General features: G+C 50.0%; 1 long non-coding RNA gene across 1 annotated transcript; it reads right to left on the bottom strand.

Annotated features, from left to right (window-relative positions):
* Positions 1–43,923: 43,923 nt before the first annotated feature.
* Positions 43,924–67,729, bottom strand: LOC107128363 (uncharacterized). Its single transcript, XR_010583975.2, has 2 exons — positions 67,434–67,729; positions 43,924–44,429 (listed from the first exon to the last, which is right to left on the bottom strand). It is a non-coding gene; the product is annotated as an uncharacterized lncRNA (long non-coding RNA).
* Positions 67,730–71,269: the final 3,540 nt, after the last annotated feature.

The following is a 71,269-nucleotide window of genomic DNA, read 5'->3' as shown; positions in this document are numbered from 1 at the left end:
TCTGCTCCTCCTTTCTAGGAAGAGGGTCCCCAGAACCCCGAGCCTGTTTCCCTCAGATCATCCAACCTGACCCCAACCGTTGCTCTCCCCAGAGATCTTCCAAGCAGCCTGTGAGGGCCAGGTGCGGTGGCTCACGCCTGTAATCCCAGCACTTTGGAAGGCAAAGGTGGGCGGCTCATGAAGGCAGGAGTTCGAGACCAGCCTGACCAACATGGTGAAACCCCATCTCTACTAAAATACGAAACATTAGCCGGGCATGGTGGCACGCACCTGTAGTCCCAGCTACTCAGGAGGCTGAGGCAGGGGAATCGCTTGAACCCTGGAGACAGAGGTCGCAGTGAGCCGAGATCACACCACTGCACTCCAGCCTGGGGGACAGAGTGAGACTCCGTCTCAAAACAAACAAACAAAAAAAACCAAAGCAGCCTTTGAGGTTGTATTAGTCTGTTCTCGTGCTGCTAATGAAGATATACCCGAGACTGGGTAATTGATAAAGGAAAGAGGCTGAATGGACTCACAGTTCCACATGACAGGAGAGGCCTCACAATCATGGCAGAAGGCAAGGAGGAGCAAAGTCACGTCTTACGTGGCGGTGGGCACGAGACAGCATGTACATGGGAACTCCCCTTTATAAAAGCATCAGAACCTGCCTGCCACCCCGCCCTCCTGACCTTTTTTTAAAGACAGGGTCTTGCTATATTGCCCAGGCTGATCTTGAACTCCTGGGCTCAAGCAGTCCTCCCACTTCAGTCTCCCAAGTAGCTGGAACTACAGGCATGTGCCACCACGCTCAGCATGCCCCTCTTTTGTGAAAGCCTGGAAGGGGGCCCTCCTGGGTCTGGGGGTTAAGGAGTGACATCCTGAGACCCCAGCCTTCTGCGAAGCTGGACAGGATGAGGCACTAGTACTCTTGGCCAAATGCATGATGATTCTAGGTGGTACACAGGTGAGCCAGGTTTTATTTTTGTGGTTATTGACTTTCTGTAAAGCCTTAGGGGGAAGAAGTATAAGTAGCCCCTCAAACTTGGCTTCACCAGGTTGTGATAGAGTACTTTCACTTCCAGTGAATAATGAATGAATGTTTGTGCGGCCCTCTTGTAAGACTTGTAAGACAGCTATTAGGTAAGTGAAGGTGAAGATAAAATGTGTGGAGATGACAAATCCTCAGGGATCTGGGAGCCTGGGATGAAATTTGGCAAATGTGGCCTCCGTGGAAGCTGCTGGAAGCCAGAGCCCACAGTTTCCTCCACCCTGAGCTTCCTGGTTGCAGCCGCAGCCAAGCTCTGCTGATGGGCTTGGAAAGAGTGACTCCCAGCTGGCCTGCGTTGGAGGTCAGAGTGACCGGGAACAGGCGCCATGCCTGCTGCCTGGCGCGCCACGCCCAGCCTGGTCAGCAGCTCCCATGGCCCTTGGTGGCCCATCCCTGTGGCCTACACGTGGGTCAGGGGCTGGAGCTCTCCACCCCAGACCAGGAGCTCCCAGGCTCTGGTTCACTCCCTCTGCCGACATCTGAGAAACTTCCCAAAGCCGGGTCTGCAACACTCCTCCTCTGAGTCCTCCCCCACTGTCCTGCCACAGCTTCTTGGCGGGACTCTAGAGGGTGAGGGGGTGCAACCGACACCCATTTCACAGATGCCCTCCCCCCTGCCAACTGGTACATCTAATGCAGCACAAAGCTCAGACTGCCAAGACTGGGACCCCAGCTCTGCCACCTCCCCTCCATGCCTCACTGAAACCTTAAGCAGATTGAACAAGCTAAAATAGAAACGTGCTTGGTGCAGGGCGTGGCATACAGGAAGCACCGTGTAAGTGTATATTCTTGCCGCTGCTGCCATTAAGCCTCTGGGCTCTCGGCCACCATTATTCCTCATTCTTCATTCACTTGGATTTTAGGAGCATCTCTCTATTCTAAGTCTAAGGCTCTTCTCTTTTGAGAGAGGGTCATGTCACTGTCAGGCTGGAGTTCAGTAGCACGATCATAGCTCACTGCAGCCTCAAACTCCTGGCCTCAAGCAATTCTCTCACCTCAGCCTCCCGAGTAGCTAGGATTACAGGTGTACCACCACACCCAGCTCATTTTTAATTTTTTGGTGAAAATGGGGTCTTGCTATGTTGGGCAAGCTGGTCTTGAACTCCTGGCCGCAAATGATTGTCCTGCCTCAGCTTCCCAAAGTGCTGGGATTATAGGCATGAGCCAGCATGCCTGGTCGTGTCAGGCTTTGGATGTGTGGAGAGAGCAGGCGCTGTCTGCAGAGGACACAGGCAGGTGGCGGGATGATGTTTCCACCCATCCTCAGCTCCTTCCTCGCTCTGGCCTGTGCCCAGCCAGGGTGATGGGGTGGGGTGTCCAGGAGCCCAAGAAAGGGGATGAAGACATTTGTGTCAAGCATGCCTTAAAGGAGAGTCTGCCTTGGCTGCAAGATGGGAATCACTCTTGTTAGTGCTTCACTCTGAGGCACCTTTTCTACGGGACAGGTCCCCAGGTAGAGGCCAGGAGGAGAGTCTGGGATAGGTGAAGGCCTGGCAGTTCACCCCTGCACCGTGCAAAATGTGCTATCCTTTCATTGTGAGAATCTTTTTTTTTGAGACAGGATCCTGCTCTCTCACCCAGGCTGGAGTGCAGTGGCGTGATCTCGGCTCACTGCAACCTCCGCCTACCGGGTTCAAAAGATTCTTGTGCTTCAGCCTCCTGAGTAGCTGGGACTGTAGGTGCTCACCACCACGCCCGGCTAATTTTTGTATTTTTAGTAGGGATGGGGTTTCACCATGTTAGCCAGGCTGGTCTCGAACTCCTGACCTCAAGTGATCCTCCTGCCTCAACCTCCCAAAGTGCTGGGATTACAGGCATGAGCCACTGCGCCCAGCGAGAATCTCTTCTTAGCTGATAAGCCTGACTGCTTTCAAGCACCAGGGCCATGGCCAAGTGTGCACAGCTGAGTGGGTTCCAGTTTTAGAGGTGCCAGGATAGAATTGCCCTTGGGTCCTAGGGGCTCATTCTTCCAGGGGAGAAGGAATGGAAAGGGACCAGGGAAAGTTTCAGGGAGAAAATGTTTGCAAAGGTGTCGGTGTTGGGACAAAGCAGAGAAGGTATCCCAGGAGGAGGGAGCTGGCTGTGCAAAGGCTCTGGGGCATGAAGGAACCTGTGATGTTAGCTCAACTGGGTGGCTTGAAGCCCATCAAGCTGTTATTCTTTACAAATGGGGTAAGGCTGGAGTCAGCTCAGAGACAAGTGAGCTGCCCTTTTGGAGCCCTGGGCACTGTACCTCCCCGCCGCCCTGACCCCAGCTCAAGTCTGGAAGACCCCTGGTTTCTGTATGAAGTGTCTCAATGCCTCACTTTATCTGTAAGGAATGTTATCATCTGGGGTCTACAGATGAAAAGACCAAGCCTCTTAGGGATTCCTGTGTTTGGAGCCCAGCCAAAAGGGCAGCTCTTCCCCAGGTCTGGAGGTGAAGGTCCCATCCCCTAGAGACTGGCCCCTGTGAGCAGAGCTGCCCTCATGCCAGGCCCTGCTGACCCCTTGCCTGTGTGTGTCCCCCTGGGCAGGCCCATCTCTGGGGCCACCCCAGCAGGGCCATGGGCTGCCCATCTCTCCTTTGAGTACCACCAGCCTTTTCTTCTTGTGGGGTGTGGCTACCTTTTTACTTCTCTGTGAAGAGATGGTGCTTTAGGAAGAAGGGAAGGAAAGTCAGGGGTGACCAGGACATGTGGGCACTGGCAAGTTCTCACAGCCGCCTGGGTGGCAGACCTGGCCAGCCTCACAGTATTGAGGAAACAGGCTGAGTTACATGGGGTTGAATGAGGTGGCATTGCTTCTGAAGTTGGTGACTGAGAATCATCTCCTCTGCCCTGGAGCCCCTGCTGCTGTCCCCTGGCACTGGAGTCCCTTGTGACATTTGATGCTCAGAGGGCCGGGAGATGTGGTAGGCTGAGCTGGGCACTACAGGCTTGTCTGCCTGCAGCTTCCTCCCTGCTCTCCACGCTCCCAGCTTGCTGGGTCCAACTGGCCATTTTTGGTGGGAGCTGTTGTCCTTGGAGGCCAGTGGGTCAGGGATGGGAGTACCTGGGTCCTTCCAGTCCCTGTCTTTCCTCCAGGAAATCTTTAAATCTGCAGGTAAAGCACTTAGTTCAAAGCTGCCACTAGAAAGTGTTCTTTTAAATTTTAAAGTTTGTTCAGGCCAGGTGCAATGGCACATGCCTGTCGTCCCAACATTTTGGGCAACTGAGATGGGAGCACAGCTTGAGGCCAGGAGTTTGAGATAAGCCTGGGCAACATCGTGAGGATCCCATCTCTACAAAAAATTTTAAAAATTCGTCACATGTGGGCATCTGCCTGTAGACTCAGCTGGTAAATCTGGTAGCAGGTCTTCAAGTGGAAACAGCCGTTTTCTCTTCTTCTTCTTCTTTTTTGAGATAGAGTTTCACTTTTGTTGCCACACTGGAGTGCAATGGTGCAATCTTGGCTCACTGCAACCTCCGCCTCACAGGTCCAAGCGATTCTCCTGCCTCAACTTCCCAAGTAGCTAGGACTACAGGTACCCGCCCCCACGCCCAGCTAATTTTTTGTATTTTTAATGGAGATGGCAGAGTTTTACCATGTTGGCCAGGCTGGTTTAGAACCCCTGACCTCAGGTGATCCACCCACCTCCGCTTCCCAAAGTGCTGGGATTACAGGCATGAACCACTGTGCCCAGCCTTGCTTTTTTTTTTTTTTTTTTTTAAATAAAGAGATAGGGTCTTGCTCTGTCACCCAGGCTGGAATGCAGTGACGTGATCACAGCTCACTATACCCTCAAATTCCTGGGCTTGAGTCATCCTCCTCCCTTAGCCTTCCGAGAAGCTGAGTCTGCAGGCAGATGCCACCATATGTGGCTAATTTTAAAAATTTTTTGTAGAAACAGGATCTCACAATGTTGCCCAGGCTTATCTCAAACTGTTCACCTGGAGCCATACTCCCGCCTCAGCTGCCCAAAATGTTGGGATGACAGGCATGCGCCACTGCACCTGGCCTGAACATACTTTAAACTTTAAAATAACACTTTCTGGGGGCGGGTTTGAACTCAGTGCTTTACCTGCAGATGTAAATGGCGGCTCCTCAACCTAATGACTGTGTAACCATGGAAAAGTTTATCCCTCTCTGAGCCTTAGTTTCTCATCTGGAAATGGGGGTAGTAACAGCACCATATGTGGAAGGATTTAATGCACATAGAGCCCTTAGCGCAGGGCCTGGCACCAAGTCAGCCCTGGGCACGGCCCAGCCACTTCGCTTGAGCATCAAGGCAGCCCTGTGAGATTCGTGTTGTCATCAGGTCCATTTTCTAGTTGACAAAACGGAAGCTCCAAGAAAGTAAGGTGAAATCATCATTTAAAAATCCTGGGCCGGGCGTGGCTCAAGCCTGTAATCCCAGCACTTTGGGAGGCCGAGACGGGCGGATCACAAGGTCAGGAGATCGAGACCATCCTGGCTAACACGGTGAAACCCCATCTCTACTAAAAAATACAAAAAACTAGCCGGGCGAGGTGGCGGGCGCCTGTAGTCCCAGCTACTCAGGAGGCTGAGGCAGGAGAATGGCGGCGTGAACCCGGGAGGCGGAGCTTGCAGTGAGCTGAGATCCGGCCACTGCACTCCAGCCTGGGCGACAGAGCGAGACTCTGTCTCAAAAAAAAAAAAATCCTGGAATAATGACGCCATCAAGGGGGTCAGGTGGAGTGAACCAGTACAGCCCCTCCTCTCCCCACTCATGCTGAGGGCTCTCAGCCCCCGCCCCCCGCAGTGTGACGTCCCCACTCCCAGCCTTCCCTGGCCCAGGAGCCAACTCCTCTCCAGCCCCCAGACTCTGGGGCAGCCCAGGGAGCCCGTGCCGCGAATGCCACCTCTTCTTGGGAGCCTTCCCCTTCTTATGACCCTGTCCCATTGGGAGCCATCAAAGTCATTACCCAACTCCACCCCACCCAGTTTCCAGGAAGTTCAAAGCAGCCCTGGACCCCTTTCCGCCTTGCCCTGCAGGTGTCCTGACACACATGTGACCTGGCGTGGCCGGATTCCACAAGGGTGTTTAAGCGTTATTTATTTGCTTTACCGCACATGTGGACATATAGCCGTCTGCGAGAATTCCCGGGCTGAGCAGCGTGAGTCAACGCCCCGGTGCGCGCCTGCGTGCGGGTGTCTGGGTGTACGTGAGCCTATCCATGCATATCAGCTTGGTAGAGTTACATCTTCATTATGGAAAATTTCAAAAATGCACAGTGGAGAAGACTGAGCCGTCATTCCGGCATCCCCGCCCTTGCTTCGGCAGCAGAAGCATTTTGCCAATCGAGTTTCACCTCCTTGCGGGCTCCCTCTCCAGCTTCTTCCCTCTTGGCTGGAGTATTTCAAAGCGAATTACCGACATCATACCATGCATGTCACTTTTTAAAACTTTAAATTTTGAAATCATAATAGAGCCACAGGAAATTGCAGAGATTACCCAGTGGCCCTATGTACACCTCACCTATTTCCCCCCAATGGCTACATCTCACATGATCTACAATATCCAGTGTCCAATATCATTATCTGTCATACCAAAACTTGGCAATTGACATTGGTATTAATAGAATGCGTGTATATAGTTTTTGGTTTTTATTATTTTGAGACAGAGTCTCTCTCTGTCACCCAGGCTGGAGTACAGTGGTGCAGTCTCCGCTCACTGCAACCTCTGCCTTGTGCATTCAAGCAATTCCCATGCCTCAGCCTCCTGAGTAGCTGGGATTACAGGCGCCCACCACTACAACCAGCTCATTTATATATATTTATATATATAATTTTTTTTTTTTTTTAAAGACAGAATCTTGCTCTGTCGCCCAGGCTGGAGTGCAGTGGCGCAATCTCTGCTCACTGCAAGCTCCACCTCCTGGGTTCACGCCATTCTCCTGCCTCAGCCTCCCTAGTAGCTGGAACTACAGGTGCCTGCCACCAAGCCTGGCTAATTTTTTTTATATGTTTTTAGTAGAGACACGGTTTCACGGTGTTAGCCAGGATGGTCTCAATCTCCTGACCTCGTGATCCACCCGCCTCAGCCTCCCAAAGTGTTGAGATTACAGGCATGAGCCACTGCGACCGGCCTCATTTTTGTATTTTTAATAGAGATGGGGTTTCACCATGTTGGCCAGGCTGGCCTTGAACTCCTGGCCTCAAGTGATCCGCCCACCCTGGCCTCTCAAAGTGCTGGGATTACAGGCATGAGCCACCGCTCCAGGCTACATGTATAGTTTTATGCTGTTTTGTCTGTGTAGATTCACACAACCACCACTGCAACAAACAACAGAATCACCTCCAAGATCACCACCACGCTCACTCCATTCCCCCACTGTCCCTGCCCCCCGGCAGCCATTAATCTGGTCTCCATCTCTGTAACTTTGTCATTTGAGAATGCTATAGAAATAGAATCATCCAGGATGTGACTTTTGAGGTTGGTTTTTTTCCCCAGGCAGCGTAAACACCCTTGAGATCATCCAAGCCGTGGCGAGTATCGGCAGCTCATTCGTCTTCTTGCTCAGTGGTGTTCCGCGGTGTGGAGGGGCCACGGTGGTTTGCTGAACCGTTCGCCTATCGAGAGGCATCTGCGCTGTTTCTAATTTGGAGCTGTTATGAATAAAGCTGCTGCAGGTTTCCATGTGGACATCAGCTTTCATTTCTCTGGGATAAATGCCCAGGAGTGTGATTGTATAAATGTCTAAGTTTATATTCAGTTTTCAGGAAACAGACAAGCTCTTCTCCAGAGTGGCTGTGCAGGCGGATCATTGGAGGGGGAAAGTGAAGCATTTGTTGCTGGGGGCCCAAGGAGCTGGCCCTGGTGACCCTGAGCAGCCTGCGTTTGGCTCACACTACCCAGCACACACTGTGCCCTGGGCGCTGTGCTGTTACAGGATGTCCCCCCTGTTACAGGATGTTTAGTCCCCACTTTACAGAAGAGAAAACTAAACTTAGCGGGCTGAGCAACTGGCTCCAAGCCACTGCTAGCAAGTAGGAGCATCAGAATTCAAATACAGGTCGGGTGCGGTGGCTCACGCCTGTAATCCCAGAACTTTTGGGAGGCTGAGGCAGGCGGATCACCTGAGGTCAGGAGTTCAAGACCAGCCTGGCCAACATGGAGAAACTCCATCTCTACTAAAAATACAAAAATTACCCATGCATGGTTGTGTGCACCTGTAATCCCAGCTACTCGGGAGACTGAGGCACGAGAATTGCTTGAACCCAGGAGGTGGAGATTGCAGTGAGCCGAGATCTTGCTACTGCATTCCAGCCTGGGCGATAGAGTCAAGACTCCATCTCAAAAAAAAAAAAAAAGGTTCAACTTCAGGCTGGGCGCAGTGGCTCACACCTGTAATCCCAGCACTTTGAGAGGCTGAGGCGGGCAGATCACTGGAGGTCAGGCGTTGGAGACCAGCCTGGGCAACATAGTAAAACCCCGACTCTACTAAAAATACAAAAATTAGCCGGGCGTGGTGGTGCAAGGCTGTGGTCCCAGCTACTCAGGAGGCTGAGGCACGAGAATGACTTGAACCTGGGAGGCAGAGGCTGCAGTGAGCTGAAATTGTACCACTGCACTCCAGCCTGGACGACAGAGCATGACCCTGTCTCAAAAAAAAAAAAGAATTCAAATATAGCCCCATTGGGGTTGATATTCAACCTTATTGGGTGGCAAGAATTGGTGCTGAATGTTTTGGGGGGACAATGGGTAGACCAGGGGAGTCGGGGGGAAGCCCCTGGCAGGAGGAATACAGACCCCACTAACAGGAGGAGGAGAAAGGGGCCTGGCTTCTCTCCTGGCCAGGCTGACCTGGCTCCTGCCCCCTGACTTTGCCTTGTGTCCCTCCTCCCTCCGTCACAGGGGAAGCTGTTTTTCTGTTGCTCCTGAGTCCCCTTGGTCTCGGCAGGTGTGTCTGTCTTCCCTGGCACCTCAGTTCTGCGGGGAGAATCCTCACCCAGCCCTATCTGCATCCGGAACCTCCAGCATCCCTACCCTCTTGGGAAGCAGGTGTAACACGGAAAACTTACTCTTAGCTCTTCGTCCTGCCCTGCAGCAAGCTCTGAGTCTGCACCCTCTTTGTGGGGTTTTGGTCTGGTGAGGGGCTATTGGTGGTGGGGATGGCGATGCCTGCCGTCTGCTGGGCTCTGTGACTGGCGCTTGAGTATATGATCTCACGTGGCTGGCATGACCGCCCTGCAGCAGGTGTTGTTACCGTCGCTTTAGAGACACACGGCGGGGTCTCAGCTAGGTGAGGCCCATCCAGCTCACAAGTGGCAGAGCTGGGATTTGAAACCATGTCCAACCGACCCCAAAATCGGACCTAAGCAGTTAGGAAGGGTGTTGTTTTGTTTTGTTTTGTTTTGTTTGTTTTTGAGATGGAGTCTCCCTCTGTTGCCCAGGCCAGTGCGCAGTGACGCCATCTCAGCTCACTGCAACCTCTGCCTCCCGGGTTCAAGCGATTCTCCTGCCTCAGCTTCCCGAGTAGCTGGGATTATAGGCATGCATCACCACACATGGCTAATTTTTTATATTTTTAGTAGAGACAGGGCTTCACCATGTTGGCCAGGCTGGTCTTGAACTCCTGACTTCAAGTGAGGCACCTGCCTTGGCCTCCCAAAGTGCTGGGATTATAGGCGTGAGCCACTGTGCCCGGTCCTGGAAGGGTGTCTCGTCAATGCTGCTGGAAAGGGCTTGTCTTTCATGCCCAGGATGGAGCAGCCTGGGACTCTGTGGTATCTGGACTCAGGCACAAGTGGCCCAGCTGCCTGGCTGTGGGTCCTCAGGGGTCCAGGTGACCTTTCACAGGGACCTGTCTCTATTCAGGAGCCACTAGAGCAGCTCAGTATGAACCCCATGGTTCTGCTCTGCTCCACCCACAGCTCTCGGGTGAAGCCTCCACTCTGGCCTGAGGTCCCAGGCCTGTGCTTAAGTCACTCTCACTCTCCTAGCTGTGTGAGCCCAGGCAGGCGGCTCAGGCTCTCTGTGCCTCACCTCTTCCAGGTGGGAAAATCAGTCTTTCCCATTTCAGGAAGGCCCAGCCATGGACACTCTGCTGACCCAAAAAACACTCAGTGGTCAGAAGGGGGACGTTGGCCTGGTGGGTGAGGTCCCTGCACCCCTGGCCCCAGCCCTGGTCCCTACACACAGGGTGGCCCAGGGTAAGCGGCTTTAGCTCTGGGCCTCCTTTCCCACTTAGCAAAGATGACCCTCTGACAGGTTTGCATAGCTGGCCCAGGAGGCGGCTCTTTGTGAATCGTGAGGTGCTACACATGGGTGAAGCTTTTCTGGTTCATCAAGCCACCAGCTTGGGACTGTGTATTTTTTATTTGAGTCTGCTTCTTTTTTGTGGCTCTGATTTTTGTTGTTGTTTATTTAATTTTTCTGTAGAACTGGGTTCTCAACTATGTTGCTCAGGCTGGTCTCGAACCCCTGGGCTCAAATGATCCGCCTGCCTCTGCCCCTGCCTCTGCCTCCCAAGGTTCTGGGCTTCCAGATGGGAGTCACTGCGTTCAGCCTGATTTTTTTTTTTTTTTTTTTTAAGACGGAATCTCGCTCTGTCACTCAGGCTAGAGTGCAGTGGCGTGATCTTGGCTCACTGCCATCTCTGCCTCCTGGGTTCAAGTGGTTCTCTTGCCTCAGCCTCCCGAGTAGCTGGGACTACAGACACCTGCCCCTACACCTGGCTGATTTTTGTATTTTTAGTATAGACGGGGTTTCATCATATTGGCTAGGCTGGTCTCGAACTCCTGACCTTGTGATCTGCCCACCTCGGCCTCCCAAAGTGCTGGGATTACAGGTGTGAGCCGCTGTGCCTGGCCCTGATTTTGTTTTTTAAGACTTAGCTGGGCAAGTGTATTTCTGGTCAAATCACAGTATCTGTAGAGCTGGGGGACTGGGGAACAGGATCCCTTCCTCCATTCGCTTGCTTTGGTTTGATGTTTCCTGAGCATCTGTTGTGTGCCAGGCCCAGTGCTGGGATGGAGACAGAAGCCAGGCAGGGTGTCAGCCCTAGAGGTGCCTGTGGTCCACTGGGGCATGAGGAGTAAACAGCCCATCCAATCCGGGGTGGTATGTACAGCAAGCGAGGGGTGTTGTGGGAGGGAAGCTGACCACCCTCCAACACCAGGCTGGGTGGAAAAGGGCTGATCAGGGCACTTCCTGGAGAAACAGGGACCCCAGATGAGTTGTAAGAGATTGAGGGGGTCTAGGTAGGCAGAGAAGTGGAGAGGGGACCTTCCAAGCAGAAGGAACAGCATGAGCAAAGGCTGGGGGTGTGAACTGCAGGTGTGTGAATTGCCCAGATCCCCTCCACAGGGCTCTTGCTGCTGGATGATGAGTTCACCTTAAGCCTGGGCTGCTCCTCCCACACCCAGTTTACCCCTTGGACAAGTGAGTTGGCCTTCTCTTCCTAAAGTTTTCCAGAACCATCCAGCCATTTGTCTGTCTGGCTGTCTTCTATTCGCTGATCTGTTTACCCATCCATCTATTAATTCATTTATCTATGCATGTATTCATCTGTCTCTTCATTTGTCATCCATCCATCCGTCCACTTATCCATCCACATAAGCCAGCCATTCATCTATAAAGCATTCATCCATCTATCCATTCATCTATCTATCCGTGCATCCACCCATGTATCCATCTAATCATCTGTTTCTCCATGTCTCTGCTTGCCTGTCCATCCATCTATCCGTCTGTCCATCCACCTATTTATCCAGCCAGCCAACAAATACAACAGATACATCCAACAAATATCTGTTGAGGGCTGACGATGTGCCAAGATCTGCTGGGCGGAGCCTTGCTGGGGAGGTGCAGGGAAGTGGTGAGCAGATGTGGGCTGAGGTTTGCCTCACTCCCTGCCAGGGCCCTGCCCAAAGCGGGCACCGACTTGCCCCTGGGGTTCCTCCCCATCCTGGGCTGCCTGGTCTTGTTAGGAGGGAGGTGGCCCTCACCTCTGGGCTTGGGAAAGTGTCCCTGGCATTCTACTCTTGAGAGTGTCACGGTATTAGTCCGTTTGCCTACCGTTGTAAGAACTGCCTGATACTGGGTAATTTATAAAGGAAAGAGGTTTAATTGACTCATAGTTCAGCATGGCTGGCGAGGTGTCAGGAAACTTAGAATCCTGATGGAAGGCAAAGGGGAAGCAAGCACCTTCTTCACAAGGTGGCAGGAAGAACTGCCCAGTGATGGGGTGAAGAGCCCCTTATAAAACCATCAAATCTCGTGAGAACTCACTATTATAACAGTACGGGGAAATTGCCCCCATCATCCCATTACCTCCGCCTGGTCTCTCCCTTGGCATGTGGGGATTACAATTCAAGATGAGATTTGGGTGGGGACACAAAGCCACACCATATCAGTCGCCTCCGCAGATGGAGGGTGAGAAAATGCACCCAGACCACAGAAGGCCACACTCTCCCCAGGTCACTTGCCTCCCTCCTGCTCCAGCCTCAAACGCCACCCCTTGCTGCCTTTCTAGGGGCAGATGTGAACTCTGGGCGTCCTCAGTCACTGCTGCTGACTTTTCTTCCTCATCCCAGGTCTTTGGGTTTCCAGACAAGATGCCAAATATTTGTGCTGCCCACTGAGCTTTTTATTTACAAGATGGGATCTTGCTATGTTGGCCAAGTTGGCCTTGAACCCCTGGCCTCAAGCAATCCTCCCACCTTGGCCTCCAGAGTACTGGGATTACAGGCATGAGCCACAGTGCCTAGCCCCATTGATCTTCTTGGTAGCCCATTCTCAGCTAGTCCCAGAGCCTTAGGGCAGCCTTTTTAGCTCTTAGGAAAGCCAAAGCTATCGCTAACCTCACTGTGGAGCCCTTCTCGTGTCCCTGAACCAGCAGATATATGACCTGGGCTTATATCTGTTCACTTAAGATGTGAAAATACCAACCCACCGCCTCTCAGGTTCAGGGGGTTCCAGGGTGCAGATGGAGCTGTGTAGGGGTGCCCCCCACTGCAGGACCAAGGTGCCAGGAAAGGCAGGGCCACCCACTGGAGCCAAGGGGACCCAGCCAGCAATAGAGCAATGGCTCTACCTGTGACGGTCAGAGGAGGAGCCTGGGGCAAAGCCTGGGAGGCAGGACTGGGTCAGCCTGCCCAGGAAATAGCAAGGGCTGGGCCCCTTCCCCTACTCCTGTCAGTGGGGTCTGTGCTCCCCCTTCCAGGCCCTCCCTCCCAACACCCATGGTCTGCTCGCTGTCCCGGAGGCCACAGGGCATAGTGCAGAGCTGACATCATTCAGTGTGTCTGCAGCGGTCACCGGCAGTGCAAGATGACATTGTTAGATTACTCCAGGAGCTGGTACGCGTGTCCAGGTGAGAGGTCAACTTGGTGACTTTCTTTTTTTTTTTTTTTTTGGGGGGGGACGGAATCTCGCTCTGTCGCCCAGGCTGGAGTGCAGTGGCCGGATCTCAGCTCACTGCAAGCTCCGCCTCCCGGGTTTACGCCATTCTCCTGCCTCAGCCTCCCGAGTAGCTGGGACTACAGGCGCCCGCCACCTCGCCCGGCTAGGTTTTTTGTATTTTTTAGTAGAGACGGGGTTTCACTGTGTTAGCCAGGATGGTCTCGATCTCCTGACCTTGTGATCCGCCCGTCTTGGCCTCCCAAAGTGCTGGGATTGGTGACTTTCATAATCAGGAGAAAGTATTAAACTGCATGTACCCATGCATTTCAGTTTCCTAGGGGTGTTGTAAAAAATCACCACAAACAGCGTGGCTTAAAACAACAGAAATGGGTTTTCTCAGAGCTCTGTAGACCAGAAGACAGAAATCAAGTTGTCCAGCAGGTCCACCGGGTACATTCACAGGTAGCTGGGGTGAGGATTTCAACATATCTTTTTGGGGAATATAATTGGGCTCATGATACCACAGGGTCCTGATTTTGTTTAAAAACCACATTGGTGGCTGGGCACAATGACTCATGCCTGTGATTTCAGCACTTTGGGAGGCTGAGGCAGGAGATCCTTTTGAACCCAGGGGTTCGAAACCAGCCTAGGCAACATAGCCAGACCCTGTCTCTACAAAAAATTTAAAAAATTAGCCAGACGTAGTGGCATGCATTTGTAGTCCCAGCTCCTTGGGAGGCTAAAGGAGGAGGATCACTTGAGTTCAGGAGGTGGAGGCTGCAGTGAGCCATAATAGTGCCACTGCGCTCCAGCCTGGGCCACAGAATGAGACCCTGTTTCTAAAACACATTTTTAATTTGAAAGACAAAAAAACCACACTTTCACATCATGTTCTGTTTCTTGATCCAGATGCTTGTTACATGGAAGTTTTTGCCCTAAAAATCCATCAAGCTATACATTTATGATCCATGCATTTTTCTGCACATGTGTTATATTTCAATCAACATATTGTAAAGCACACACGTGCTGCAAACAGCCGACGTACCATGGGGTGAACAGAGGCCTCCCCTGGGGAGTAGGTTTATGGATTTCATTTTCTCCCATATGTTCCAAGTTGTCTGCAATAAGCTAGCATTCACTTTGTGGAATGAAAAATACATGTGTGCCGTTAAAAAAAGTGCTGGAGATGGCATCTTCCTTCTCAGATCCTTCCCTGCCCCCAAAACTATTGTAAAAGGAGGTGAGGATTCGAATGGAAATTTGGCTGCCTCAGGATTCTTTCCAAATTAATATTTTTAGTGCCATTACGCACCTCTTCAAATGTCCTGCTAATGATTTGTGGTCCTGATTATCCAAACTGTCTTTCTGCGGAGTGATTTGTGTGGCTCCAGCAGGAATCTCACCTGTGTCCTCTTCCGGAGGGCGAGGTAATAATAGGACTGACCTCATGTGTGGCCAGGAGGTTTAGTTGGGATAACGCACATGAAACCTTATGCACCGGGCTCTGGCACAGGGGACCAGCTGCCACAAGTACCCTCCTGATTAGCGAATGCCCAGAGAGTGGCCCAGGCGCCTCAGGGTCCTCAGTTCATGGCTCAGTTTATTTGGGGAAGTCTGAGACCCTCCCCTGTTCCGCGCTGTCATCCCTGAGGGATGGACAGGGATGCTGGGGGCTCTCCCTCCCCAGCATGTTTTCCCATTTTGCTCCCCCACTTTTTAAGTTTAAATTTAAATTTTTATTTATTTATTTAATTTATTTTTTTTGAGATGGAGTCTCACTCTGTCACCCAGGCTGGAGTGCAGTGGTACCATCTCAGCTCACTGCAACCTCCGCCTCCTGGGCTCAAGTGATTCTCTTGCCTCAGCCTCTCAAGCATCTGGGACTACAGGTGCCTGCCACCATGCCTGGCTACTTTTTGTATTTTTAGTAGAGACAGGGTTTCACCATGTTGGCCAGGCTTGTCTCGAACCCCTGACCTCAAGTGATCTGCCCATCTCAGCCTCCCAAAGTGCTGAGATTATAGGTGTGAGCCACTGCACCCAGCCCTGCTTTGCCCCCTTTTAATGAATCTTGGTGCCCTTTTCCCTCTGTCTTCCTCATTTGTTAGGGTTGTGTGCTATTTCATCTTGTGCGTTTAAGACGACATGCTGTCATGACTGTTCTGTGATCACAGGAAAGCTCAAAGGAAGCTGATGGCGGTGAGATGGTGGCAGGACTGGAGGAGACAGAGAGGGGACATGTGTCCTGTCTCCTGAGCCTCTGCTGCCGCCCAGCCCCCGCATGGCTTTGGAATTTGGGCTGAGTTGTACATGAACCTGGTCTCCTTAGCCAATATCTGTCCAAATTACCAATGCAAAAATCCTCTGTCCCAGCTGGTCTGCAGCCCAGCAGTAATCCTACAGATAAACTGGGGTTTGTGAGACCTTATTTACCTCTGAGGTTATTTTTTGCAACATCGTAAAAGCGAAAGATTGAAACAACCTAAACCCTCTTCAGTAGGGCACCAGTTAAAAATAAATGGCATCGTCTGTATCACTGAATATGCTATGCAGCTGTGAGAAACCAGGGAGGAACCATGTCCAAGCTTTATTAGGTAAGAAAAGCAAGTATGCGCAAAGCAAGCATACCTCTTTGTGTAAAAAGGGGAGGACGTGAGAATATATTTGTGTGAGCTTACATTGCATAAACTATAGCTACTCACTGAATGGTGACATGTTACTTGTGGAGGTGGAAGTGAAACTTCGTCGTTAGGGGACTCGGGGTTGAGAGCAGGACACAGATTCGTTCATTGCCTTTCAGTGAACATGTACACGCACAACTTTTCAAAATCTTAAACTTAGAAAAATGTGGCATCATGAAAGCATAGCATGTTTGAGTGTAGTGGTTTGAGTTTGAGTGTCACACTGGATCTTGTTTCAGCCTGTCAGCTGTGTGACCTTGGGTAAGTTACTCAACCACTCTGTTTCCTTATCAACAGAATGCAGTTCCAACCTTGGGCTACTCAGATGAGTAAATGAAATAAACTCCTCCCCTCCCCTTCCTCTCCTCCTCCCCTACCTTCCTCCCCTGCCCCCTCCCCCTCCCCCCCTTTTCCTTCTCCCATCTTCCCTCTGTCCCTCCCCCCTCATCCCCTCCTCCCATTTCTTTCCCTCTTCTTTCCCCTCCCCCTGCCCCCTTCCTCCCCACTCCTGACTTCGTTCCCCTCCCACCTTCCTCCTTCCCTCCCCCTCCTTCTCTTTCTTTCCCTCCTCTTCCCCCTTCCCCCTCCTCTCTCCCCTTTCCCCCTCCTCTCTCCCCTTTCCCCCTCCTCTCCTTCCTCCCCTTTCCTCCCTCTGCCTTCCTCCCTCCCTCTTCTACTACACTCCCCTTTGTCCCTCCTGCCTTCCTCCCTGCCTTGCCTGCCATGCCTTTTCCCCTCCCACCTTCCCTCCCTCCTGCCACCCCCCACCTTCCCCTGCCTCCCCCTCCATCCCTCTTCCCCTGCCTCCCCCACCTTCCCCTGTATATATTTTGGTTAATATCCAAAATATATAAAGAACTCCTACAACCCAATAACAAAAAACCAAATAGCTCCAAAAATGGGTAAAGGACCTGAACAGACTCTTCTCCAAAGAAGACAAATGAATATCAAGAGGCAAATGAATATCAAGAAGACAAAGAAGTCAAGAGGCATATGAAAAGGTTTCGACACCACTCATCAGCAGGGAAACGCAAATCCAAACCACAGTAGGCTATGGCCTCACACCTATTAGGATGGCCATTCTCAAACACAAGGTGGCCAGGCACGCTGGCTGATGCCTATAATCTCAGCACTGAGACCTATAGCCTCAGGTCAAGGCGGGTGGATCACTAGGTCAGGAGTTCGAGACCAGCCTGGCCAACATGGCGAAACCCCGTCTCTACTAAAAATACAAAAATTAGTTGGACATGGTGGTGTGTGCCTGTAATCCCAGCTACTCAGGGGGCTGAGGCAGGAGAATCACTTGAACACAGAAGGTAGAGGTTGCAGGGAGCCAAGATCGCGCCATTGCACTCCAGCCTGGGTGACAAGAGTGAAACTCCATCTCAAATAAATAAATAAATAAATAAATAAACAAATAAATAAAAACAGAAGGCAAAAAATGTTGGCAACATTGGGGCAGAAAAAGGAAGCCCTGTGCACTGCGGTGGGAATGTAAGACGGTGTAGCCACGATAGAAAACAGCATGGAGTTGTCTCAAAAAAGGAAGCAGAACCACCACATGATCCAGCAATCCCACTTCTGGGTTTGTATCCAAAAGAGTCAAAATCAGGATCTCAACAAGAGATTTGCATATCCATTGCAGCACTACTCACAATAGCCACAATACAGAAGCGACTCAAATGTCCATAAGCTGATGAGTGGATAAATAAAATATGGTATAGTGATACAGTAGAATATTATCCACTCTTAAAAGGGAAGAGGCCAGGTGTGGTGGCTCACGCCTGTAATCCCAGCACTTTGGGAGGCCGAGGCAGGTGAATCACCTGAGCTCTGGAGTTCTAGACCAGCCTGGCCAATATGGTGAAACCCCATCTCTACTGAAAATACAAAAAATTAGCTGGGCATAGTGGCGGGCACCTGTAATCCCAGCTATTTGGGAGGTGAGGCACGAGAACTGCTTGAACCCAGGAGGCAGAGGTTGCAGTGAGCCAAGATCATGCCACTGCACTCCAGCCTGGGCAACAGAGTGAGACTCAGTCTCAAAAAAAAAAAAAAAAAAGAAGAAAACTATGTATTCTATTTATTTATTTATTTTTGAGATGGAGTCTCACTCTGTTGTCAGAGTGGAGTGCAGTGGTGCTATCTTGTCTCATTGTAACCTCCGCCTCCTGGGTTCAAGCAACACTCCTGCCTCAGCCTCCTGAGTAGCTGGGACTACAGGTGCACACCACCATGCTCAGCTAGTTTTTGTACTTCTAGTAAAGACAAGGTTTCACCATGTTGGCCAAGATGATCTTGATTTCCTGACCTTGTGAACCACCCACCTCGGCCTCCCACAGTGCTGGGATTACAGGCGTGAGCCACCGCACCCAGCCAAAAACTCTTAAATTTTTAAAAAATTTTTCCTTATTTCAAGACAGGGTCTCATTATGTTGACCAGGCTGGAGTGCAGTGGTCGAATCACTGCTCACTGCAGGCTTGACCTCCCAGGCTCAAGCAGTCCTCCCACTTCAGCCTCCCAAGTAGCTGGGACTACAGGTTTGAGGCACCACACCTGGCTAATTTTTAAAAATTGATTTTTTGTGGAGATGGGGGTCTCACTATGTTGCCCAGGCTTATCTTGAATTCCTGGGTTCAAATTATCCTCCCACCTTTGCCTCCCAAAGTGCTAGGATGACAGGCCTGAGCCAGTGCGCCTGGCCAGGGACGGAAGCTCTGACACGTGCATGACATAAATGAAGCTGGAGGACATTATGCTGAAAGGGAAAGAAACCAGTCACAGAAAGACAAATACTGAGTGATTCCACTCATACGAGGCATCTACGATAGTCGAACTCATAAAAACAGAGTAGAATGGTGGTTGCGGGGGGTGAGGGGGAGAGGAAAATGGGGAGTTGCTATTCCACAGGTATAAAATTTCAGTTATGAAAGAGTAATACTTCTTTTTTTTTTTCCAGACAGATTCTCGTTCTGTCGCCCAGGCTGGAGTGCAGTGGTGTGATCTTGGCTCACTGCAACCTCCACCTCCCAGGTTCAAGCGATTCTCCTGACTCAGCCTCCCAAGTAACTGGGATTATAGGTGTGTGCCACCACGCCCAGCTACTTTTTGTATTTTTAGTAGAGACGGGGTTTTACCGTGTTGGCCAGGCTGGTCTCGAATTCCTGACCTCGTGATCCACCTGCCTCGGCCTTCCAAAGTGCTGGGATTACAGGTGTGAGCCACTGCAACCAGCCAAGATTAATAAATTCTAAGGTCGGGCACAGTGGCTAACACCTATAATCCCAGTACTTTGGGAGGACAAGGTGGGAGGATTGCTTGAAGCCAGGAGTTTGAAACCAGCCTGGGGAACATCGTGAGATCCTGTCTCTACATAGAAATTTAAAAAATTATCCTGGCACTGTGGCACGTGCCTGCAGTCCCAAGTACTTGGGAGGCTGAGATGAGAGGATCACTTGAGGCCAGGAGTTCAAGGCTGCAGTGAGTCATGATTGCACCACTGCACTCCATCCTAGGTGACAGAGCAAGACTTTGTCTCAAAAAAAAAAAAAAATTCTAGAGATATGCTATATAACCGAGGGCCTATAATTAATAGTACTGCATTGTACCCTTAGAAATCTGTGAAAAGGGTAGACCTCAAGCTAATAGTTCTTACCAGAATTTTTTTTTAGAGTCAGTGGTGGAGGGCCAGGCACAGTGGCTCACGCCTGTAATCCCAGCACTTTGGAAGGCCGAGGCGGGCGGATCACGTGAGGTCAGGAGTTTGAGACCAGCCTGGCCAACATGGCAAAACCCCATCTCTACTGAAAATACAAACATCAGCCAGGTGTGTGGTTACTCGGGAGGCTGAGGCAGGAGAATCGCTTGAACCCGGGTGGCGGAGGTTGCCGTGAGATAAGATTGCATTACTGCACTCCAGCCTGGGTAGCAGAGCAAGACTCAGTCTCAAAAGAAAAAAAAAAAAAAAAAAAAAAAAGTCAGTGGTGGAATTTGGCTTCCAGGATATAGGTGCCAACCCCTTGTCTAGGGTTTCAGAAACCAAAGCCACAAACGGTGTTGGTGCCGCCCACCCGTTGCCCCTCTCCCTGAAGGCAGTGAGTAGGAGCAGCAGGCTCTTCGCTTAGAAGGAAAAAGAGAAAATGACTAGAGGATTAAAAAAAAGTCAGATTTTCGGCCGGGCGCGGTGGCTCAAGCCTGTAATCCCAGCACTTTGGGAGGCCGAGACGGGCGGATCACGAGGTCAGGAGATCAAGACCATCCTGGCTAACATGGTGAAACCCCGTCTCTACTAAAAGGTACAAAAAACTAGCCGGGCGTGGTGGCGGGCGCCTGTAGTCCCAGCTACTCAGGAGGCTGAGGCAGGAGAATGGCGGGAACCCGGGAGGCGGAACTTGCAGTGAGCTGAGATCTGGCCACTGCACCCCAGCCTGGGCGACAGAGCGAGACTCCGTCTCAAAAAAAAAAAAAAAAAAAAAAAAAAAAAGTCAGATTTTCATGCTTAAACACTGGCTCATTTGTGAATAGTTTTGCAAGTCAAATATCACTCCCTGATTTACCTTTGAGGGGAGATATATTTTCCTACGCTGATTTGCCTAAAGCTACCAGTGCCTGATGCTCCCGGGGTTATCAGATTCTCGAAAGCTCTTTCGTGCCCAACCTGAATGTCGCTGCATCTGAGTGCTCCAGGTGTGTGGCCAAGGCCTCTTGCTTAGGGGTCTGGCCAGTCTGGATTGCAGCCGTGGTCCCACTGTTTTCTGCCTGTGTGACCTTGGGCAGGATACCTCGCCTTTCTGTTGCCTTCTTTGTGAACCCAGGAAAACACACGTCACCTGTGCTGAGGGTTGTCCGAAGACTCAATGAAACAGTGCTTGTAAGATGCTCAGCCCAGGGCCCGCTAGAGGTGGGCGTGCAACACATGGAAACTGACTCCCCAGCGTCGCACTCTGATTATCTTGGGGAGAGACTTGGGGCAAATGATTGGAAAGATGATTAAAAGGGAGAAGAAAGCCAGGCATGGTGGCAAGTGCCTGTAGTCCCAGCTGCTGGGGTGGCTGAGGCAGGAGGATTGCTTGTGTCCAGGAGTTTGAGTCCAGCCTGGATAACATAATGAGATCCCGTGTCTTAAAAAAAAAAAAAGGCCAGGCACAGTGGTTCATGCCTGTAATTCCAGCACTTTAGGAGGTCGACGTGGGCGGATCACCCTGAGGTCAGGAGTTCAAGACCAGCTTGGCCAACATAGCAAAACCTTGTCACTACTAAAAATAAAAAATTAGCCAGGCCTGGTGGCATGTGCCTGTAGTCCCAGCTACTCGGGAGGTTGAGGCAGGAGAGTCGCTTGAACCCGGTAGGTGAAGGTTGCAGTGAGCCAAGATCGTGCCACTGCACTCCAGCCTGGGTGACAAGAGTGAAATTCTGTCTCAAAGAAAAAAAAATCAAACCTTGGGCATGGTGGCACACGCCTGGAGCCCCAGCTACTCAGGAGACTGACGTGGGAGGATCGATTGAGCCCCTAGAGACAGAATCTCATTCAGGGCTGGTTTTGAACACCTAGACTCAAGTGATCCTCTGCCTCAGCCTCCCAGAGTGCTGGGATTACAGCCATAAGTCACTGCACCCAGCGCAGTGGTTTTAGAAGAAAAATATTAAGCAAAGAAAGTGGACAGGAGGAAAAATTATACTGACTCAAGTCTGGCAAGCTATGGGGTTGAATGGAGTTCTGGAATAGAGAGCCGGTGGCATGTGGGGGACTTCAGAGCAGTGAGATAGGAACCAGGTATTTTGGAAGGGGTGCTCGATGACCCTGTAGTTGACTTAATATCTCTGGGCCTCAGTTTCCTCACCTCCAAAATGGGGCAGGTGACGGTTGTGAGAATTCAGTGAGATCAAGTAGGTGGCGCGCTTGGCACAGGCACAGGCACCTCCTGACGCCCACAGATTCATTTTTAGGTTGTAGGGGGAGCTAAACGCATTGTGGTGCCCTGGATCAGGCCCTAAAACAGAAAAAGGGCATTGGTGGAAAATGAGGGAAATCTGAATATGTCCAGAGGGTGGTTCACGGTTATGACCAAGGTTAGCATCTGTTTGGGCATGGTCGGGTAAGATGCTAGCATTTGGGGAAGCTGGGTAAAGGGACACAGGACCTCTCCTTGCCATCTTTGTGACTCTTTTGTGAATCTGAAATTCTTCTTCTTGGCCAGGCGCGGTGGCTCCTGCCTGTAATCCCAGCACTCTGGGAGGCCTAGATGGGCGAATCGCTTAAGGTCAGGAATTTGAGAGCAGCCTGGCCAACATGGTGAAACCCTACCTCTACTTAAAAAACAAACAAACAAAAAATTTAGCCAGGTATAGTGGCAGGTGCCTGTAGTCACAGCTACGCAGGAGGATGAGGCAGAAGAATTGCTTGAACCTGGGAGAAGGAGGTTGCAGTGAGCCGAGATCACACCACTGCACTCCCACCTGGGCCACAGAGCAAGACTCCGTTTCAAAAATAAAAGAAAAAAATTGCTCTTCGATTTCTTTTTGTAGAGACGGGGTCTCGCAGTGTTGCCCAGGCTAGTCTCGAGCTCCTGGCCTCAAGTCATCCTCCCGCTTCGGCTTCCCAAAGTGCTGGGGTTACAGGCATGAGCCACCACGCCCGGCTAGTGAATCTAAAATTATTCTAAAATAAAATGTTTATTTAGAAACATTCAAAGGGACGAGGGCAGAGTGTTATAGGTCTTTGGGGAAGGGAGGCGCTGAAACCAGCTTGGGAGATGAAAGGCTTCCTAGAGGAGAGGGAAGGCTGAGTTTTGGAGGAGCACAGACACTGTTTACAGAAGGAGGGGTGCGGAGTCAAGCCCTTTCTCGCCACCTCCCAGGAACCTGGCCCAAAGCACGTGTCAGCCCTCAGAGAGAGATCTCCCAGCCCCAGACTGGGTCCTGTCGTTGTCACACACTCAGGGTCCCCTCCCCATTTTCTTCTTGGCCTGATTGCAGCACTGTAATCAACTAGTTCCTGGCAGGAGTCAGGGCCGGCTTGATGGGTATGTCCTGTGCTGCGAAGGACCCATGGCCGGGCTTGGTGACTCACACCTGTAATCCCAGCATTTCGGAAGAATTGCTTGAATTCAGGAGTTTGAGGTCGGCCTGGGCAACATAGCAAGACCTTGTCTCTGTCAGAAAAACAAAAGCCCGGTGTGGTGGCATGTCCCTGTAGTCCCAGCTACTTGGGAGGCTGAGGCAAGAGGATCACTTGAACCAAGAGGTTGAGGCTGCAGGGAGCCATGATTGCACCACTGTAGTCGAGTCGGGGCAACAGAACCACACCCTGTCTCAAATAAGGGCCCCGCGCTTGGCTGAATGCTCTGCTGTTGCTGTTTTGAAACTCCTGATAACTTTTTTTTTTTTTTTTTTTGAGACGGAGTCTCACTCTGGCCTAGGCTGGAGTACGGTGGTGCCATCTTGGCTCATTGCAACATCTGCCTCCCAGGTTCAAGTGATTCTCCTGCCCCAACCTCCCAAGCAGCTGGGATTACAGGCATACGCCACCACTCCTGGCTAGTTTTTGTATTTTTAGTAGAGATGAGGTTTCATGATGTTGCTCAGGCTGGTCTCGAACTCCTGACCTCAAATGATCCACCCACCTCAGTCTCCAAAGTGCTGGAATTACAGGTGTGAGCCACTGTGCCTGGCTGCTGCTAATTTTTGAACAAAGGAAACTGCATTTTCATTTTCGGCTGGGCCCCGCAACAAATTATGTGGCCAGTCCTATGGGACGTGTGAGCTGTCTCCACTGCCAGACCATCACATTAGTCTCCTATGGCTGCTGTGGTGAATTTCCGCAATCAGCAGCTTAAAACAACTCACATTTGTTATCTTACAGTTTTGGAGGTCAGAAGTCTAAATTAGGTCCACAAGGCTTCATTCTTTCTGTTTATTTCGGGTTCTTTTGTTTGCTTTATTTTAGAGATAGGGTCTCACTCTGTCACCCAGGCTGGAGTGCAGTGATGTGATCACCACTCAAAGCAGCCTCAACCTTCTGGGCAAAAGTGATCCTCCCACCTCTGCCTCCCAAGTAGCTGAGGCTACAGGGATGTGCTGCACGCAGAATAATTAAATGTTTTTTTGTTTTTGTTTTTGTTTTTCATAAGAGCAGGGTCTCATTATGTTGCCCTGGCTGGTCTCGAACTCCTGGCCTCAAGCAGTCCTCCCACCTCAGCAGCCCGAAGTGCTGGGATTATAGGTGTGAGCCACGATGCCCAGCTGCTGCATTCTTTCTGGAGGCTCAAAAGAATCTGCTCCCATGAGCTTTTCAGCTTCCAGAGGCTACCTTCTCTCCTTGGCTTGTGGCCCCTTCCACTGTTTTCAAAGCCAGTGATGTATTAATAGCATCTTCTCTTCTCTCTGACCTCTGCTTCCATCCCTACCTCTTCTGACTCTGACCCTCTTGCCTCCCTGCTATAAGAACTCTTGTGATTATTTTGGGTGCACTTGGATAATCTAGTATAATCTCCTCATCTCTAAATGTCTTATTTAATCTCCTCTGCCAAGTCCCTTTTGCTACATATGGTGACATATTCACAGGTTCCTAAGATTAGGATGTATGCATCTTTGGGGGCTGTTGCTCAGCCAGCTGCAACCACAACCATGATAGCTGGGAGTACAGAGCTTCATCTGCTCACCACTGCATCTCCTGACCTGGCGTGGTGCCTGGCATACAGTAAATGCTCAATAAATAATTGTGTCCTAAGCGAATGCGTTCGCTGAGGCGTTGTGTATGGCTGGAGCACCTGGTGTGGCGAGCAGGGAGGGCAGGGGACTGGCTTCGCAGGGCCTGGAGAGTTGCTTTTCTGAGTTGGAGCTCAACTTATGGGTGGTGGGCAGTGGTCAGTGAGAAGCTGACCTTAAATGACAGAAACCCGGAGAGGTGCCAGCTCCTGGCCTTGGTGCCCCTTGGCCTTTCCAAGTCTGCCCAGCTGGTGTTGAATGTCCTGGCTTCCTGAGGCAAGGGCACATGGGCCTTCCTTCCCATACCATCAGCTACTCTGCCTTTGGGGACTGGGGGTGGAAGCAGTGAAACAACCTGGGTATTGCAATCCACGCTCTGAGATGTGCTACAAAGGGAGCTGTGTCATCGCAGTGGGGACGCAGTGACCCAGTGACCTGGAGGTCATGCCCTAAGCCCCTGGCTCTGTCCTCAGACCGGCTGTGGGAATGGTTTCTCTTTTGGTTGTGGCAAATGCTGAGCACTGATTGCATACTAGGCACCGTGCATGCTAGGCACTGTGGCAAAGTCTGGGGATAGGGCAGTGACAAGAGACAAGGGGAGTGAGGGCCCTCAGTACTAAGAACGGGGCTGGGCATGGTGGCTCACACTTATAATCCCAACACTTTGGGAGACCCAGGTAGGAGGATTGCTTGAGGTCAGGAGTTCAAGTCCAGCCTGGGCAACGTGGCAAGATCCCTATCTCTACAAAAAATACAGAATAAAAAATCCCGGTGTGGTGGCGTGAACCTGTAGTCCCAGTTACTTGGAAGACTGAGGTGGGAGGATTGCTTGAACCCAGGGGTTCAAGGCTGCAGTGAGCCATGATCACACCACTGCATTCCAGCCTGGGCAAGACAGTGAGACCCTGTTTCTAACAAGCAGACACACAAATGGAAACTGTGCCCTTTGACCCAGTAACCACGCTTTGGGCATCTTTCTGTAGACAGGAGACAGGTCAAAGCACCGCTGGTTGAGTGAAGGACTGGAAACAGCCTACATATCCATCACTGGGAAAGGGGTCAATGCCTTAAAATACTTTGAGGGTCATTGCCAGTGGGTAGTATTAGCAAGCTGCTAGAAAGAAGGAGATTGATCTTTCCACATTGTATTAGCCTGGGACGATGTGTATGGAATTTGCCCATTTCTGTAAAAATGCAAAAACCACATATATGCAGGTGGATGACTGTGCAGAGAGAAAGGTGCACAAGGGAAAATGGGCACTCGTTACCTACTCTGGGGAATGTGGGGGTGGGGAAGGGGTCTGGAGGTTGCGAGGTTAGCGGGAAGGGGAAGAAAGAAACCTGGCTTTTTCTTTGTTCACCTCTCTGCTGTGTGGCTTGTTTCAAGGAACATACATTGCTTCTGTAGCTCAGAAGGAAAATCCAATACAACATATTTTTAGAAATGTACTGAGCTAGGCTTTGTGCTAAGAGTGTGCTGGCTGTGCTTGGAGCTGCTCTCAGCTCTTATAGACCCTCCGTGAGCACCATGAGGTGGGTGCTTTCGTTGCCTTGATTTCTTGCATGGGAAACTGAGGCTCAGAGAGGTTGAGTGACTTGCCCAAGGAAGCACAGCTGGCAAGCATCACAGCTGGTGCCTGTGGACGGGGAAGGGGAAGGTGGAGTCCCACGTCACAGTATCCAGTTACAGGTTGGGGCGGGGAGCAGCACAGAGGGCTGGTGATGAAGGAACAGCCTCAGCTAGCGGGGGTTGAGTGGCAGCTCCTCCGCTTGTGATGTCTGCTGAGTGAGTGTAGAGGCTCCCGCCCACGGAGGGAAGGGAACGGCCAGCTGTTCATATCTGATTGGGGCTTAACTTTCCCCAGCCTTCCCTTTCAATGTAGGGGGTGCAGTGGCTCATGCCTGTAATCCCAGCACTTTGGGAGGCTGAGGCACGAGGATTGCTTGAGCCTAGGAGTTCAAGACCAGCCTGGGCAACATAGTGAGACTCCCATCTCTACAAAAAAAAAAATTAGCTGGGCGTGGTGGTGTGTACCTGCAGTCCCAGTTACTCAGGAGGCTGAGGTCGTAGGATCGCTTGAGCACAGGAGGTCAGGGCTGCAGTGAGCTGTGATCGCACTACTGCGCTTCAGCCTGGGCGACAGAGGGACTGTCTCAAAAAATAAATAAAAAAATAAAAGAAGCCTTATGGGTCTGGCTTCCCTCTTCCCCCACCTTAACTCAGCCACAGGGTCCCGGTGCCCTCTGCTCTGTCCAAGGAAGGCCACACCAGAGAGGTGCAGTTTCTGTCAGGGCAGCGAGGGGGGCTCAGCTCCAGTGACAGCCGTCAGGTTCAATTTCTTTCCAGAGCCTCAGCAAATGACACTAGACATTTCCAGCACTAAGGGAGACAAAGATCACACATGAGAACCGTGCCAACAGGCTTACCTCCAGATGGGACAAAATCGGAACCTGGCTACCACTGAGCATGGCCGGAGACATGTAGCTACGGTTAGAAACCCTATGGGTAAGTGAGGTTTTGTCGTGACTACACTCATTCATTCAACAGATGTTTTGTGAGCTCCTGCTATGCCTCAGACATGTTGGAGACACTGCCCGTGGTGTGTGGAGGTGAATGAGAATAGAGTCTCTGGATCATGGCGCTTCTGTTCTGGGGTTGGGTGTGGGGGTCGGAAAAAACCGCCCTGGTAATAAAGAAATTAGGATGTTGGCTTTTGAGTTGAGCTAGAAATGACCAGCAGGAGTCAATCCCGCAGAGACCTGGGAGAGATGCTGTTCCAGGCAGAAGGAATGGGACGTGCGAAGGACCAGGAGCAGGAAAGAGCTTGGTGTGTTTGAGGAATCAATGGGGCGCCAGCTTGGGGGCTCGGTGAGCTGGAGGAAAATGGCAGGTTGGGCTTGGGGATGCATTCAGGGCAGAGATTTGCGTACCTGGGACCAGGATGAGAGCTTCAGTGTTCGCGTAGTTTTCCAAGGGACACCCATTGAGGGTTGTAAGCAGAGGAATATGACGTGGTCTGGTTTTACCATAAAAGATCACTTTGGCTTCTGGACTGAGGTAGAATCAGGGCAGAGAGTTAAGATGCTGTTGGGGTGAGGAGGGAAATGGAAGCAGAGAAACTTGGTTGAACTCAGAATATTTCAGAGGTGGAGTCAATAGAATTGAATGTTGAGGTGTAGGAAAGAGAAGAATTTTGTGGATGACTCCTAGGGTTTTTAGTCTAGAGCAGTTGAGTGGAAGTCGAGTCATTGACTGGGAGAGGAGGGGGTGTTGGAGCTGAGTGTCAGAAGTTATACATTTTAGGCCAGGTGTGGTGGCTCATCCCAGCACTGTGGGAGGCCAAGGCAGGTGGATCACCTGAGGTCAGGAGTTTTAGACCAGCCTGGTCAACATGGTGAAATCCCATCCCTACTAAAAAGACAAAAATAAGCTGGGCGTGGTGGCGGGTTCCTGTAATCCCAGCTACTTGGAAGGCTGAGGTAGGAGAATCGCGTGAACCTGGCAGGCAAAAGTTGCAGTGAGCCAAGATTGTGCCATTGTACTCCAGCCTGGGCGACAAGAGCAAAAATTAGCCGGGTGTGGTGGTGGGCCCCTGTAATCCCAGTTACTTGGGACCTCAGGCAGGAGAATCACTTGAACCCGGAGGCAGACGTTGCAGTGAGCTGAGATTGTACCATCGCACTCCAGCCTGGGCGACAGAGTGAGACCCCATCTCAAAAAAAAAAAAAAAAAAAAAAAGTCTGGTAACAGGAGGGCTGAGATGGGAGAAGAGACAGCCACTGAAGTACAGGAAAGATGTCCTGGAGGACTCCATGAAGGTAGAACTTACTTCTTGGCTGGGTATGGTAGTTCATGTCTGTAATCTCAGCACTTTGGGAGGCTGAGGTGGGAGGATTGCTTGAGGCCAGGAGTTCCAGACTACCCTGGAAAACATGGTGAGACCCCATCTCCATTATTTTTAAAGGAAAAAAAAAAAAAATCTTACTTTCGCTTGCTCAAACCAGGAATACATGAGTCATTTCTAATGGTGGCAGGCATTGCTGGTGTCCGAGATGTATCCCATCAACCTATCCCTGGCCTGGCTTCCAACTTTGGTACTTGCATTTCTTTGCCTGAGGACATCTTCTGACTTCTGGAGCTCATTCTACCCTTTCACATAGCAGGAGAGAATACATTGATATAGTTTGGCTGTGTCCCCACCCAAATCCCATCTTGAATTCCCATCTGTTGTGGGAGGAACCCAGTGGGAGGTAATTGAATCATGTGGGCTAGTCTTTCTTTTCCTGTTCTCATGATAGTGAATAAGTCTCACGAGATCTAATGATTTTATAAAGAGGAGTTACCCTGCACAAGCTCTCCCTTTGCCTGCTGCCATCCATGTAAGACGTGACTTGCTCCTCCTTGCCTTCCACCATGATTGTGAAGCTTCCCCAGCCACATGGAACTATAAGTCCATTAAATCTCTTTTTTTCTTTTTCTTTTTGTAAATTACCCAGTCTCGGGTGTGACTTTATCAGCAGCATGAAAACGGACTAATACAGACATATTAACACTTCCTGGGAGCAGCCTTCAACCAATAACTGGTGAGGTCTGGAGTATAAATACCCCAGCTCTCTTGCCTCTCAGATGAGAACAGGGTATGTTCAACATTATCTCCCAAAGTTCCTGAGTGAGACTGAGCTGCAGTTGCCCACAGAGGTAACTCATTTCGTAACAAGCCCCTGTGGGAGGGCTTCCTTTCTTGTTTCTCTTTCCCACTTCCTATCCGTGCTTCCTCAAGTCCCCCTTTTTGGTTTTTTGTTTTTTGTTTTTTTTTTTTAAAGGACACGGGAGTTTTGCTCTTGCCCAGGCTGGAGTGCAATGGCACAGTGTCGGCTCACTGCAATCTCTATCTCCCGGGTTCAAACGATTCTCCTGCCTCAGCCTCCCAAGTAGCTGGGATTACAGGTGCACACCACCATGCCTGGCTAATTTTTTATGTTTAGTAGAGATGGGGTTTCACCATGTTGGTCAGGCTGGTCTCAAACTCCTGCCCTCAGGTGATCCACCCACCTCAGCCTCCCAAAGTGCTGGGATTACAGATGTGAGCCACCGTGCCCGGCCCTCAAGTCCCTTCTTATGTAAATGATTTCTACCACTCAAGTCCTTGTTTTATAGTCCACTTCTGGGAGAGATCAAGCTAATTTCTAATACTCTTTTCACCCTCTAATCCAATCTCTAAGTCCTATCAATTCTTCCAAAATACATCTCAAATTAATGTGTTTCTCAAGTCCACAGTCATTGCCCTGGCCCAAGCCATCACCATCTCTGACCTAGGTAATTGCACCAACAGTTTGATTAATGTCCCTCCTTTCATTCTTGCTTCTCTTCGATCTGTTGTCCATACAGCAGAGATATCTGTTAAAATCTAAGTAAAATAGGCCAGGCATGGTGGCTCACACCTGTAATCCCAGCCCTCTGGGAAACTGAGGCAGGAGGATCACTTGAGGCCATGAGTTTAAGACCAGCCTGGGCAACATAGTAAGACCCCATCTCTAAAAAAAGTTAGCCAGGCCTGGTGACACACGTTTGTAGTTCCAGCTACTTGGAAGGCTGAGGTTGGAGGATCCTTTGAGCTCAGGTGTTTGAGGTTGCAGTGAGCTATGATTGCACTACTGTACTCCATCCAATTAATCAAACCCACTCAATCAAAAATCAATTTAAAAAGTAAAAAGTAAATACAAATAAAAATAAAGAAAATAAATGAAAAAGAAAATCATGTTACTCTTCTGGTCAAAACTTCCCATTACTTTCCCAACACACTAGGAGAAAATTCCCAACTCTTTCATGTAACCTCCAAGGCTGGCATGATCTGGCCTGGCCCACCCTTCCTTACACCTTTGTCTTAACTCATTTTCCTCCCTACTCGCTCTGCTGCAGCCAGACCTAGAAATCTGTCTGTTCTTCCTTGGGGACATGGCCTGTGCAGTTCCTTTTACCCAGATACTTTTCCTGCAACTCTTTGTATGTTTCATTCTTGTAGACCCAGCTTAAACATTGTCTTCTTAGAGCAATCTTTCCCAATCACATGATCTAAGGTTATTCTACTCATAATTTTCTCTCCTCAGTACCTATTGGTTTCTTTCTCAAGACTCTGCGTATTTTGTAATTGTTTGGTTATTGATTTAATTTTGTCTGTCTTATTCCTGAAATGTCAAGTTTCATGAGATCACAGACCGTGTCTGTTGCTCGCTGCCACATGCCTCACACCTTGTATGGTGACTGTCACATGGTAGGTGTGCAGCAATTGCTTGTTGTATAAATAAAACATTGACGTTAATGTCTAGGGAACCCACCCCTGGGACATACCTCCCTTCACATGGATGACTTGGCAGGGTATTTGTTGGTACTCAGGGACACTGTCCCCTTCATCTCTGTGACCACAGTCTCTGCCTCTGAGAGGCCCAGATCCTAGGATGGGAGACCTGGGTTAAAATCATGACTTGGCCTCTTATAATGTGTTTGTTCGTCTTTGCTGCATAACAAACAGTCTCCAAAATGTAGTGACTTAAAAGAATAACTTATGGTTCTACAAAAGTTAGCTGGGTGTGGTGGCGGGCACCTGTAATCCCAGCTACTCAGGAGGCTGAGGCAGGAGAATCGCTTGAACCCGGGAGGTGGAGGTTGCAGTGAGCCAAGATTGCGCCATGGCTCTCCAGCCTGGGTGACAGAATGAGATTCTGTCTCAAAATAATAATAATAATAATGATAATAATTTATTTTTCAGGCTGGCTGCTTCCTCTGACTTCACTCATGGCCTGCAGTCAGCTGGGGTTACTGGGCTAGAGGGTCCAAGATGGCCTCCCTCACATGTGTAGCCATTGGCTCTGGCTGTTGGCTGGGTTGCCTCAGTTCTCCTTCATGTGACCTTTCGCCTTCCAACAGGAAAGACCAGCTTCCTTACATGGAAGCTTTGGGTAAGCGTTCCAAACCAGTTCACACAGAAGCTTCGAGGCTTCCTGAAGCCTGTTCTCAGGACTTGCACAGCACTACCTCTGGCATATTCTATCAGTTGAAGTAAGTCAACAGGGCAGCCTATATTTAGGGGAATGGAGAAATAGACTTCTCCTTGTGAGAGGAGCCACAGAGAATTTCTGGTCATATTTAATCTACCACAGTAGGCTGTGAAGTCTGGGGCCAGCCACTTACCCTCTTGGTGCCTTACTTTCTTCTTCCGTAAACTGGGTCTTTTGGCATCTATTTCATAGAATTGTTTGTGAAAATTAAACAGATGATGCATCCAAAGTGCTTAGTGTAGAAACCTGTTTCTTAGAAAGTACCTAGTGGATGGGAACCACTGCTATTATTGCTGTTAATAATATTACTGCCATAATTATATTGAGAACTTAGCAAATTGATGGATGGATAGATGGGTGGGTAGATAGGTAGGTAGATGGATGGATAGGTTGGGTGGATGGATGGATGGGTAGGGAGGTGGGTGGATGGATGGGTGGGTTTAGGGGTGGATGAATGGATGAATGGATAGGTGGGTGGATGGGTGGATGGATGGATGGGTTTGGGGGTGGATGGATGGACGAATGGATAGGTGGGTGGATGGATGCATGGATAGGTGGGTGGATGGATGGGTAGGTGTGTGGATGGATGGATAGGTGGGTGGATGGATAGATGGATAGATGGATAGGTGGGTGGATGGATGGATGGGTAGGTGGGCGGTTGGATGGATGAATGAGTGGGTAGATGGATGGATGGATAGGTGAGTGGATGGATGGATGGGTAGGTGGACTGATGAATGGTAGGTGGATGAATGGGTAGGTGGATGGGTAGATAAATGGATGGATGGATAGGTAGACAAATGGATGCATGGATTGACAAATGGCTTTTGATGTTCAAACAACATGTAACCCCACTGACTTATCTGTTAATGATAAGTCATCTTATTTCATGGGGTTTAGAATAAACAGTAGCTCTTTGCTGTTGAGTTCAAACACCCTTGATTTCTAAAGAGACCTGACCTCTTGCTTAGTTTGCTTTTTCATCACCTGTGTTTGTGTGGGAAGAGGGGTGGCAGGGGTGGGGGATGAGTGTCAGGCAATTCTACTGCAGGCTTTGTGTTTGGGAAATATGCGAGCTTGTGCGAGCACCCCTCTCGCTCACACATGCACTCCCCTCCACAGCCTTAGTTAAACGTCACCAGACTTTTAACTGTGAAAAACAGCCAAGCTTGCCATTGCAGAGTTCGGCAGCAAAAGGAGTTTGCCGACACACATCCCTACGGGCTGGGGCCAGGTGTGGCCCGTGTGGGCAGCTGTGAGGGGCAGCCCTGCTGGCTCCTACACAGCAGAGGCCACCTCCTCCCAGGTCCTGAGGCACAGAGCCCAGACCTGGCATGTAGCACACACACTGTGAACATGTGCACTTTTTGCTACTCTTGTCTCTGTAGTCCCAGCATAGGGAACAGTGCCTGGGAGACACTAGTAAATATTTTCAGAATAAACGATGGCATGGCTGAGCATGCGGGGAGCTGTGTCCTCCGCAGCTCTTGGGCTTGAAGACTTTGTGCCTGAAAGCTGGGTGGGACCAAGGGGTTGACAGCAGGATTCTCAAACATCCTCAGAGGCAAATGTATGCCTTCAGCATCCTAAAACCCAACCAGGCAGGGCGCAGTGGCTCATGCCTGTAATCCCAACACTTTGGGAGGTAAAGGCGGGAGGATCGTTTGAGGTCAGGAGTTTGAGACCAGCCTGGGCAACAGAGCGAGATCTTGTCTTTACAAAAATAAAAATAAAAAAGTTAGCCAGGTGTAGTGGCACATGCCTGTGGTCTGAGCTACTTGGGAAGCTGAGGCAGGAGGATCACTTGGGTCCAGGAGGTTGAGGCTGCAGTAAGCCGTGATTGTGCCATTCCATTCCAGCCTAGGTGACAAAATAAGACTCTGTCTCAAAAAATAATAATAGGCCGGGTGCAGTGGCTCACGCCTGTAATCCCAGCACTTTGGGAGGCCGAGGTGGGCAAATCACGAGGTCAGGAGATTGAGACCATCCTGGCTAACACAGTGAAACCCCATCTCTACTAAAAATACAAAAAATAAGCTGGGCGTGATGGTGGGCTCCTGTAGTCCCAGCTAGTCGGGAGGCTGAGGCAGGAGAATGGCATGAACCCACTAGGCGGAGCTTGCCATGAGCTGAGATCATACCACTGCACTCTAGCCTGGGTGACAGAGCAAGACTCCATCTCAAAAAAAAAAAAAAAAAAAAAAAAAAAAAAAAAATAATAATAATAATAAAACCCAACCTGTCCCAGCAAGGCAGTGTGATCAGATTTGCATTTTGAGACAGTTCCTCTGGGTGTGGTGGGGAGCTAGACTGGAGGAGAGGGGCAAGAGTGGCTATAGGAGAACCAGGAGAGATGCACTTCTAGAAGGCCAGGGAGAAGTGAGGGCGGCCTGATTATGGGTGGGGACATGGATGGGACAGGGAGAGAAGCTGCTCCGAGGGCCGCCAAAGAAATTGATGGGCAGGACTTAGTGAGGCTGGGATGTGGGAGAGAGGGGACCTGGAGGGATCAGACATGGCACCTGGTTTCTTTTTTCTTTTGAGAAGGAATCTCACTCTGTCATCCAGACTAGAGTGCAGTGGCATGGTCTCGGCTCACTGCAACCTCTGCCTCCCATGTTCAAGCGATTCTCCCACCTCAGCATCTCGTCTAGCTGGGACTACAGGCGCGTGCCACCACACCCAGCTAATTTTTTAATTTTTAGTAGAGACGGGGTTATATTATGGGAGGCCCGCCTTGGCCTCCCAAAGTGCTGGGATTATAGGCGTGAGCCATCGTGCTCGGTACCTGGTTTCTAGTTAGCATCTCTAGAGTGGCAGATGAGGGAACTCAGAGGGAAATCAGTTTCGGGGGAGGCTCCTGAATTCAGTTTTGAGGAGCCACAAAGACACTAAAGAATTAGCCCAGGTTTGAACTCCCGAGAACATAGTGACCACGTTACCTGGGCAAGCCTCCCTCACCCTTCTGGGTGTCAGTTTCCCCATGTGCAAAATGGAGTGCCTCACCAGGTAATTGTGAAGACCCTATGCAGGAATATAAGCAAACTGCGTGCCTTAGAGCCAAGGCACCATGCAGAGAAGCTATGTAACCCCATTACTTAGCACTCTGTCAGCGAGAAGCAACAGACACAAAGGTAAACTGGCTTAAAAAGAAAAATAATTTACTATTCCTGTAACTGTCAAATCCAGGAAGTAGATCTGGCTTCCTCAATAGCTGCATCTGAGGCTCAAGCATTGTCACAGGGACTGCATATCTCTGGGGGTTTCCTATATTTCTCAGGCACATTCCATGTGTATTCCCAGTGGGCAGCAGCTCAGCAAAGGTAGGGTTTGGGAGTCTTTTCCTACCTGGCAGAGAAGTCTCAAGGAAGATTCTGATTGGCCCAGCTTGGTCATGTGCTCATCACAGAGCCAATCACAGTAACTAGGCCTGGGTCACATGACTTTCTACTCCTGGAAGATGGCAGCAGGCAAGCGGAACCAACGGTGCAGCAGCTGTTAGGTTCCCAGCCAGTCCAGTGGGAGTTTCAGGATGGGAACAGATGGGAATGTGGTTTGTGGTGTACAGTAGAAACTCAATTCATGGTGATGGTTTTCGTTACAGTTCTGGAGGTAGATCACCAAATGGCCCTCCATTTGGGTGTTTTAAAGTGCTTTACAAATATGACCTTCACCCCTAAAATCCTAAGTTCAGAGGTGTCCTCAGCCTCCTCCAGATAGTCTGTCACCATGCTTGGGAGACAGAGGTGAGAGGTCAGTCCTGGGGGGCTTGGGGCACCCTTTCTGCAACAGTGTTTGGGGTCACATTGTCTGTGGCCAGCCATGAATGGGCTCTGAGCATCCCTGTTACTGACCCTAACTAGGAGACCCAGGGACTCCCCACGCCTCCTAGGGAAATTCCAAGGCCTCTGGTGTCCCCCAACAGCCAAATCAAGAAAACAGGTTCTGCAGAGTTAGGCAAAGACCTTTGCGGTTCATAACGTCAGCGAGAAAATTCCAAAACCTCTGAGCGAGCTGTCATGTGGACGCTCCTTTCAACAACCTGGTTCTGATTGGAGCTGCCTGGTAACTCCCTGCCAATTAGCAGCCATGCTGCAGAAACCTGGAACTTTATAGCTTAGCAACGAGAAATCTGGAAGAACTCTGGAATTAATTTGAGGAAAGGGGAAGGAAAACACCAAGAAGGGAATTAGCAGCCAAATAATCAGGCTGTGCGTTTGTATTATTACCTTTGCTGCCAAGATAAGTATTGAAACTTTTCAGCGTTAATTACCAGCAAAGAGGGAACCAGTGAGATATCTTGTCTCAAACTCTGGGGCTAATGTTTGCTTTTGTTTTGTTGTCCCAAGCTACTATTGAAGTAGGAATGTGAGCAGAGCTAAGAAAATGTGGTCAGAACAGGTACAGTAATTAAAAACCACACCAATCCTGCCTTCGACGTCCTCCTCCAGGAGCCTCCCTCTTTGCCGGTCTTTTTCTGGGATCATTTTCCATCCTGTGACATCACGGATAGCAGCCTGTCTGAAATGGGAAGTGGAGACCCTGGTGGCTATGGAGGGTTTCTGTGATTTCAGATGGAGGCCCAGTTGGAGGTGATAGCAGTCTCTGGTGGAGCCATTCAATGACTTTTTTTTTTTTCCTTTTTTTTTTTTTTTTTTTAAGAGTCTCGCTCTGTCACCCAAGCTGGAGTGCAGTAGCATGATCTCGACTCACTGCAACCTCTGCCTCCCAAGTTCAAGCAATTCTTGTGCCTCAACCTCCCGGGTAGCTGGGACTACAGGCATGCACCACCACGCCTGGCTAATTTTTTGTATTTTTAGTAGAGATAGGGTTTCACCATGTTGGCCAGGCTGGTCTTGAACTGATGACCTCAAGTGATCCAACTGCCTTGGCCTCCCAAAGTGCTGGGATCACCGCGACCAGCCAGTTTTTTCTTTTTTTTTTTTTCCCCCAGGCTGGAGTGCAGTCATGTGATCTCGGCTCACTGCAACCTCTGCCTCCCAGGTTCAAGCAATTCTTCTGCCTCAGCCTCCTGAGTAGCTGAGACTATACAGGTGCATGTCACCACACCCAGCTCATTGTTATCATTTTTAGTAGAGATGGGGTTTTGCCATGTTGGTCAGGCTGGTCTCGAACTCATGACCTTAGACATTCTACTCACCTCGGCCTCCCAAAGTGCCGGGATTACAGGTGTGAGCCATGCGCCTGGCCCATTCAGTGACTTTTGAGTGTTATTCCTGTGTCTCCACTGAGTCAGGCTGTAAAACAGTGAACATCGCACACCCGCCCCCGCCCCTGTGGGCTGACAGTCTAGCCAGGGGTGGGGGAGGCTAGATATTAATAATCAGCTAATTATACAAATAGCTGTGTAATTACAATTGCACTGATGTCATGGCAGAAAAGGGTGGGCTGCTAAGATGAAGGTTACGTGGGTGAGGGGATGGTGCAGTGAGAAGTCTTTGGTTATCCTGTCCTTGCCTGGAATTTCGTAGGGGTGAGGTGGGGTGGGTTGCAGAGAGAGGTGGACCTGCACCAGGTGGACAGAGGCAAGCCCACAAAGGGTCTCCTGGGCCAGCAAAGTTTATAGTTTGTTCTAAGGCAATGGGGGGAAGATGAGAAACCATTTAGGTTTGCATACTGGGACATGGGGCAATCAGGTTTATGATTGAGAGCACTTTAGCTGTTTGGGGGCAGAATAGGATGCCAGGCCATGGGATGGCGGAGGCATCTGAGATGACACATAGGTGGGACCTCCAGGGTATCATAGACATAAAACCCTGGTCTTTCAATGGGGTCTTGATGGTTCTTGTCAGCCAGCTCCATCCCAAAGCCCCCTTTCCTGGAAATAACCATTTAGACACCTTACTGTCTATGGGACGGAATGCCCAGCGCATCCCAGTTGACCCAGAGCTTTCCTGGTTTTAGCACCTGATGTCTCCAGTCCCAGAAACCTCCTAGTCCTAGGCACTCTGGGATGGCTGGCCACCCTGCTTTGGGACAGGATTACATGGGGGCAGGAAGAGTTGGCTTCCCTCACTGAACAGGGCTTCCCTGCACCATCTCCCCAAGCAGTGTGAACACAGGCTCAGCCACCCATTTGCTATGTGGCCCCAGTCAAGTTACTTGGCCTCTCTGGGCCACTGTTTCTTCATTTGGAAAATGATCTGGAGAGCTTTTCAGTCTTCTGGCAGCACTGATTTCCCGGCCCTGCTGTGGCATTTCAAAGCTTCATCAGTGCACAGAGGGCTGAGCACAGAACACAGGGGCCTCATACCAGCAGTGTGGGCGTCACCAAAGTATCTCACCTCTGTGCATAAGCTTCTTCCTCCACAGGATGGAAATAACGTGACTTAGCTCATAGAAATGTAAGCACTAGGCCAGGCACAGTGGCCCACGCCTGTAACCCAGCACTCTGGGAGGCGGAGGCGGGTGGATCACTTGAGGTCATCAGTTCAAGACCAGCCTGGCCGACATGGTGAAACCCCATCTCTACTAAAAATACAAAAGTTATCTGGGCATGGTGGTGCGTGCCTTTGATCCCAGCTACTCAGGAGGCTGAGGCAGGAGAATCACTTGAACCCGGGAGGCAGACATTGCAGTGAGTCGAGATCATGCCACTGCACTCCAGCCTGGGCAACAGAGCGAGACTCCATCTCAATAAATTAAATTAAATAAGTAAATAAGTAAGTAAATAAATAAATAAATAAATAAATAAATAAGAAATGTGAGTGTTGCATTAAATGAAATGATCCTGTGTGTTTGCCATAGCTAGATACTCAGTAGTTGGAACGTATGGATGTTCTGGTTAGTGAAAAGTATGACTAGGAGTTGCAACTGCTAGTTTTTTTTTTTTTTTTTCAAAAAGTGGGATGTGAGGTCAGGCGCAGTGGCCTATGGAGACTGCCTGTCGCCCCTCTGTAGAGTTCCATGAGTTGGAGACTAGATCCTTTTTTGTCACTGTCCATTCATAGTAAAGATGTGTCAAGCAACTAACTCAACAAAGGTCACATTATACCAGCTTTATATATTTTATTATTGTTTTATTTTGAGACAGGGTCTCGTTCTGTCTTCCAGACTGGAGTGCTGTGGTACAATCACAGCTCACTGCAGCCTCGACCTCCACGGTTCAGGTGATCCTCCCACCTTAGTCTCCCAAGTAAGTTGGGACTACAGGCGTGTGCCCCCATGCCCTGCTAGTTTTTTGTGTTTTTAGTAGAGATGAGGTTTTGCCATGTTGCCCAGGCTGGTTTTGAACTCCTGAGTTTAAGCAATCTGCTCACCTGAGCCTCCAAAAGTGCTGGGGTTACAGGCATGAGCCACTGCTCCTGGCCTATTTTTAAAAATTTTTGTAGAGATGAGGTCTCACTATGTTGCCCAGGCTGGTCTAAAACTCCTGGGCTCAAGTGATCTTTCTGCCTCAGCCTCCCAAAGTGCTGACATTACAGGCAAGAGCCATGCCCAGTCACGCCCCCCATCTTTTTTAAACATTAAATAAAACTGTATGCCCATCTTGTAGATGAAAAAAATGAGACTCAGGGAGGTTTCTGATCCTGCCATTAAGTGGTGAAGTCAGAATTTGAACCTGGATCTGATTCAGAGTCCTGTTCTCTCCACTGACTGGATCCTACTTCTTCGGGGGGCACACAGGGAAGGCCACAGTGATGGAGAATGGGTGCAGGGAGGCAGCTCTGGTGGGAATTCTCCCGAGGGAGCAGCCACACAGGGCCTGGCATGACACTGGTGGCCTGGCCTCACCCCTGTGGGGACCAGAACTTTGTGGATGCAGTTTTCCCTCCCCACTGGTTGCCATGGAGACGGGGGTGGGATGCGTGAAGATCTATCTCAAGCCTGCTACCCAGGCTTGTCCCAGAGACGCCGGCAGTGGGTGGACACACTAGCATTGAGAGAAAGGAAGGAAAAGGCTGGTCTTTACCTCTTTTTCTTTTTATTGTGAAAAGCTTCAAGCACACATAGGAATGGAGCCTGTGGTACAATAAGCTTGGCTTCAGCAGTCAAGTTCCAGCCAACCTTATTCCATCCACGCCCTCTTCCCCTTCCCTCATCCCATATTACTCTGAATCAAACTTCAGACGTCAGTCATTTCTTGTATAAACATTTCAGTGTGTAACTCCAAAAAAAATTTTTTTGGCCACCTTCACTCCTCCTCAAACTGTTTAGTAACAATAATGCTTTTACTATCAGCAAATATCCAGTTAGTATTCAGATTTCTCTGGTGATCTCATAAAACGCCTTTTTTTTTTTTTTTCGTGACGGAGTCTTGCTCTGTTACCCAGGCTAGAGTGCGGTGGTGTGATCTCAGCTCACTGCAACCTCTGCCTCCTGGGTTGAAGAGATTCTCCTGCCTCAGCTTCCTGAGTAGCTGAGATTAGAGGTGCACACCATTGCACCTGGCTAATTTTTGTATTTTTAGTAGAGATGGGGGTTTCACCATCTTGGCCAGGCTGGTCTTGAACTTCTGACCTTGTGATCTACCTGCCTTGGCCTCCCAAAGTGCTGGGATTACAGGCGTGAGCCACCGCGTAAAGTTCGAATATTGCCATTGGTTGGGATGGCTTTTGTATCTTTCCTAATCTGTAGGTTCTCTCCCCTTGTCTTTTTCTTCCCTTGCAATTTATTTGTTGAAGAAACTGGCTTGTTTGTTCTGTAGTTTCCTGTGGTCTGAATTTTGGTTATAGCATCTCCACAGAAGTGTCATGTGCTCCTCTTCCCGCTATATTTCTTAGAAATTGGTAGTTAGGTCTAGAAGCTCACTTAGATTGATGTTTCTTTCTTTTTTTTTTTTTTTTTTTTTGGTATGAGTACTTCCTATTGGTGGTTTTGTACTTCCATTCAAAGGCACATACTATCTGGTTGTTCCTCTTTGTGATGTTAGCAGCTATTGTTGATTTGTTGATGGTCGTTGTCTAGATCCACAATTCCTTCCTTTTTTTTTTTTTTTTTTTTTTGAGGGGTCTTGCTCTGTCACATAGGTTAGAGTGCAGTGGTGCAATCATAGCTGACTGCAGCCTTGACCTCCCAGGCTCAAGGGATCCTCCCACCTGAGCCTCCTGAATAGCTGGGACTACAGGCACATGCCCTCACCTGGCTAATTTTTTTTTTTTTTTGGTAGAGACAGGGTCTTGTTGCATAGATAGGTCTATGTTGCCCAGGCTGGTCTTGAATTTCTGGCCTCCAGCAATCTTCCCACCTCAGCCTCCAAAAGTATAGGGATTACAGGGATGAGCCACTACACCTGGCCCATTATTTCATTAGAGATTACAACATGGTAGCATACTGATTCTATGATTCTGTCTTTGGTAGTGGACGTGTATCTATAAAAGGTATCAATGTATCAACTATTTGGCTACCACAGAGTATGGTTTGTACCAAAAAGGATAAATGCTTCTTTCCCTTTGACAGTTTTCAAAATGAGTTGGTTTTCCAATATCTTCCCAAGGTGATAAATTAATTTATTTTTCTTTTTTTTTTTTAAGTATTGTCAACTCATAGATTTGGACATATACGATATGTTTCAATCCATTACAATCAGTATTCTTTTTTTTTTTTTTTTGAGATAGGAGTCTTGCTCTGTCACTCACCTAGGCTGGAGTGTAGCGGCACAATCTTGGCTCACTGCAACTTTCGCCTCTTGAGTTCAAGTGATTCTGCTGCCTCAGCCTCCCAAGTAGCTGTAATTACATGTGTGCGCCATCACACCCAGCTACTTTTTTATGTTTTTGGTAGAGATGGGATTTCACCATGTTGGCCAGACTTCAAGTGATCCACCCACCTTGGCCTCCCAAAGTGCTGGGATTACAGGTGTGAGCCACCGCACCTGGCCTACAGTCATTATTCTTAATGATGCTCAAACTGTCCCATTGGGAGCCACTCCACGTTGTCTCCTGCATCCTTTTCAATATGACCCTGGAAGTCATTGACACCTTCCTTGCTATCAACAAAGCAAGGAATGACCAGATATTCCAGGCTCATCTTGAATTTTTTCTTAACTCAGACCTGGAATTGGTCATTTCTCCATGCCCTCGTTTCTAGTCAGAAGTGGTGTTTAGAAACCATAACCTGGGTGCTGGGGTGTCCACTGCCACTGGATGGCTCATTATTTCTAAACTTTGTGGTGGACAGAGCTAGCAAACACCTGCTTTACTTTGTAAGACAAAAATATAGTACGAATTCATACTGATGCTTCCAATTCCAATTTGGGGCTACAGGTTTTTCACCTTGTCTCTGTGATCTTACGTGGGCATCTCCTTTCTTCCATGACCATGTGACAAAGCCTGTTTGTAAAAGCAAAGCTCCCCACTGTGATTCTCATCAAGCTGGAAGCATGTGAGAAAGCACTTAAGTTTCTTCCCTCGGATATGAACCTGAGCTCTCTGATGAGGTGGTTTAGAAGTGGCCCTGGGAGAAGCCTACTTCTTGGTCACAAGAAACTGCGTTCTCATGGCAGATGAACCAGCTGCTTTCAGCGTCCACTATGTGGGTCCTCACACCTAACTCCTTTACATACTGGCTGCACACTGGCATCACATGGGGAAGTATAAACACCTCTGATGCCTGTCCCCACCCAGCTTAATCACAGTGAAGTCAGTCAGATTCTCTGAGCCTGGGACCCTACCATCATTTTTTAAAAAGAATTGCAGGGGCCGGGCGCGGTGGCTCACACCTGTAATCCCAGCACTTTGGGAGGCTGAGGCAGGCGGATCACGAGGTCAAGAGATCAAGACCATTCTGGCTAACATGGTGAAACCCTGTCTCTACTAAAAATACAAAAAATTAGCCTGGCGTGGTGGCGGGTGCCTGTAGTCCCAGCTACTAGGGAGGCTGAGGCAGGAGAATGGCGTGAACCCGGGAGGCACAGCTTGCAGTGAGCCAAGATCACGCCACTGCACTCCAGCCTGGGAGACAGAGAGACTCCGCCTCAAAAAAAAAAAAAAAAAAAAAAAAAATTGCAGGTAGGCCTAGCATGGTGGCTCACGCCCATAATCCCAATACTTAGGGAGGTCAAGGCAGGTGGATCACCTGACGTCAGGAGTTTGAGACCAGCCTGGCGAAACCCCATCTCTACTAAAGATACAAAAATTAGCTGGGCATTGTGGCAGGCGCCTATAATCCCAGGTACTTGGGAGGCTGAGACAGGAGAATTGCTTGAATCTGGGAGGCAGAGGTGGCAGTGAGCTGAGATTGCACCACTGCACTCCAGCCTGGGTGAAAGAGCGAGGCTCTATCTAAAAAAAAAAAAAAAAAAAAAAAAAAAAAAAAAAAAAAAAAGAATTGCAGGTAATTCTAATGTGTAGCCAGGGGTTACAATCACTGCTCTGTTCCTTGCTTCTCAGCAGAGGGAAGAAAAAGAAGCAACACGGCTGGCAGATGAACTCTGCCTTCAAAGCCCATTAGCTTGGGCTTGAATTCTGGCACTGCCAGGTTCTAGCTATGAAATCTGAACCCAGCCGGGCGTGGTGGCTCACGCCTGTAATCCCAACACTTTGGGAGGTTGAGGCAGGTGGATCCCCTGAGGTCAGGAGTTCAAGATCAGCCTGGCCAGTGAAACCCCATCTCTATTAAAAATACAAAAATTAGCTGGGCATGGCGGCATGCACCTGTAGTCCCAGCTACCCAGCAGACTGGGGCAGGAGAATCGCTTGAACCCAGGAGGTGGTGGTTCCAGTGAGCCGAGACTGCACCATTGCACTCCAACCTGGATGATAGAACAAGCCTCCATCTCAAAAAAAAAAAAAAAAAAAAAGGAAATCTGAGTCAGTGCTGATCAATAGCACTCGCGCAACCTTCAAATGGTCTATATCTGCACTGTCCAACGTGGTAGCCATCAGCCACACAAGGCTGCTGGGCACTTGAACTCATTGTTAGTGCAACCTAGGGAGTCAACTTTAAAATTTATTTAATTTTAACTAATTTACACATCAATAGCCACAAGGAGCCATAACAGCTACTGTCTTGGACAGCACCACTCTAGAAAATGACCGAACGTCTCGTGGCTTCACATCCATAAAATAGGGAATAATAGGGGTTATTTCACGGGATATTGTCAGGATTAGTGTCAGGATTAGATATAATGTATATAAAGTTCCTGGTTCCCACAAAGCACTCAATAAAATGCTGCTTATTTATTAACATCAGTCTGATACTCAAGAAAAAAAAAATTGCCTGGAAAACAAATGTTCAGAAGCACCCTGTCACAGAGGCTAGAAATTCAGAGCCGTTCGAGAGAAACTCGGAAAATATTCCTTAATTGTAGAAGTTCAATTGCAGCAGGAGGTTATCAGTTACAAGGGCTGTATTTCATTACAGATCCAGCCGCAGCTCAATAAATTAAGCAATCACTCAGAATAACATGTTGCTTTAATCCCCTCTCTTGGAGCTGTTCCAAGTTGTTTGGTTTTATATGCGCTCAGCCCTGAAAGGGGACTCATACTGGGCTCATTTCTTTCCCCTCAATTCTTCAGCCCCTCTCTGGAAACATCTTTGCATCTTCCAACCAGCAGGAGAGAGGATTCTAAGCCAAGCAGGCCTCCTTTTATCAAAACCGGAGCCTTTTCCATCCTCTGGCCTTGACGCGTTCCACGTTTCATTTGCTGAAATTACTGGCAGGTTTATCTGCAATGAAAAAAAAAAGACACCTCTTAGCAGCCCAGTTCTGGGCGTGTAGAGAGAGCTAACTCTCAGCGGGTTTTCCATTCTCATCTTCTCTCGAGTGGTTTATAATCTCACAGCAGAATTTTGCTTCCCCTAGAAACTTGGCACGGGAGGTGTCAGCCTGGGAACATATTTGTTTGTGTAAATTAAAAGAAGAATATGTTTTGACCATATTTAAGTTCTAACTGCACTAAAGAAATAAATACTGACTTGCACAACGCTTCTCGCTGCCACACGGTTCTGGCTCACCTCCCCAAACTCTGCCTTTGTTAATAAAACCTACACTAACAAGAGCTCTAAATAGCTTATGTCCTCAGACAGCTACAGGGACAACCTCAGAGGCCATGTCTGCCTCGACCCAGGCCCACATAGAAAATCCACTTACCTCATGTGGGATTTGCTTCTCCTGACACACCGCATTCTTGCTGGGGTAGAAAAGGGTGTCAGAAACAGCACCCTCACCAATGTAGGTTTGTTTTTTATGGTGGGGGAGAGACAGGGTCTTACTTTGTCACCCAGGCTGGGGTATAGTGCTACAATCACAGCTCACTGCAGCCTTGACCTCCCGGGCTCAAGCGATCCTCCTGCCTCAGCCCCCCAAGTAGCTGGGACTACAGGCATGCACCACTATGCCTGGCTAATATTTGTATTTTTTGTAGAGACAGGGTTTTGCCATGTTGTTCAGGCTGGTCTTGAACTCCTGAGCTCAAGCCATCCTCCTGCCTCAGCCTCTCAAAGTGCTGGGATTACAGGCGTGAGCCACCAAGCCCAGCCTCTACAGGTGTACCCTTGATGTGCACGTGAATGGTAACCTTTTGAAGGCCCTGGACAATAGCTGTAGAAATTTACAATGCACACCTCTTGGCTGGGAGCAGGGGCTCACATCTGTAATCCTAGCACTCTGGGAGGCTGAAGGATGGCTTGAGCTCAGGAGTTCAAGACCACCCTGAGCAACATGGTGAGACCCTGTCTCTACTAAAAAATACAAAAAAATTAGCTGGGTGTGGTAGTGCATGCCTGTAGTCCCAGCTATTTAGGAGGCTAAGGCAGGAGGACCACTTGAGCCCAGGAGGTGGAGGTTGCAGTGAGTCATGATCGTGCCACTGCACTCCAGCCTGGGCAACAGTGTGAGACTGTCTCACAAAAAAAAAAAAGAAAAAAAAAAAAAAGAAAGAAAAAGCACATCTCCTCTGACCAAGAAATTCCACTTCTAGGAATTTATCCTACAAGTATTCTTGGTCACATGCCAAAGACTATAGATGTTATAAAGGCAAAATCCTCGAGTTAACTGAAATGTTGGCCAGTAGAAGACAGGTTAAGTATGATGCAATGCTAGGAGTCATTAGAAAGAATGAGGTGGGTCTAAGAGCTGTCGAGATATATTATATACCCCCAACTTTCTTACCACTATGAACCAAAAAAAGTGCATGCTTTCAAAATTTATAAAGATTGTGCAAACTGCCCACAGTGGTTGTCTTATAAAGTGAAGTTGGAGTTAAAGAAAAATTGCAGGGCAGGCGTGGTGGCTCAAGCCTATAGTCCCAGCACTTTGGGAGGATGAGGTGGGAGGATTGCTTGAGGCCAGGAGGTCAAGACTAGCCTGGACAACATAGTGAGACCCTGTCTGTACAAATAATAAGAATAATAATAATTAAATAAAAATGGTGGTATGAGCCGCTACTCTGGAGTTTGAGGCAGGAGGATCGCTTGAGTCCAGGAGTTCATGGCTGCAGTGAGCCATGATCACACCACTGCACTCCAGCCTGGGTGACAGAGTGAGACCCTGTCTCTAAACACAATAAATTAATTAAAAAGGCAAATCGTCCCTTTATTTCCACCTTATTCTCTTTTGTATTTTTTTCTCACTATAGGCATAGTGTCATTTTTAAAATTTGGCACAATTAAAGAACATACAATGGTGTTTTAAAAATCATTTCCACACTCTGTGCTCTGTAATAACAATACCGCAATAATACTCTCTTTATTGCATGCCTGCTAGGACAATGGAGTTGGGGGGAGGTGAGAATCTCTGCTTTTCTGATTTATTTATGCAGATAACCTGCAGTAGGCTAAATAGCAGTCCCCAGAGAGAGAGTAAGTATGTCTACTTTCAAATTGAATCCCTGGAAAAAGACTGATTAAGGATCTTGAGAGGAGGCATTTGTTCTGGATTATCCAGATGGGAACTAAACGCAATCCATGTATCCTTCTAAGAGAGAAGCAGAGACCAGGACAGAGAGAAGAGGAAGATAAGAAGACGGAGGCAGAGACTGGAGTGATGCGGCCACAAGCCAAGGAACGCCAGAGCCACTAGAAGGTGGAAAAGACAAGACACACATCTTGCGTTGTGTGCCTGGAAGGAGTGCAGCCCTGCTAGATTTCCAACTTCTGGCCACCATAACTTTGAAATGAATCTGCTGTGTTAAGCCCTGTGGTCTGTGATAATTTGTTATAGCAGTCCCAGGAAAAAAAGATATAACCAGACGTCCCTTATACCTGTTAGAAGCATGAAATGCACAGGTACATGAGAAAACAAGTTTGATAGACCTGTTTGTGTTGGCAAACACAAATAATCCATTCATTACAGACACTTACTGAGCATCTATTAGGTGACAGGCACAGTTCTAGGTGCTGAGGATACAGCCAGGATAGAACACAACAAAGAAGCGTGCCCGCCTGGAGCTGACATTTCAATTAGGGAGAAATCAACAAAATAAATAGAACACGAAGGAGGGTGGATGGTGGTAGAAGGTGCTACAGAGAGCGAGGAAGCAGAAAAGAGGGACCAGGGGGTGAAGGAAGGGGGATTGGAGTAGAGGCTTGAAGGTGGTGAGGGCATGAGGGGTGTGTCTACCTGAGGGAAGACAAGTAGAAAAAGGAAACTAGGGACTGGGCACAGTGGCTCAGGCCTGTAATCCCAGCACTTTGGGAGGCCAAGGTGGGTGGATCACTTGAGGTCAAGAGTCTGAGACCAGCCTGATCACCATGGTGAAACCCATCTCTAGTTTAAAAAAAAAAAAAATATATATATATATATATATATATATATAAAATATATAAAACATATATTATATATAAAACATATATATATTTTATTTTTCCTCCTCCTCTCTGGCATCCAGGCTTTAAAGAGGTGGACTTGTCACTACCAGTGGCCTCAGACAGTAAGGCCAATAAGCAGAGAGGAGGAGAAATGAAAGATGAGGTGAGGGGGATAAGGCAGGAAAAAAACCCAGAGCTTCCAGTCCCTGAATCGTAGAGAGCAACACAATATATTATATATATAAAACATAAATAAAACATATATATAATATATAAAACATATAAAATATATATTATATATAAACATAAAACATGTATAAAACATACATTATATATATATAATATATACACACACACACAGACACACAAAATTAGCTGGGCATAGTGACGCACGCCTGTAATCCCAGCTACTTGGGAAGCTAAGGCAGGAGAATTGCGTGAACCCAGGAGAGGGAGGTTGCAGTGAGCTGAGATCACGCCATTGCACTCCAGCCTGGGCAACGACAGCAAAACTCCACTAAAAAAAAAAAAAAAAAAAAAAAAGGAAAAAGGAAAACAGGCAGAGGGAACGAATACGGAACTTGAGCCTAGGAGTGACACATAAAAATAGGAAGGAACTCCCTTTTTCCCTCCTTCTTCCTCCCCCACCTCCCTCCCATACTTGCTATCTGCCTGCTGCGTACCAGGGCCTGGGGTACAGAGATGAATGAGGCCTCGTTCTCAGGTTCGATGCCTTCCCTAGTAGGGGGACAGTCATAAACAGATCATTACAAATATAATGTGGTAGGCGTCACAGCAGAGGACAGGGCAGGCTGCACGCGCAGGTCAGCGTGGGAAGGTGCGTGTGCGTTGGGGTTAAGGTTGGGGAGGTGGGAGTAAATTGATTAGGGCAGGACTTGAAATCGCAGCACGTGTGTTGAGCTGCAGTTCAGCTGGAAATTAACAGGAGGGGCGGTGGTGAACATGGAGATGGGTCTGGGATTCTTTTAAGTACAGTCGGCACATCGGGACAGGAATATCAGTTCTGAGAATGACCTATCCCTTTCAGTTCTACACAATCCATGAAAAGGAAAACAGTTCCCAAGTCCTGAATTGGGACACTGTGGGTTGCAAACGGCAGACACTGAAGTTGATCTGAATGAGGTAGAACGAGGCATTTATTCACTGGGTAGCTACGATGAGGAAAGGGAAGAGGCTCTATTGCTCTCTACGATCCAGGGACAGAAAGCTCTGGGTTCTTTTCCTGCCTCATCCCCCCTCACCTCATCTTTTATTTCTCCTCCTCTCTGCTTATTGGCCTTAATGTCTGAGGCCACTGGTGGTGCCAAGTCCACCTCTTTAAGGCCTGGATGCCAGAGAGGAGGAGGGAAAGGAACACCCTCCCCACAAGCTCTGCAGACAATCCTGAATTTGCTCTGCTTGAGTCACATGACTACACCTGGACCAATCACTGCATCCCGGCTCAGAAGTGGGCTGCTATGATTGGTCGTGGTGGGTCACATGTCTACGCATGGACCAATTACTGTAGCCGAGAAACAAGTACTGTGGGTGGCCATTTTTGGCCATCTTCCCATGGTACTGGGGGGTCTGTTATCAGAAGTTGGGGAGTGTGTGCTGGCAGGAACAAGACGAGCCGCCTGCCTCCCTCAGGGCCTTCTGACTATGTTACTGCTCCATTCATTCTGCTGGGAATCGTCTCAATCTTGAGCCAGACTCTGTTTGAAGATCCCAGTCTGGTTGTCTACAAACCCCAGAGCTGCCAGCTGGGATTTACTCAGACCTGTTGCTGTAGTTCTTTTTTGTCATTGTCATTACGTGATTTTGATCAGATTTAAAATGGACTTTTAGTCATTGGTTTATGATTGCCTCTGCTCATAAGCGTCGGACCCTCATCTGTCTTGTTGATGACGATACAGCTCATGCTCAGTCCCCAGCGCCTATGTACAGTAGGTATACAGGTAGTGAAATGAATGAACATCCATCCTCCAGGGAACGGGAGGAGCTGCACGGTTCTCATCTGTTCTCAATGAGTCCCTTTCTGCCACCGTCTCCGCACCTTTCCCAGTCACCCTATACCCCTTCATGACAAGGCTCTGTTAGTGTAAGTGCACCTTGCGTCCTGTTAGTATAAGTCCCTGGATGTCAGCCCAACACACACTGGAGGTTCCGAATCTCTGGGTGTTTTGAGTAAAGATGATCCTTTGGCAAAGCTCATTGAGTTCTGTCTGAGCTCAGAGGGACTGGGCGCCATGACTGGTTGGCAGTGTCTCCCGTGGCCACCTGCCCTGTTGGGCATCCCTGGTCCTGCTCTGTGTCGTTTGCTAACCAGGGGACTTGTTTTTAAGACTGCAGCCCAGTCATCTGCTGGGATATCAGAGTACACTCAGAATCCAGGACAAAATGGTATAGCCAAATAAAACAACTGTGGGCTCTTAGGGAAGAAGGCTTAAGACAAATGGTTATTTTTCTTAAGTGTGCATGACCCACATGTCAGCTGGGGTCATCTTATTTTTGGAAATTCAAACAAAATGGCCTTGAATCTCGTCCCACATGCCAGAGAAGACCCAACTATCCTTGGACTCTTTCCAGGGATTGGAGGTGAGAGGTGCTTCTGTCTTACCCAGACGCCTAAGGCTCTATAAATTCCTGTGTCCCCTTAATCACTTCTGCTTGGGCACCTTTTTGCTGGCCTCAGGAGAAGCCTAGCTGTCAGAGGCATGGAACGTGTGCAGTGATACAAGCTCGCGCTGTTGCTGTCTTCAACTTTATTATAATTTTTGAACAAAGGGCTTCCCGTTTTCATTTAGCCCTGGGTCCTGAAAATTAGGTAGCCAGTCCTGCCCCACTCGGGGGCTGTTCCTTTCCTACCCCACATTGATTCTGCCCCAATTCCTCTATTCTCCCTAAATCCCATCGCACACAAGGATGTGGGTGTAGGAGACTTGGAAGCTTTGGGACAAAAGAAAATGTTGACCTCTAAGACACAGAAACAACATCAAGTGCAATGTTTGAGCTGCCTCTAAAATACTCAGTTGGGAACAACACAGTTAGGAACAACACAGGCTAAAGCTGAGAAGTGTCGAACCTGAATGAAGGGTACTGGGTGCCTGTTACATACCACGTACTACTTTCAGGTATGGTGGGAAATTTCTGTAGTACAAAGTGGTGTAAATAAATTTTATTTATTTATTTATTTATTTATTTATTTAGAGACAGGGTTTGGCTCTGTTGCCCAGGCTGGAGTACAGTGGTATGATCATAGCTCACCGTAGTCCCAACCTCTTGGGCTCAAGTGATCCTCTGGCCTTGGCCTCCCAAAGTGTTGGGATTATAGGTGTGAGCCATCACTCACAATTTAAACTCTATAATACAAAGTTTAAAAAGGCAGTAAAGCCGGGCACAGTGGCTCATGCCTGTAATCCCAGCACTTTGGGAGGCCGAGGCAGGCGGATCACAAAGTCAGGAGATTGAGACCATTCTGGCTAACACGGTGAAACCCTGTCTCTACTAAAAATACAAAATATTAGCCGGGCGTGGTGGCAGGCGCCTGCAGTACCAGCTACTCGGGAGGCTGAGGCAGGAGAATGGCGTGAACCCAGGAGGCGGAGCTTGCAGTGAGCTGAGATGGTGCCACTGCACTCCAGCCTGGGCGACAGTGTGAGAGTCCATCTCAAAAAAAAAAAAAAGGCAATAAAAGCCAAGCACAGTGGCTCATGCCTCTAATGCCAACACTTTGGGTGGAAGGATCATTTGAGCCTAGGAATTCAAGACCAGCTGGCAACATGGCAAGACCTCATCGCTACAAAAAATAAAAAATTAGCCAGGCATAGTGGCATGTGCCTGTTGGTCCCAGCTACTCGGGAGGCTGAGGCAGACAGATGGCCTGAGCTCAGGAGTTCAAGGCTGTGGTGAGCTGTGATCGCGCCACTGCACTCCAGCCTGAGTGACAGAGCCAGACCCCATTTCAAGAAAATAAAAACAAAAATTAAAAAGGCAATATATTAAGACTTGCCCCTGGCAGTTCCTCAAAATGTTAAACATAATGTTGCCTTATGGCCCAGCAATTCTACTCTGACCTGTATGCCTAAGAGAAATGAAAGCATCTGTTTACACAAAGTCCAACACACGAATGTTCATTGCTGCATTATTCATAGCAGCCAAAAAGTGTAAACAACCCGTATGTCCATCACTGACAGTGGATAAGCAAAATGTTGGTCCGTCCATAAAATAGAATATGATCCAACTGTAAGAAAGAATGAAGTTCTGATCCATGCTACAGTGTGGCTGAACCTTGAGAATGTCATGCTAAGTAAAAGGATCCAGTCACAAAGGACCACATTAAGAGTGTGATTGCACTTATAGGAAATGTGCAGAATAAACAAATCCACAGGGGCAGAAAGTAGATTCGTGATTGCTCAGGGTTGGGGGTGTTGGAGGATTAGGGTGCAGGAGGGTTCTGGGTTTATTTTTTCTTTCTTTTTTTTTTTTTTTTTTTTGAGATGGAATCTCACTCTGTGGCCCAGGCTAGAGTGCAATGGCAGGATCTCGGCTCACTGCAACCTCCACCTCCTGAGTTCAAGGGATTCTCTTGCCTCAGCCTTCTGAGTAGCTGGGATTACAGGTGCACGCCGCCACGTCTGGCTAATTTTTGTACTTTTGGTAGATATGGGGTTTCGCCATGTTGGCCAGGCTGGTATCAAACTCCTGACTTCAGGTGATCCGCCCGCCTTGGCCTCCTGAAGTGCTGGGATTACAGGCGTGAGCCACCGCGCCACCGCGCCCGGCCCAGGGTTTCCTTTTGAGTTGATGGTGTTCTAACATTGATTGTGATGATGGTTGCACAACTCTGTGTATACACTCAAAGACATTGAATCGTACACGTTAAATGGGTGAAGTGTACTTTAAGTGAATAATTTCTCAATAAAGCTGTTTAAAAAAAGAAGTCACACCCTCCTCTCTGACCCTCCTGCTAGGAATCCTTTGGCTTCAGCTCCCTGCCCTCTTGGGAAATCCCTTCTCTCTCTCCTCTACCTTCTCCCTACACACACGCGCACACACACACACACACACACACACGCACACACGCACACATCACACACACACACACACACACACACCCCTGCCATTCTGTCTTAAGCTATTTTCAGCTGGGCATGATGGCTTATGCCTGCAATTCCAGCACTTTGTGAGACTGATGTAGGAGGACTTCAAGACCAGCCTGGCCAATGTAGTGAGACCCTAACTCTATAAAAGAATAAAAAAATTAGTCGAGTGGCTGGGCACGGTGGCTCACTCCTGTAATTCCAGCACTTTGGGAGACCGAGGTGGGCGGATCACGAGTTCAGATCAAGGCCATCCTGGCTAACACAGTGAAACCCCATCTCTACTAAAAATACAAAAAAAAAAAAAAAGTGAGCCAGGTGTGGTGGCGGGTGCCTGTAGTCCCAGCTACTTGGGAGGCTGAGGCAGGAGAATGGCGTAAACCCAGGAGGCAGAGCTTGCAGTGAGCCGAGATCGCGCCACTGCACTCCAACCTGGGTGACAGAGCGAGACTTCGTCTCAAAAAAAAGGCCGATAGTGATGTTAATCTATAGTCCCAGCTACTCAGGAGGCTGAGGCAGGAGGATCACCTGAGCTCAGGAGTTTAATGCTGCAGTGAGCTCTAATGACACCAGTGCACTCCAGCCTGGGCAACAGAGCAAGACCCTGATTCTAACAAGAAAAAAAAAAAAATATATATATATATATATACACACACACACACACATACACATTCTAACTTTAAAGAAGTGGCTTCCAGAGGCAACGTGAACCACTGAGGTACTTTTCTAAACTACAACACTTTCTTTCCTCTTTAAAAGTTACTCAGTTGACAGCTGCTAAAATTACAGTGTTGAAATCCCCAGGGTATTCTATTGTGGTTGTCACCTAATCTAATTTCCAAGAGCTGCAGAATTCGCTCAAAGGAGGAGGAGCCAACCTAACCTCTCCAGAGGCAGTGGTCATCTGTTCTGAAACCTAACTCTGTCACCTCACAGGTGGGGAGAAAAGAACATGGCCAAGGCCAAGTTCATGATGTTCTAACTGAAGGATAAGCTTTTGCTCTGAAACAGGAGTCAGGAAATACGGCCTGTGGGCCAAGTTTGGCCCACTCCTTGTTTTTGTAAATAAAGTTTTATTGCAACACACAGCCGCATCCATTCGTTTGTGTACTATCTGTGGCTACTTTTGAGTTAAAATGCCAGTTGGCCAGGCATGGTGGCTCACGCCTGTAATCCCAGCACTTTGGGAGGCCGAGGGGGGTGGATCACGAGGTCAGGAGATCGAGACCAGCCTGGCCAATATGCTGAAACCCCTCTCTCTACTAAAAATACAAAAATTAGCTGGGTGTTGTCCCCTAGAACTTAAAGTATGATAAAAAATAAATAAATAAAAACACTGAGACAAAAACAAAATTAGCTGGGTGTGGTGGTGGGCACCTGCAATCCCAGCTACTCGGGAGGCTGGGGCAGGAGGATCACTTGAACCAGGGACTCAGAGGTTGCAGTGAGCCGAGATTGCGCCACCACACGCCAGCCTGGGCAACAGAGCAAGATTCCATCCCCAGCTTCCAAAAAAAAAAAAAAAAGGCAGAGTTAAATCTGCAGCAGAGGCTGTATTGCCTGCAAAGGCTAAAATCTTCACAATCTGGCCTTTTACAGAAATGGGCTGCTGACCCTTGGAATGGAAGATCCAAGCCTGAGCCCCAGTTCCTCACATGCTGGGTGTGTGGCCTTGGACAAGTCAGTGCATCTCTCTTTCCTCATCAGTAAGCTGGAGACACCAACAATCCCTTTTTATATGTGCTTTTGCAACTGAAACGACTTCATACAGGTGCAGTGCCTCGTACATACAAAGCATTCAATACGTATCGATGGTTATGATGTTATTTAGGAAATGAGGACAGCTTCTGCTTCACAGGGTTATTTGAAACAACAGATCGTGCCTGTGCAAACAGCTGGCAGAAAACAGTATAAATACATATTGGCCAGGTGTGGTGGCTCACGCCTGTAATCCCAGCACTTTGGGAGGCTGAGGTGAACACATCACTTGAGGTCAGGAGTTTGAGACCAGCCTGGCCAACATGGTGAAATCACATCTCTACTAAAAATACACAAATTAGCTGGGCACGGTGGTGTGTGCCTGTAATCCCAGCTACTGAGGCCGAGGTGGGAGAATCACTGGAACCCTGGAGGCGGATGTTGCAGTGAGCCGAGATGGCACCACTGCACTCTAGCCTGGGCAACAGAGTGAGACGCTGTCTCAAAAAAAAAAAAAAAAAACAAAAAATTTTTTGTTGTAAATATCTTCTAGGCTTTTGAAACCATTCTTTGCTTCTTAGTACCATTTAGATTTTGGAGTTTTGAGTATCAATAAACTTCCAACTTCAGAGGAAAAGGGATCTTTCCTTCAGACCCTCTCATTAACCAATTCAGGAGACCAAACCCCTGACTACCGGCTGGGTCTTGAACCTGCCCAGAACTAACATCCAAGTATTATTTGGGTTATATTCTGCCTCTTCCCCACTATAGGCACGCGGGAAGCCAAGCCCATATGCCTTTATTTTTATTTATTTATTCTGAGATGGAGTCTCACTGTCACCCAGGCTGGAGTGCAGTGGTGCGATCTCAGCTCACTGCAACCTCCGCCTCCAGGTTCAAGCGATTCTCCTGCCTCAGCCTCCTCAGTAGCTGGGATTACAGGCGCCTGCCACCATGCCCGGCTAATTTTTGTATTTTTACTAGAGACGGGGTTTTGCCATGTTGGCCAGGCTGATCTCAAACTCCTGACCTCAGGTAATCCGCCCGTCTCGGCCTCCCAAAATGCTAGGATTACAGGTGTGAGCCACTGAGCCCAGCCTCCATATGCTTTTAAATACTTGTGTTACCTTTGAATCCCCCACCAGAGCCCGTTAAGCAGGAATCTACTCCAAGGTGCGGGCACACAGGTTTGGGGCAGGGGGAGGGTCTTAGGGGACCCTCAGGGGCTGTCCAGAAGCCTACTGGGGGATGGGGGGTGGTGACTGAGATGACTGACATCTGACACTGCACCAACAGTCAGTACTTCCCTGGAAGGTGTCATTTAAGTAGGCTGGGTCCGGGGAGATACAGCAGTCTCTGTGATTCATTGGCTTTGTGTTAAAACTATTAACTGAATATCTAATCTAACACAGACAAGGCCCTGAAGATACAGCAATGAAGGAGTCATGCCCTCTGCCCTTAGCAACTGCCCCTGCCTGCCTTTTAGTGGGGGCAATTCAGCCCTGTAAGGAGTCTTCCTATTATCCCAGGATCTCAGTCCTACTACAAAACACCATGCTGATGACTTGGAAGATGACTGTGGGCCTGGCTGTGTGATATATGGCTGGTAGGAGTTACGAGTGCCAGCTCTGGAGTACTTTAGATCAGGGCAGGACTGGCTACATAATCTGCAAAATGAAAATCTGAGGCCACTTGTTCCAAAGTTTTTAAGGCTGGAGCAAAGTTATTAAGGTGGCACTATCACAGCTCACTGCAGCCTCGACCTCCGGGGCTCAAGCCAGCCTCCTGCCTCAGCCTCCTGAGTAGCTGGGACTATAGGGGCATGCCACCATGCCTGGGTAATTTTTTTTTTTTAAAGAAATGAGGGTCTGGCTATGGTGCCCAGGCTGGTCTCTAACTCCTGGTCTCAAGTAATCCCAATGCCTTGGCCTCAGAGGAGTCAACTAAGTGTGGGTCCCAGCCCGTGGAAACCAGCCCTGCATCTGAGGTCGCACTGCTTGCCCGCTGGTTAGCCTCAAATACCTCTCTTCACCGGCCTGAGCCTCAGTTTCCCCAGCCTCAGATGTCAATTAGGCTCACCTGCAGGTTGGTTGTGGCCATTGGGTGAGATGAGGCCTGTAAAGCGTTTCGCACAGAGGACAGGCTCGGCCACATTACTGATGTTCCTGGCCTGCTGTGGCTGGTGCATTTCATCTTACAATAATAGTTCACATTTATTATTCTTATATAATAGCTAAGACTTATATAGCACATCATCAATGTCAGGCGCCGTGCTTAGTTCTCTACAGACGTTCGTGTATTTCATCCTCACCACATCCCTATGCTATGCCCTAATATTCTAGTGACTGTAGATGGGGGAACTGAGGCACAAAGAGGGCAAGTATCTTGGCAGAGGTCACGCGACCACTCAGCAGAAGAGTCCACGTTCAAACACAGGACAGCTGGCTCCCAGGTCTCTGTTCTTAAGCCTACCTGTTGTTGGGGCTCAGAAAACAATACCCCAAAATGTGGCTCTTTGATGTGCTGGACTAAAGCAGCCTCAAGGTCTGTCCAACACCACCACCCCCGCCCCAATCCTGTTTCTCCATCCTCTGTCTGTCCCAAAGCATAGGAGGAGGCCGCTGCCTGGGGTTCCCTTATCTACCTGGAAACCACACCCGCCAAAGAGGAACACAACTGCCTTCGACTCCTTCCCTGAAATTTCATTAACCAGAGACGAAAACTCATCACAGAGAAAGAGCATGAAATGAAACACCACACCTGGAGCCCAGACAGACTTCATCCCAAACTATCATCTGTTCTCCGGTCCCATCCAACTCTCTAAGGGAATTATTCACTGACTGTTGTCCCAGCATCAGACCCATTCACTCCTCCGAAAAATCATTTACTACCCCTGAGAGTGGCCACATGTCCCCCATCTCCCTGCTCTGACGGAGGTATTTATTTATATTTGTATATATTTTTGAGACAAGGTCTCAGTCACCCAGGCTGGAGTGCAGCGGCGTGATCTCGGCTCACTACAGCCTCTGCTTCCAGGGCTCAAGTGATCCTCCCACCTCAGCCTCCCGAGTAGCTGGGACCACAGATGTGCACCACCAAGTTGGTTAATTTTTTTTCTATTTCTGATAGAGACAGGGTTTCACTATGTAGCCCAGGCTGGTCTCGAACTCCTGAGCTCAAGCAATCCACCTGCCTCGGCCTCCGAGACTGCCAGGATTACTTACAGGTGTGAGCCACTGCGCCAGGCCAATGAAGGGTTTATGAGCATCTGGACTTCACTGGATTACTGGGTAATCATTTTCCCGCCGCTCCCCTGGCGTTTATGCATGGTGAATAAATTCATATGCCTTTTTCTCCTATTAATCCACTTGTCGTCATTTCTTTTTTTTTTTTTTTTTTTTTTTTTTTTTTGAGACGGAGTCTTGCTCTGTCGCCCAAGCTGGAGTGCAGTGGCCGGATCTCGGTTCACTGCAAGCTCTGCCTCCCGGGTTTACGCCATTCTCCTGCCTCAGCCTCCCGAGTAGCTGGGACTACAGGCGCCCGCCACCTCGCCTGGCTAGTTTTTTTTTTGTACTTTTTAGTAGAGACGGGGTTTCACCGTGTTCGACAGGATGGTCTCGATCTCCTGACCTCGTGATCCGCCCGTCTCGGCCTCCCAAAGTGCTGGGATTACAGGCTTGAGCCACCGCGCCCGGCCAACTTGTCATTTCTTTGGTAAAAAATTTAAAAAATAAATACAAAATAGGGACAAGATCTTACTATGTTGCCCAGGAAGATTTTGAACTCCTGGGCTCCAGTGATCCTCCCACCTCGGCCTCCCAAAGTGCTAGGATTACTGGCGTGAGCCACCATGCCGGGCCTGTCAGTTATTTTCAGCAAACTTTTAGAGGGTGAAGGCGCAGCCTTCGCTTGCCTGCTATGCTATGTGTTCTGGGAGTTGACTCATGACAGACACGCATGCACGATCCCTTCCTGAGATCCTAACACCAAGTATTCAGCTTGAAATTTTCATCGTAATGTGGCATTATTTCTTTGATTCTTCTGTCTGTCTCCCAACTCAGCTGTGAGCCCCATGCGGGCAGGGGCTGTCTGGCTCCTTGCTGTACCTCCAGCACCTGGCACCCAGCTCAGCACACAGTAGGGCCTCAGCAGACATCTGTCCAGGGAAGGAAGGGCAGAAGCAGTGTCCAGCCACAGCAATCCCACCCAGAAGCAACAGCCACAGCTCTCTTGAATGTCCAGCCTGCATGATTTACAAGCTTGTTTTGGGCAGGACTCAGTGGCGTGCACCTGTAGCCCAGGCGCCTTGGGAGGCTGAGGAAGGACAATCGCTTGAGCTCAGGAGTTCAAGGCTGCAGCGAGCTATGACTGCACCACTGCAATCCAGGCTGGGTGACAAAGAGAGACCCTGTCTCAATTAAAAAAAAAAAAAAAAAAAAAAAGGCTGTTTTGGGGGAATCTCCAACAACTCAGGAAACCTTCTCATCGGCTCCAGGCTTTTCTCACTTGGGCACCCCCGACCCTGCACAGGTGGAGAGATTTAATAGGTGCTTAAGAGCCCAGCCCCCATCCTGGCAGGCTGCAGGGGGTGGGCGGGGGGTGAGGGGTGGCAGCAGGGCCGGCAGCTGTCTGCAGGCCTCTTGGTGCCAGCCGTAGCTGGCCAGCGGGGGCCCGCTGCCACCCCTCACCCCATGACGCAGCAGAAAGTGAAACCGGAGTTGGCCCCTGCCCGGCTGGGACTGATCACCCACTGTTTCCCTGCAAAACCACAGTCCCAGGGGGCTGGTGGGCAGCTGGCGCCCGGGTCCGGCACAGTGAGGCCTGTCAGGCAAGTGCCCCTAGAGGCCAAGGGAGGTGCCCTGGCCAGAAAGGAGGGTGCTGAGTCATCATGACCCTAAAATGAGAGAGAAATCCGAGCTATGGATCAATGCAGGGGTGGGGGGTAAGAAGTCCCAGTGGCGTCGGTGAGCAGGGAAGGGTGGTTTCCCGCTCCCCAAAAGGAAGATGTGTGACACCCAGTTTTGTCATGCTGGAGCCCGCTATAGATCTGAATTGGCAACTCCCCCCTCTACCCCCACCCCTCCCCACACCAACCACAGGGGTGCGGAAAATCCCTAAGATAAACCAGAATTCTTTAAAAGTGGACCTCTGAAACTTGACAAACGACTCTCTTGATTTCTGCCCCATCCTCAGGGCACCTGTAGTTGCTTAATATTTTTCTTCCAAAAAACCCACTCTTTTTTTTTTTTTTTTAACTGACATCAACTGATGGGAAAAAAAAGGGCCCCGTCTCCCAACCCTAAATGGAAAACCAACCAATTGCCTGAAATAGAAATCAGCGGTGCAAAGAAAATATCTACGAGGATAATTTTCACCTTTAGCCGGCGCCCCGCAAAATCAGATGTGCAAATCAGACTTGGGAGACATCTATTTCGAGTCACAGGTTTCATGCCTGAGGAGCTGCTTGTCCAGGGCGACACAGCAAGAGAGTCACAGAGCTCGGGCTGGAATGCAGGCCTGGCTGATTCCAGAACCCCAGGCTCAGTGGCGGGCTGCTGTCTCCCCACCCATGAATTCCTCTGCGTGTATTCATATTATCGCCTTCCGTGTTTAATGCGTGGACTCCCCGATTTTCAAAGCACCTTTAGAGCTTATACATCGTTAGAGCTTATTATATATAACATTGGATACATCCAAGAACCCTTCGAAGCCACAGCAGGGGGTGCTGCCCCTCCCTTGGTGTATGGGGAAACTGAGGCAGCGAGCGGGGAAAAGTGTTCTGTCTCGGGGAGCTAGCAGGAGAGCCAGGACTGCTCAGGGCCCCCTGCCAAGGCGATGATCCCGGAGGCCCTGGCTGCAAGGACCAGGCCTCGTCAAACAGGTAACACTTGTTTCTTTTCACTTTCCCTACCTCCCCCGACAACCAACCCCCCAGAGCAAACGCTGACGCTGACAGCTGGACGGCTTTCCCAGGCCGGATCTCAGTGTCTGCCCCTGGAGGGCAAAAGCACGTTTAGCAACCAGTGTCTGCGCATGGCGTCTTTCAGTTTTTCAGAGCGATAACCAGTTCTCAGCACAAGAGGCATCCACCGGGGACCCAGAAGGCGCTATAGCGGGAGAGTTTGGGGACCAGCTTTCTCTCTTCTTTGAGTTGCTGGAGGAACTCCGAGCTGATGTCTTTCTGGCCCAGGGACCCCCGAGGAATACTGCAAGAGCAATAAGGATTTTTAGGGGCATTATGATAGTGGAATGGAAACACATCTGCCCCCAAAAGTCCCTCATTTTCCCTGCGGTAACGAACCAGCTGGCAGGAAGTGGTAGCGCTCAGAGCACCAAGAGCCAAAACTAAAAAGGAAAAAAATGTACAAAGTTAGAGTAAACTTTAAACAAGTGAGCGCTTTCATGGTGTACGGCGGCTCCGTGCAGACTCACGAAAGGGACCTCATCTTCTCAATAACTGGCTAAATAGGTCTCAGTGCAGCAGCTCCCATACAGACGTGCCCAGAAAACCACAGATCTGGAATCCCAGAGCAGGTTCCCAAAATGGATACAAGGATTATTTCCTAAAGCCAGGCGCATCATAGGAGACGCGACGTTTCCCCCAAATTTCGAATGAATGTTCCAGACCCTCATTAATGATCTAAGTGAACAACAAATCCTTCAACACCTCCTCCTCTGGAATGGGAGAAACTTAGTCCCCTTGGAAACGCTGATGAAAATATCTGGTTTCCACAACACGGACGGAAGGGGTAAGGCTCGGGTGGGGAAGCTGAGTGCTTATCACTGGTGGGGCAAAAGGGGCAAACTGGCCAGGCGTGGGTGCTCACGCCTGTAATCCCTGCACTTTGGGAGGCCAAACTGGGAGGATTGCTTGAGGTCAGGAGTTCGACAACAGCCTGGGCAACACAGTGAGACCTCCCCAGTCTCTGCAAAAAATAGCCAGGCATGGTGGTGTGCGCCTGTAGTCCCAGCTACTCAGGAGGCTCAGGCTTGAGCCCAGAAGTTCAGGCCGCAGTGAGCCGTGCTCACCACTGCACTCCAGCCTGGGCAACAGAGTGAGACACGGTCTCAAAAAGAAAAGGGGGAAGGGTTTTACCACTAAGGTCCTGGGTGCCATCTGTTTGTTCAGCCACTAAGATCTGAGGACTAAGGAGTCCAGGGTGTCTTCCCCAGGGCATATGACCTTTGAGGCCCTGCAGGTGGGTGCCCCCTGTGCCAGCCAGCACTCTCGGAGCCGGGAAAGGGTTAATCCCTCCACGTGGCTGACACCGGAGGAGAAGCTCACTCCGCAGGCTGGGATATCACACTGGGCCATCTCAGAGAGGAGAGGGCCTGAAAACAGCCTCTGTGAGTTCTGTGAATGGAAGTGGCTTCACTGCCTTCAGAGAACGGGGTGAAAAGGCATCCCCACACAGAACCACTCCCCAGTCGCTAGCTGGCTCCTTGGCACCCGTCGTGTGGCCCTGAAGCTCTGGCAGGGACTCTGGGCATCGGTACCAGTGAGCACCCGGCCATCTCAGCCAGGCCTGTGAGGGAGCGATTCTACCCCTGCCATGTGACAGCCGGCAACTAGGACCCAGGTCTCTTCTTTCAAGCAGCACCTAAAATATTCTCCGGGTGAACCTAGGGCTAAATACGGCATGGCCGACAAGTGCCAGGTCTGGACCTTTTAACGCCATTCTAAGATACGATCGAGAACCCACGAGGCCTTTGGTGGCCTGGAGTCCAGTTACCGGGGCCAAATGGGAGTCCCACGGGTTTGGCTGACTCAGGGCTGGGTGCGACTTCCTGGAGCAGGCACATGCTGGTGTCAGAGCAGAGCGGCCGCAGACTGTTTTCTTGTGTGTTTGAGCCCAGAATGCCAGCCCCGTTCTCACTCTGGGCCGACCCCCAAGGTGGCTTAGCTGGTGGCCCCTTTTTCTACCTGGCCCACTTCTTTCCACTTCTAGCCTGCAGCCCTGCCCCTCCTGGCCTAGGTTTTCCTCCCAGCCCGATCAAAGCAAAAGGCTCAGCTCCCAGGTAGGAGGCCTCGCAGAGCTGGAGAAGAGACCAGCAAACACAGGCACAGTAACTCAGATGTGTTACACGTTGTGTTACTGGCTGGGAGCTACGCCTCCTAGGCCCACCCCAAATCGAAGGATCGCAGCCCCAGTGCTCCAGAGGGAGGGCTTGGGGCTGGGCTGCAAAAGTTCAGCGTTGCCTCTGAATCTTCTAGAGCGACGTTTGCACTCACACAGGACAGATGTGCTCTGAGCCTGTGGGATAGCCTCACAGCCCCTTTGAGCATTTGGAAGGTTGTGCTTAGCAAAGTGGGGTTCTGCCCTCACCAGAGCCCACAGGGTCACCAGGCTATTAAACCCTGCAGAGTCTCTGGGGAGGCTTCCTTTGCGAGCCAAACACCCCATCTTTTGGCTGAACTGCTGCGGGCTTCGTCCCGGGAGGAAAGAGCCCCCAGGCACCTGTCTGGACTCATCTCGGCACCAGTAGCGGCTCTAAGGCCACATCTGGGCCTTGCTGGCAGAGGTCTGGGCTGTCTTGGGCACAGAGGCCAATGCCAACAGGCCCAGCACTGATCTCACACATGATTCCAGCAAGACAGCCTAGATTTTTGCACATCTCTGAGAAAACTTTCATACCACACCGCACAGCTAACCTCAGGCGCAACCAGCCACTAACTTCTCTCCCCGCCCAGGCGAAGTCCCCTTGGCTGCAGTGGTGCAGCATTTCAGGGACATGGAGAAAGAAGTTTGCTTTGTGATTCCGTAAACTCAGATGTTTCATATAAGGAAGATGATGTAAAATCAGAAACCTTATTTTAAAGCTTGGTACATATGTGCATATGTCCCCTACAACTGGGGACGCTGGAAAGGCAGCATCTGAACACTGGCTGCTTTGAAAAAAGGTCATGAGAAGGGCAGAAGGGGTCACCTGGGCACAGGGTGATGGAGGGAACCCCAAGTTCACTCCTTCTAAATTCTTTCAACGTCCATCTGTTTCCCTGAAAAGTCCGGCTTGGCTACTAGGCCTGAAAAGTCTATGTAGTTTATATCATGTTTGTGAGTGTCAGTGTTTTTGTTTAGGGTTTATTTTCACCTTGCTCCAGATACAAGAAGCAAAAGGAACTCTACATTTTCCTGTGTTTGGGGTGCTCAGGCGAGAAAGAAAATGCCTGCTTAAAGTAATTGATCAGCAGTGTTTTGTTTGCACACGCACTTTATTCTGGCGAGTGATTTTAAGTACCAAGTTTGCCTTAACTTTTCACTGCACTCATTTTTATCCTCATGGCTAAAATAGCTGTATTTACTCCACAATCTAAATTAAAGGAGGGTGAGCTGATCGACTTTTAGGAGGCTGTAGTTGATCTGGTAAGAAATTTCATCTTTCTGTTCATAACGTTAAGTTGGGGGGTTGCTGGGAAGGGAAACAGAGTGTTTCCTTGGAGGGACTTTTCCAACTTTCATTAGTTTGAGTCACCAATGCACGTTTTATTTTTAAGGAAGTATCATATTCATTGCAGAACCACCTCTAAATATTTTACCCCTGGCCATACCGTATTCTTTTCTATTGAAACATATTTTTTGCCTCTCTGAGATCAGCTATGGCTTGAGTATTGCTAAGAACAAATTTCAAAGTTGCTTGTTTTTTTTTTGTTTTGTTTTGTTTTTCTTAAATCCACACTTCTTTGAGGGTTGGCGGGGGTGGGGAGGGAACAGCAACTGCTTAATGAAGTTTCTCACACAGAGGCAAAAAGAGAAAAGCCAAAATATATTCAGTGTATCCAGCAGTTCCATGTTGAATTTTTTTTTTTTCCTTATTGGTTTAGGGGGTTGTGTAGGAGGGTGGTGGGAAGGATCTGAAAAGAAGCTGTGATTCTTTGCTGAATTAATGATGACTTCTCACTGCAAAATGCTGATTTATAATCTCTTCACCATACTAGACTGTTTCCAGACTCAGGGGGAAAAAGTTTGCTAAATGTATTCATAATTACATGCACAGTTTCAGACGGCTGAATATAAGTAATGCTTGTGCTGTTGCGAACGCTCACCATTAAAGCAGAAATTGTTTCACATTTAGCACTAAATTCTGTCTGATTTTGCACACTTAACAATTCAGTAATTTTAACATTCGGCTTCGTCGTCTCCATTATAGCTCAGTATCTTGGAGAAACAGTCAGTGTTCCGGCCTCGTTAATTCACGTAAAACACCCTATTTGTGGAAGTATCATTAAAGGCTAATTTGATGAGATATCCTTATTTAGCAAAGCAAATAGGATTTGACAGTCAGCTCCGGGTGGCGATTTAGCAAAGCACAAACACAATTCACAACGTGACAATTTCCCATCCGTGCGCCTCGCTGGAATTGTGGACTCCTGAAAATTGTGCTGTTTCATCGTGTCCCATACTAAAGAGAAAGAACTCTGTAAGTAAAGAACTGTTTTTGCCAAGGCAGCACAAATGTCATCTGCGTGTACATGTGCCATGTCTTTCAAATCCTAAATCTTGTATCAAGAACGCTGTGTTCAAAAGTTTTTTCCAGGTACAGCTCACTTCTATTCCCTGCTGTGCAGACTTAATTTAAATCTAGACTTGCAAATAACTTAGGGTGTGTGGAAGTCTATATAGGTTACAACTATATAGGGAGTGTGCGTGTGTGTACATGTGTACACACAACTGAAGGTTAATGTTCTGCGAGGGGGATTTATAACCACTACCCTTGCTTTAGAGACTTCCCCCGAACGTATTAACCAGGCTTTTATAAAACGCCTGGCTGGGCGCAGTGGCTCACACCTGTAATCCCAGCACTTTGGGAGGCTGAGGTGGGCGGATCACGAGGTCAGGAGATCGAGACCGTCCTGGCTAACACCGTGAAACCCCATCTCTACTAAAAATACAAAAAATTAGCTGGGCTTGGTGACACGGGCCTGTAATCTCAGCTACTCCGGAGGCTGCAACAGGAGAATCGCCTGAACCCGGGATGCAGAGGTTGCAGTGAGCCAAGATCGCGCCACTGCACTCCAGCCTGGTCAACAGAGCAAAGATTCCGTCTCAAAAAACAAAAAACAAAAACAAAAAGAACGCCTTCAACAGCAAAGTAGCAAAGAGTTGCAAAGAAATGTTGCAATTCCAGGTGGAAGCAAACAGCTGGTTGCTCCTAATTTAACAAACGTAAAGACAAATCTAATGTCATCACAATACATCATTTCAGGAGTGCCTTATTTGGGGGTTTCAAACACTTTGCCACAACCGACATCCTACTAATTCCTTTCCAATCCAATCCTGTCCTTTAAACCATTGTGGGGGTGGTCAGGGGGGATGTACTTTCTCCTCTTTGCATCGTTTTTCGGCCTCCCAAGGAGAGACGCCCTTGGAAAACACAGTAGGTTCGGCAAACTGAGAACACACACATATATACCGCCCTCGAAGGGGCCTTTTAGTTCTATGCAAGTAGCAGACCTCCCCCCTTTCCCCAGCTCCCCCACGCAGCCGGGTTTTAGATGCGTTCCCTGGGGGTGGTAGCTCTCTGCCCTCACCCTCCCGGGACTGCCCGGGCCTGAGTCCCTCGCTGTCCAGAATGACCCCAAAAGCGGGACTTTGAGGGCCAGTTGGATAAAACATAAACTCATCTCGCCCTCAAAACCCCGATTCTGAGACCACAGCCTCCAGAACCTCTTTTCCTAAGAAGTGAGTCCCCGTTCACGGCTGACAGCACCGGGGCAGGCCGCCTTTGAGGCAGGAGTTTGGAGAATCCCGGATCGCTGAAGGAACCGGTACTGGGTGTTCCCTCGGGGCGGCGGTTCATCTCACCAAAATGCCAGGGGGTCGCTATGGGAGGAGGGGGCATTTGCCCACCCCACGGCTGAGGGCAAGAGAATCGCTTGATCCCGGGGTGTCTCTTCCCTCAGGGAGCAATCACCAATCTCGCCCAGTAAACAGGCCTGAAAGCTTCCCGGAGAACACGAGGGGGTGCCCCCAACGTCCCTTAGCAGCGGATAAATCGGGTGTCCGAGGTGTCTCGTACAGTCCACCCACCCCCCCCCCCCACGCCATCCCCAGCTAAAAAAAGTTTCGTTATTTGTGTCCTTAATCGTCTCTCATTAAAGTCAAATTTGCTGCGCGCCCAAATTGGGGGAAGTGATTTCCATTTTAATAGCTCAATTAGCCTCTAGGTTCTGGAAAGGCCACTCCCCCACGCACCTTTTCTCTTCATTTTAACCCCCCTCCCTTTTTCACAACTTCTCCTAAAAATAAATTATAAATATGGATGTGTCCTCAGAGGACATGAGCGGCGCATTCCAACGCTCCGCTTGGTGGGGATTGGAAGCAAAGAGAAACCAGAAACGCCACTCCCCCCACCCCCAAATCAAAATGCCTTTTTCCTTTCTTTTTCCTTTTCTTTCTTTTTTTCTAACTTCTTTTTCCTAACTTGGTGTCGTCTCGGGCACAGACACCCAGCTCCGCACCCCGGTACCTAGTTTTTTTTTGCCCCCGTCCTGCAGAAGCTAAAGCCAATGCGCGAGGGCTGCCTGCTTCTCGGGAGGAGGGCGCAGACAACTTTATTTAGGGGGCGGCGGTAACTCTCTGGGGACGGTGGTTCCCGGCCGGTCCGGAATCCCCGGGGCCCGGCCCCCGCAGGCGCCGCCGCCCATGCCAGCGGGGCCCGGGCGCACGTGGAGCGGCGGGCGCGGCCGGCCTGCTCCGCGCGCGGCATTGAGATCGGGGTCACGCAGCGAGTCAGTTTCCCGAGCGGGCTTTCGGGGGTGGGGGCGGGGACGCAGACGCTCCAACGCCTAGTCAATTTCCAAGCCCAGGCACGAGGCAGGCTGGGGGCGGCCTCGCCCCCTTCCTACCTCCCGGCCTCACACGCCCCTCTGGGGAGCGGGGGAGGGGTTCGAGGGGGAGCCTGGGTGGCGGCAGCGGCGGCGATCGCAGCCCAGACAAGCGTCTCGCGCCGGGTCCCGAGAGAGCCGCGCGCTCCCCCGCCGCCACCTCCCAGCTCCCGTTCCCATCCACCCCGCAGGCAGCCGCCCCACACCCCTTCGGCCCTGGGGGCCTGGGCGCCCACCTGCCGCGATCCCTGCCCTGGCTGCGGGAAGGTGCCAGGCGGGAAGAAGGGGAGCACTCACCGCCGCTGCTGCCTCCGGGGGTGCACGGCCCCCCCCCGCCGGGGCTGCGCCTTCCCAGGCTCCAGGCAGGCGTGCGCCGGGCGTGGGGGGCGCCCCGCGGGCCCTGCAGCCTCCGCCTCGATTGGAGCCCAGCCTTAAATCCTCCACCGTGAAGAAGAAGGGTACTTCCAGAAAAAAAAATCCGCCCCTCCCCAGACGAGATCCAAGTGATGGGCGGGGAGCATAGAAAATCCTTTTCTGCAGAGAGCGCGCAGCCGACGGGGCTGCACCCGGCCTCCACGGTCCGCTGCCGCCACAAAGCCGCGCCCCCGGCCCCCCCCGCCCCCCCAGCGCCCTATGGCCGGCCCGGGGCGGGGGCTGGGCCAGCCCGGGGTTGGCCGCGCTGGGGAGGCGGCGGCGGCGGCGGCCCAGGCAGCGGGGCGGTTCCTCCCCAGCCCGGGAGAGAGGGCAAGAGCCTGGAAGCCGAGCGCGCCCGCCCGGGTGGGGGTAGGGGTGGGGGTGGGGGTGGGAGTGGGGGCGGGGGCCGGGGTGGGGGGGCGCCTTCCTAGAAACCCTCGCCAAATATAGTCAGCGGATAGGGGCATTCCTAGAAATGCGGCGGCGACGTCAGCCTCGACCTGGGGGCGGGGGGCAGAGCCCGGGGTGCTTCAAACTAGGGGCACGGAGGAGGGGGAAAGAGTCCCCACTTCCAGTACCACCGCAGCCCAGAGACGGAACCGAGGCCGGACTTCCCTCCCGAGGGGCGTGCGGGAGTCCTCCAAAGGCACTTGAGGTATCCCGGAGCTGGGGGTGCATCCACTGAAGATTCAGACCCGGTCTACCCCCCTCTTTCGGGAACACCCAGTGCCACTGCCAGCTGGCGCTTCTGGCCCTTCCCCCAATTTTCAGCACCCCCCTATCCCCCCACACACACAACCCCGTGAACAAACAGTAAAAGTAGGAGCAGCATCAGGCGGGGTCTCCCAGCCTCTTACACCCACCCCAGGACGTTTCCTCACGTCCTCTCGGATGGCTGGAGTCCCTGGATCCCCAGGGTTGAAACTGCACAGACACACTGTGTTCCCAAGAACTCCTCCAAATACCAACCCACCTTCGGGCCAGAAAATAAAGTTGTGCTTCCTCCTCCCCAGTCCAGTGTCACTTTGTTGCTGCTTCCGGGGCCAAGGGCTCTTGGAGAGGTGCTGGAACTTGGGGGTAGGGCATAAGGGTGTCCTCTCCACCTGGCAAAGACCTGGCCTCTGGCACTGACACTCTCACCAGCCATAGCTGTAATACTTTCCATTTCCCGCAGTAAGGGAGACGCCCCCACAGCAGCTCATCCCCTTCCTAAAATCTGCCCCACCCACACGCCTGCCCAGGGACCCCCAAATCCATTGCAGAAGTGGCCCCTCTTTCGCAAAGAGAATCCACATAACTGAGACATGACTTGTCCCTCTCCACCGCCCCGCCTCTCTGCGCGAAAACGTGACTGGCCTGAACCTCCCAGGATCATAAAAAATGTATTTTGCTGTCCTCTGTTGGCCAACATGGGTCACACTCACAGAACACAGCACCCAACCAGCCAGGGGGAGTGAGCTGGACTCCTCTCCTCCTGTCTGTGGTGTCCTTGCCCTCTCTGTCCTCTTTCTTTCTTTCTTCTTTTTTTATTTTTATTTTTTGATACGGCGTTTCGCTCCTGTTGCTCAGGCTGGAGTGCAATGGCGCGATCTCGGCTCACTGCAACCTCTGCCGCCCCGGTGTAGGTGATTCTGCCTCAGCCTCCGTATCTGCGATTACAGGCAGTCGTCGCCACGCCCAGCTAATTTTTGTATTTTTAGTAGAGACGGGGTTTCACCATGTTGGCCAGGCTGGTCTGGAACTCCCGACCTCAGGTGATCCGCCCGCCTTGGCCTCCCAAAATGTTGGGATTATCGGTCGTCTTTCTTATCTTGCAGCCGATGCACAGAACTTGCTCATGTCCCCTTTTCCTCTTTGGGCCCTAATTTCAGAAAACTGGAGGGGTTTCTTCCTTGCTCTAGGGGAGGCAAGGAAGGCTGTGTTCACTCTGGACCCTGGGCTGGGGGACCCCAGGATGGTTTTTCTAATAGCAACTTGGAGAGGAAATGTAGCAAAAAAGGCAACAGCTGATCACTGATAATTTAACAGTCCCCATTCCCCCCACTCCACCCCCAGAAGACCTAAGCACATGGAGAATAGTAGCTTACTGAACTAACCCATTTTCCAGATGAAAAGACTGAGGCTAGGCCAGGCACCGTGGTTCATGCCTGTGATCCTAGCACTTTAGGAGGCTGAGGCGGGTGGATCATTTGAGGTCAGAAGTTTGAGACCAGCCTGGACAACATGCTGAAACCCCATCTCTACTAAAAATACAAAAAAGTTAGCAGGGCATGGTGGTGAGCACCTGTGGTCCCAGCTACTCAGGAAGCTGAGGCAGGAGAATGGCTTGATCCTGGGGGGCGAAGGCTGCAGTGAGCCAAGATTGTGCCACTGCACTCCAGCCTGGGTGACAGAGCGAGACTCTGTCTCAAAAATAAAAATAGAAAAGACTGAAGCTTAGAGGTCAGTTGTTCATGGAGCTAATACCTGCTGGCCCTCTGTGTGCCAGGCACAGAGCTGCTGCTACAGCCCCTAGAGCTAAGGTGATAAACAGCACAGGTCCCTGCCCTTGAGGAACTAGACGTCTCAGGGAGAGACTTGAGTCAACAGGTGAGCCCTTCGCTGCCCTTATGGTCCAGGACACCACGACAGAGCGAGGCTGGGCTGGGGGTGTCCTACCCTGGCCCTTCCTGTAGGAGTTGTCTCCATCCAGCCTGCAGCATCCTCGCCCGCTCTTCTTTCAAGCTGTGTTTAAAGAGAGAGGCTGTGTCTCCCCCTGCTGCGTGTCGCCAGCTTGGGGGACTCCAGGCACTGCTTCACCTCTCTGGGCCTCTGTTTCCTCCTTGGTAAAGTAGGAGTCACAAGGCCTGCCTTATAGGACTTTTAGGGGGATTGCCTGAGACAGACTTCCTTTAGGAGTACATGGCAACAGTGATTGGTGAGCTTGGTGCTGTCACCTGGAGGAGGGGATGTCTGAGCTGAAACTGTGAAAAAGGAAAACACTGGGGCTGGGTGCAGTGGCTCACACCTGTGATCCCAGCACTTTGGGAGGCCAAGGATCACTTGAGGTCAGGAGTTCGAGACCAGCCTGGCCAACATGGTGAAACCCTGTCTCTACTAAAACTATAAAAATTAGCCGAGCATGGTGGCGCGTGTCTGTAGTCCCAGCTACACGGGAAGCTGAGGTGGGAGAATCGCTTGAATCCGGAAGGTAGAGGTTGCAGTGAGCCGAGATCGCACCATTGCACTCCAGCCTGGGCGACAGAGCGAGACTCTGTCTCAAAAAAAGGAATACACTGGGCTGGTGGGAGGGGTGGAGTCGGCGCAGCAGGCACGGCATGTGTAACGGCCCAGGCGGCCCCTCTGGAGAACTGAAATAGCTGTAGCAGTGCTGGCTCGGGGGCCTCCAGGTGCTGCCCCCACCCACCTCTGTGCCCTGAGTCACAAGATTCTGGAAGCTCACCTCATCTGTCCAGTTCAGGCCCTGCCTGGGCTCTGGGACACCTGGATCAGTGCAGAAGGAAAAACCAGGCCACCAAAGGCAGCCAGGGCCCTGCCTTTATCTTGCAATTGAAATCCCCATCGGAGATGCCCCCTGGATCCTTCTGAGGCCTGCCGTTGCCAGGCCTGGCTTCGCTTCCCCGTGACTCAAGCGAGTGGCGGCCTGAAATCCAGTTTAGCAGTGGAAGCACTGCCAGACTCCGGAAAACAGCTCGCTCTTGGGCCGGAAGCCCCGGAGG

The sequence above is a fragment of the Macaca fascicularis genome, chromosome 20 (assembly GCF_037993035.2).
Source record: "Macaca fascicularis isolate 582-1 chromosome 20, T2T-MFA8v1.1".
NCBI lineage: Eukaryota > Metazoa > Chordata > Mammalia > Primates > Cercopithecidae > Macaca > Macaca fascicularis.
This window is presented reverse-complemented; position numbering and strand designations above follow the sequence as displayed.